This window comes from Pristiophorus japonicus, chromosome 9, assembly GCF_044704955.1.
Source record: "Pristiophorus japonicus isolate sPriJap1 chromosome 9, sPriJap1.hap1, whole genome shotgun sequence".
NCBI classification, from domain to species: Eukaryota; Metazoa; Chordata; class Chondrichthyes; family Pristiophoridae; genus Pristiophorus; species Pristiophorus japonicus.
In genome coordinates this window covers 154610134-154671081 of record NC_091985.1, presented here as the reverse complement: position 1 = coordinate 154671081, position 60948 = coordinate 154610134, and the positions used below count along the sequence as shown (strand labels likewise).

At 44.6% G+C, this 60948-nt stretch overlaps 1 protein-coding gene across 1 annotated transcript; it reads left to right on the top strand.

Moving 5' to 3' along the window:
- The first annotated feature begins 869 nt into the window (after nucleotides 1-869).
- LOC139273282 (cell cycle control protein 50A-like) lies at nucleotides 870-41721 on the top strand. Its single transcript, XM_070889979.1, has 7 exons — nucleotides 870-1278; nucleotides 10609-10722; nucleotides 20929-21036; nucleotides 26752-26839; nucleotides 29836-29976; nucleotides 30985-31194; nucleotides 40021-41721. The coding sequence occupies exons 1-7, from the start codon at nucleotides 1066-1068 to the stop codon at nucleotides 40212-40214; spliced, it is 1068 nt and encodes a 355-aa protein (XP_070746080.1). The 5' UTR covers nucleotides 870-1065; the 3' UTR covers nucleotides 40215-41721.
- Nucleotides 41722-60948: the final 19227 nt, after the last annotated feature.

Sequence of the window (60948 nt, the reverse complement as noted above, 5' to 3'; positions counted from 1 at the left end):
CTGGGAGTGAGTGATTGGCTGGTGTTTGGAGCGCCCGGTAGCACCATCTATAAGCATGGTATAAGTGCGGCCCCCGGCCTGCGAGCATCATCGGAGCAGGCCGGGGAGCGGAAGGAGCAGTGTGGCGGCGTATCACTCCAGGGAGCAGCACGTACTGGAGCAGGAGGGCAACGGCAGTGAAAAGGGACATCATCAAGGTCCAGGTCAGTGATTGGAGCGTGGGCAGGTACTGCAGGAGCGAACGGTGTGAGATTGTAGAGGGATGTGATCGGGGCCCAGGAGAGGCATGTGTTCGGGGTCCAGAAGAGGCGAGGGCCCAGGGGCAGCACGGGCCAGCCCACACTGCCAGATGTCTGTACACTAGGTCCATGCAGCAGAGCAGGTCTCCAGTCGTCCTGGTTAACCCTTGCCACTGGACCAAGACTTAGCTCGGTCAAGCCCGTGTGGTGGCTGGTGTGTAACGGCCACCCCACGTTAAAAAAATCCACGCACAGACATCTTCCACCCTTCAATATACAGTTCGGGACCTGGAATATTAGGTCCTTCATTGAAACACCTGTGAACATTTTGGCGTGGAAACAAGTCATCCTCGATTCGAGGGACTGCCTATGATGATGATGAGGATAGACATTGAAGGTCATTTGCCCAGGAGCAGTAAAATCCTAATTGCCGGTGAGCTTTGAGCATCTAAGTTGTTAAGCCCGAAAAAAATTCTTCCTGGCTTTCATCAATTCTTCCTGTGGCCGAGCCCGGGGCGAGAGAAGCCTGCTGTCGTCATGGAAACAGAGTGGAGGGAGGGGACGGAAGGTTCCAGGACGTCGTTGTGCCTGAGCGGCGTGATGACGTCAGCCCGGTGACGCCAGCGCGTGATTGGGCGCTGGTTTCCGGGCTGGGTGGACGGGTGGCCCGCTGTGTCGCTGCTGGTGGTTGGAGCTCAGCTCGGGCGGGGTGTGCGCGGCACCTGGGCCCTGCGGCATCGGGAGCGTGTGGTGTGAGGCGCCGACAGCCTGTCTCTCCCCTCCCCGCGCTGTGTGTGTGTGTGACAGCGGCCCCCGAGCCTCCGACATGGCGGCCAACTATTCCACCAAGGACGATGACGTGCAGCAGCACAAGAGCCGCAAGCCCGACAACACGGCCTTCAAGCAGCAGCGCCTGCCCGCCTGGCAGCCCATCCTCACCGCCGGCACCGTGCTGCCCGCTTTCTTCATCATTGGCCTCATCTTCATCCCCATCGGCATCGGCCTCTTCGTCACCTCCAACAACATCAAGGAGTTCGAGGTGAGGCCGCGCTGGGGGGAGAGAGAGGGACGGACGGAGGGGCAAGTGCATCAATCAGCTGTAGTTACCTAATGCTTCCCAGCTTATTGGGCAACGTGGGAGACACCTTAATAACCGCCTGCTTAGCTGCTCCCAGCTCGGTTTTCTATGTCATGTGCCCTGGTTGTATGTTCCATGTGTATGTGTATATGTGTGTGTGTGTATATATATATATATATATGTGTGTGTGTGTATATATATATAACATGAAGTTGTAGTATTGTACCTTCAAATACAAAATAGTGCAGATTTTGGGGGCAAGGTTTGTAAATCCGACTTGGTAGGTCCACCTTTCAAATAATGGCATTTCACTGGTCTCTCTGCATCCAGTCTTGTTGCCTGGAAATCTATTGCCTGAATTATACCATGGGCTAATACAATAAACCAGGCTCAGATTATTGAAATGTAGTGCATCAAATTATATATTTTCCCTGGTTATGATTGTGAGCATTTTTAGTCGGTGCTGGGATGAATCCAGCTCCTGAATTGGGACCCTTTTATGCACAGTGGATTGTACTGCATATTAAAGGGTTGCTGTGAGCACTTTCAACCTATCCCAGGGGAGCAATAACTTGGATTGTGGAGCCTGAATCAAATTGGATGTATCTGGATTCCATTTTGAAATTTGTTTCCTTCCTCATGAAATTGTTGTCTTTGTACTGTCTGGTAGCAATCTGCATCAGAAAGTACCCCTCGCCCCCAAAAATCTGTGCATTGCCTTTACTGTATCAATTTATGTCCTTTTTATATTGGTTTTGTTTTTTGCATGCTGTTAGCAAAATCAACAAAGCAAAAGGTCAGAGTAAGGTGGTATGATAAGGAGAACTTAAAGCCAGGATTTGGGTTGGTCGGCATGTCTTAAGATTTGTGTGGTGGGTGGGTTGGGGTGGGGGACAGGTAAGACTACTTTCAAAGGTAGATCTCATTGCCTCTGATCCCAATTCTCATTGTTGGTGATGAGCACAAAAGAGACATCAGCCCATATCCCATTGGCTGCTGTAGTCTGTATAGTTCTTAACATATCAGTGAAGATTATTACACTTGATATATACAAGAAATGATCTATTTTACACAAGGATTATTACACTTGATATATACAAGAAATGATCTATTTTACACAAATTGTACTCATTCAATATCTAAATGCTTTACAGATAAACTTTGAATATTCAGAACCTAATGGAATGTCACAGTGCCACTGAGTATTGGAACTCTAGTGCCCTGTAACATGAAATATTAAGGTGCATGTATCCATAACTCAGTTACTGATCTCTGTCATACCATATGGATGAATAGTTTCCCCACAGCAGTCACACTTTCTCCCTTCCCCTACAGGGAAGAAGCTATAGTTACTTTGGGCTGTAATCAGGCAAGAATCAATAGTGTCACTGGCAAATTCCAGCAACTAGATTGCCTTGTTGCCCCAAAGCTTTTGTCCTCGGGCAATATGGTGCAAGGAAAAGGGGAGAAAAGAACCAATGCCTTGAGTGAACACATGTATTTTTTCATTCAGATGGAGCTATTCTGAGGTCTTCATTGTTGCGTTCGATGCCTCTGAGTAACTCCAAGTAATCCCACTAAAATGAATGCTTTAAAAGCCTGTTGTGTTGGTCCTTTGAAAATGAAATGCAAGGCACGAGATCTCTCATCTAACTGATGATTAGAACTCTTCAATAATTCAGTTTGAATTTGTTCTTGTTGACTCGGAAGAAAAATATCTTTTATAATTTGAATCAATTTGTTTAATTACATGAAAATCAGCTTGTGACACAGGTTGTGTGTATTTAGAGGGCAAGCCTTTAGAGTACCAGAAGGTCAAGAGTTTGTTTTTAGTCCTTGCATTGTGAGGCTGAAAAAGCAGCAATGTTGGTGATAAAACTCTTCAAACATCAGGCATAAATGCTTTGCTCTTGCCTCATTTCCGATTTCCTTTCCTTTTTCCCCTCTTTCCTCTGTTTTAATTTGTTTTTAAAAATAGTACTCTATTTTACCTGTTTTAGCATTTCCTAAATTTAAACTCTGAAATGCTTTATTTCTGTCTCTATCCCACTGTACATGTGACAGTAGGAGTGGTGTTGAAATAATTATATAAAACCAGCTGAAACGGCCATTGTTTTATCTTTTGCAAATACATTTTTTTCAGTACTCATCCTGTACCTGTTACTCTTGAGTTTTCCCATAAACCTTTTTGCTTTCAAATGCACGGTGGAAGCTGCCCACTGGAGGATGATGCACCATGCGAAAGCTGTTTAATTTTTCTTGAAATCACATCATATGTACGGGATCTGTAACAATGAAGAAATACAGATGCTGCAGATGGAGAGGATCAGGGATTTCTGGGCCATGATGGTACCAATCGAATGGCAAAGAACTCCATGTCAACATGACACGTCTTGCATAAGAATATAAGAAATAGGAGCAGGAGTAGGCCCCTCGAACTTGCTCCGCTATTCAATAAGATCATGGCTGATCTGATCTTGGCCTCAACTCCACTTCCCTGCCCGACCCCCATAACCCTTGACTCCCTTAACATTCAAAAATCTGATCATCTCCACCTTAAATATATTCAATGACCCAGCCTCCACAGCTCTCTGGGGTAGAGAATTCCAAAGATTCATGACCCTCAGGGAAGAAATTCCTCCTAATTTATGTTTTAAATGGGCAACCCCTTATCCTGAAACTATGCCCCCTAGTTCTAGATTCCCCCACGAGAGGAAACATCCTTTCTGCCTTTACCCTGTCAAGCCCGCTCAGAACCTTGTATGTTTCAAATAGATCACCTCTCATTCTTCTAAATATTAATGAGTGTAGGCCCAACCTGCTCAACCTTTCTTTATAAGTCAACCCCTTCATCTCCGGAATCAACCTCGTGAACCTTCTCTGAACTGCCTCCAATGCAAGTATATCCCTCCTTAAATAAGGAGACCAATACTGTACACAGCACTCTTTGTTAGGCTTTGACTTGAAAAGTCCACTGACAGGCCAGACACGCAATACGTTGGTAGCCTCCAGAAGAATGGCTTCCCTCGGATGAGTAAATTTCACAACATACTATGGGTTAATGAAAATTCTGCTGGATGTGAGCAAACAGCATTCTCGCTGACTGGATGAGTGGCAATTCACAACTGTTTGTTTACAAAATAGAGCCTAAAATCATCTAGTTCCCAAATTTAAGTTGTGATTTAATCTAATCACTACCTTAAAAACAGACACTGCGACCACAACCCAAAAACCACTAATGATGAATATATGGTAGAAAATGTGACAAACTGTTGGGCAGCTGCTACACAAGCCATCTCAACTGGGAGAGCTGGGCACTGAATACTCTTCAGAAGAGCTAGTGTGTTTGTATAGAGTTGGGTGGGGATTACAAACCATAATTGAAGGGTTTAGGTGATTCCCAAAGGGCAGCATCAACGTAGTTTACAGCTGGCTGCCTTGACTGTAACTTAACCAAGATTAGATTGACTGAAAAAAGACTGGAGTTAATTACCAAGAAATGCAGGGAAGCTTAGAATATTTATGACTAAATCCAACTGGATGTATCTTAAGTTTAAAAATGGAATGTCCCAGTCCAGTTGTGTGTCTGGTATTTACACTCTTGTCATTCTGTTCAGTGTTGTATGTAAACACAGTAAATCACATGGCTCCAGTTGGGGTGGAGTGTAGAATTTTTCAGTCTAAGGGGTGTCGCAGTTGTGTGGGGCGGACTGGTTGGGCTGGGTGCTCTTTACCTTTCTGCCATTGTTCATTGGTTTATATGTAACTTTCAGGGCTGCTGACCGAGGGCCGTGCGGCTCTTTGTCGGCCACGCGGACAGGATGGGCCGAAATGGCCATCTTCTGCGCTGTAAATTTCTATGCTAAACTCTGTAAAGGGTATTGTTTCTGTTGTGATAACATATCCTTATGAAAAGTATTACTTTTGCCCCAATCCTTAAGGATGAACACTTCTTCATGTTGGAGAATTGGTTTTAAAAACCTATTTGTTGCAACTCTTCAAACAGTTTTAAGTATTCCCTTTTGAATTTATCATGTGAAAGTGTAGTGAACCGAGGAATCATAGAAATTTACAGCACGGAAGGAGGCCATTTCGGCCCATCGTGTCCGTGTCGGCCGACAAAGAGCTATCCAGCCTATCCCATTTTCCTGCTCTGGGTCCGTAGCCCTGTAGGTTACGGCACTTCAAGTGCACATCCAAGTACTTCATAAATGCGTTGAGGGTATCAGTTATTCACTGGAGCATATTCACCAGAAGTACCAACAAAATGCACTGCAATTTTCTTTTTACCTGTTCTGCATTGTCACACTAAACACTTTTTAAATTATATATTTCATTGCATATTTTTTCACCTGTCGTATTAAAAAGTTGGCCCTTTCTTGGCAGATGCCCCACTGCTCTCAATTGGTGATCTTGACGGCTTCCAGCCATTAACATTAATTATTTTCTCAAACTTTTATTTGTTTCATTGTTTCTAAGTACAGTTTATTCTGTAATCTTTCTGTACCATTCCCATGTACTCTCTTGCTTTTGGATGCGTGCTGGACCCTGCCCATTGAGCACCATGCTGAAGATTCCCATTCTGTTCCAGTCTTGCTGCAGTCACATCATACGTACGGAATTTGTAGAAATGAAGAAATATACATACTGCAGATGGAGAAGATTAGGGCTTTCTGGGCTACAACTGTACCAAACAAGGACTGCTAGAAAAGACGGGAAATGAGAACAGAACAGGTTATTAGCCACTTGGCAGAGCGTGGTATAGTTTTCTGGCAGCTTTCTGGTGCAGTGCTGTGTTGAAGTTGCTGAAAACATAAGGGATCAAAAAAAATCCTTGGACAATACAAAGTTATGCTGAAGACAAGCAACCCATCTTAAATAATGTTGCCAAAAAAGAACAACAAGCAAAAGGAATCAAACTTGCATAAGAACATAAGAAATAGGAACAGGAGAAGACCATACGGCCCCTCGAGCCTGCTCCGGCATTCAATAAGATCATGGCTGATCTGATCATGGACTCGGCTCCACTTCCCCGCCCGCTTCCCATAACCCCTTATCCCTTTATTGGTTAAGAAACCCTCTATTTCTGTCTTAAATGTATTCAATGTCCCTGCTTCCACAGCTCTCTGAGGCAGCGAATTCCACGGATTTACAACCCTCAGAGAAGAAATTTCTCCTCATCTCTGTTTTAAATGGGCGGTCCCTTATTCTAAGATCATGCCCTCTAGTTCTAGTCTCCCCCATCAGTGGAAACATCCTCTCTGCATCCACCTTGTCAAGCCTCCTTGTAATCTTATACATTTTGATAAGATCACCTCTCATTCTTCTGAATTCCAATGAGTAGAGGCCTAACCTACTCAACCTTTCCTCATAAGTCAACCCCCTCATCTCCGGAATCAACCTAGTGAATCTTCTCTGAACTGCCTCCAAAGCAAGTATATCCTTTCGTAAATATGGAAACCAAAACTGCACACAGTATTCCAGGTGTGGCCTCACCAATACCTTATATAGCTGTAGTAAGACTTCCCTGTTTTTATGCTACATCCCCTTTGCAATAAAGGCCAAGATACCATTGGCCTTCCTGATCACTTGCTGTACCTGCACACTATCCTTTTGTGTTTCATGCAGAAATACCTCCAGGTCCCGCTGTACTGCGGCACTTTGCAATCTTTCTCCGGTTAAATAATAACATTCTCTTTGATTTTTTTCTGCCCAAGTGCATGACCTCACACTTTCCAAATTTTTGCCCACTCACTTAGCCTGTCTATGTCCTTTTGCAGATTTTTTGTGTCCTCCTCCCATCTTTGTGTCGTCAGCAAACTTGGCTATGTTACACGTAGTTCCTTCTTCCAAGTCGTTAATATAGATTGTAAATAGTTGGGGCCCCAGCACTGATCCCTGCGGTACCCCACTAGTTGCCAACCAGAGAATGAACCATTTATCCAGACTCTCTGTTCTGTTAGTTAGCCAATCCTCCATCCATGCTAATATATTACCCCCAACCCCATGAACTTTTATCTTGTGCAGTAACCTTTTATGTGGCACCTTGTCAAATGCCTTCTGGAAGTCCAAATACGCCACATCCACTGGTTCCTCTTTATCCACCCTGTTCGTTACATCCTCAAAGAACTCCAGCAAATTTGTTAAACATGACTTCCCCTTCATAAATCCATGCTGACTCTGCCTGACCGAATTTTGCTTATCCAAATGTCCTGCTACAGCTTTAATAATGGACTCCAACATTTTCCTAACCACAGATGTTAGGCTAACTATAGTTTCCTGCTTCTTGTCTGCCTCCTTTTTTAAATAGGGGCGTTACATTTGCAATTTTCCAATCTGCTGGGACCTCCCCAGAATCCAGGGAATTTTGGTAAATTACAACCAATGCATCTACAATCCCTGCCGCTACTTCTCTTAAGACCCTAGGATGCAAGCCATCAGGTCCGTGGGATTTATCTGCCTTTAGTCACATTATCTTACTGAGTACCACCTCTTTTGTGATTGTGTTAAGTTCCTCCCTCCCCCACCCCCCCCAGCCCCTATAGCCCCTAGACTATCCATTGTTGGAATATTGTTAGTGTCCTCTACCGTAAAGACTGATACAAAATATTTGTTCAGAGCTTCAGCCATCTCCATGTTTCCTATTACTAATTCCTTTCAGATCTGTCAGGATAGAGTATAAAAGTGAGCGTTATCAAGTTCCTCTGCTTCCCGCATCCTCTGAATTTTATTAAATAGCGAGGCTTTTACTGAATTGCCAACAATTGGCTTCGCACACAATTTGGAAACATGCTGGAAGCTGCCGATTAGATCATGGAGCATCATTATAAAGTATCAATACCAGCAAAACTAACATTAACTGGTCTTTCATCTCACTGCTGTTTGTGGGATGTTGGCAACACAGAATGGCTTCTGAGTTTGTGTATATAAACAATCCTTGTGTGAATCGTTTTGAGAAATCTGAAGTAATAAGGCACTTCTTAAAATCAGCTGCTTCTGTGTTGTATAGGACGCTTGCATTTGTGTTCTGTCCTTTGCATTGATTTCTTTAACTTTCATAATTGAAGGTGAATGGCAAGTTAATGATGAAACTCTCGCTGGCTTACAGCATCTTCCAAATTAAAGATACACTTTGGTATAATGAATGAGAAGGGAGTCAAAGGTTATGGGAAGCGGGCAGGGATGTGGAGTTTAGGCCAAGATCAGATCAGCCATGATCTTATTGAATGGCGGAGCATGCTCGAGGGGCCAAATAGACTACTCCTGCTCCCATTTCTTATGTTATGTGTAATTGAAAAGAGCATATTGTATGTGAGGCGAGAGATTTTTTTTAACATGATCTATTTGTAGCTTCTAAATGTGGGCAATTTAAGTTTGGAAAGAGGTATTGTGACCCATGCAGTGATCGTACATAGATGTCCTAGGTGAGCTGACCCACACACAATACGCTGTTTGCATGGATAACCGCCACAAATGAGAAGCCGTACCAATTTTTCACCTTCCAATCCCATGGATGTTAAGGCCAGTTGGTGTCTGCCACTGCAGCCCCGACTGAGAAAAACAAACTTACGAACAATGACGGACGGGTAAAGACCATCTGGCCCATCGAGCCTGTCCCACACAATTGCGATACCCTGTGTATCACATCATTTTCACTCCACCCCATCCGAAACCATGTGATCTCCTGGGAGAGGCAAAAAAACAGATCAGCCCGGACCAATTTGGGAAAATAAATCTGGGAAATTCCTCTCCGACCCATCTCAATCTTATACGTCTCGATAAGATCACCTCTCATTCTTCTGAATTTCAATGAGTAGAGGCCCAACCTACTCAACCTTTCCTCATGTCAACCCCTCATCCCCGGAATCAACCTAGTGAACCTTCTCTTAACTGTCGCCAAAGCAAGTATATCCTTTCGTAAATGTGGAAACCAAAACTGCACGCAGTATTCCAGATATGGCCTCACCAATACCTTATATAGCTATAGCAAGATTTCCCTGCTTTTATACTCCATCCCTTTTGCAATAAAGGCCAAGATACCATTGGCCTTCCTGATCACTTGCTGTACCTCCATACTATCCTTTTGTGTTTCATGCACAAGTACCACCAGGTCCCACTGTACTGTGGCACTTTGCAATCTTTCACCATTTAAATAATAACTTGCTCTTTGATTTTTTTTCTGCCAAAATGTAGCGAGTAGTTGGGAGTTCCACTGTTTCAAAGTAGGAGCTCATTCTGCTAGAAGATACTGCTGACCCATAGACTGTTACAATGCAGAGATGTATAAAACCTTTGAACACCAGGTTGAAATTTCCTAATGGAATGAAACTAGCACAATATTGCATCAAATCCTGTGCTGTTCCACTATTGGATTACAGCTCTGTCAACACTCGTTCTTTTCCTATAAATTGTAATTGTAGCTCTAGTGATATTTTCTTGATTCAAAATGTGAATGCTATTATGTAATTGAAAGGTAAGTGTGGACTGTAGTGTAATAATTGAGAATTAATATGCTCAGTAAATGATTTTCATGCATGGTGATAGTGAAAATGCTGATAACATCTGATCAAATGTGTTTAATGCATTGCACAGATCAAATGTGTTTACTGTGTTGCAAACACTTTTGGGATTTATTTTTCCACAAGCTACAAATGTTATTTTCTGCTTTTTGATTTCTCATTCTGTGTTTGGGATTGCGGGCAGCCAACAATTCTGAGCCTACAGTTTTGTAGGAGGTGTGTAAGAGTGATGTGGATTGCCTTGAATGCAGTCTTTCTTCCTGTGGAGAAATTCCCGGTCTGGGTTACATTAGGGAGGAATTGGGAATTGGAGTCCAGTGTGTCCTGCTCCTGTGATCAGCAGCCTGGACCAGACACTTCGAGGTAGGCCTGGCCATACAAAAAGAAATCAGAAACTGCAGCGGTGAATGTGCCATTTAATAGCAGAACTTTGAGCTCGAGTTCTTTCTAGTTACCAATGAAACAGCAAATAAAGCGATTCAGAATGGATATTCTCCCCACTCTTGCCCCACAAAAATAAGCTGCATTGAAAAATTGTGGTGAGTGGTCACCTTAGAAATGTCCCATCAAATCTCAGTGTCTTTGTTTAGTGAGATCTTCCGCTTCCGGGTCAGCTTTGAAGTCTTGGTTCGGTGCGCATTTTAAGTGCAAATTATTTTAGAACTGCCCCCTCCCCCCCCCCCCCCCCCCCCCAATTCTGTAGAAGGTGTTTGAGGGATTGTGTTATAACTCTTTCTTTACATTAACATGCTTTTTTTAAACATTTCTCCAGATTGATTACACTGGCATTGACCCAAATTCTGCCTGCCATATCTGTGCTATGAATAATATGTGGAACACGACGTGTACCTGTATAGTTGACTTCCAGCTGGATCAAGCGTTTGAGGTATGAATTTATTAGCTATATAGAATTGGTCAGTTATGAGAACATGGCTCATTTATCCAGGACCCACTGCCTACCATGATTAGGTTGCTTGGGGGGGTGGGGGGGAGCAGCTGCTGCACCTCTTAACTGGCGATACACTTGTTCCGTGATGTGGGACATGTGTCCATGCAGTGGTTGGAACAAAAGTGGCATTGTACGCGCACATTTTATGGCGAGCTGTGCTGCTCTCCATGCTGTTTGGAGAGCCTCTGGTACCTGCTCTCCACCTAACAAGGGTTTAATCCCGCACATGTCAGTTGTCTAATGACTGAAAGAAACTATCCTTGTGGTAATGTGGTGGAGGAGAGGGGGTGAAGGGGAATAAATGGATTGTCTTTAGCGTCAAGGTGGCTTGAAGCTGACCTGCCTGGAAATGGAAGGTTGGCACTAAATCAGCTCACTGTGATACACTCAGTAATCCGATACCTGAAACAGACAGGTTCACTGTTGTGTATAGAAGAACTCCACGAGGCTGAGTACTGTGAGCTAAACTTAGTGCGACTGTAGTTGTCTTTATTACAATTCCAGAGTGCCTAAACAATATGGCAGCCAACCTTTTATACTGGCCCTGCACTTGTGTGCAGGTGACCATTCGGACTCCCAACAGTCGCGCCCTCTGGTGGCAAGTATTACATAGTTACATACATAACATTCACAGTGCCATAGTGCTCCACAACACTGATGATGATTGACTAGCCAGTCTGGTTCTCAAATGGAACCTGAAGGGGTAGGCCTGTCATTGGGGGCTGTGATTCTTTTTGGTTGGCTCCAGCTATACCTGCAAGTCATTGTCCTAATGGTTAGAGTAGTTATAACTGAACCAGCAATGGGATGCTTACCAGTACTCTGCAGTAAGCAGCATGGTTTTAGCTGGTTAAACTTCAGCAGTACTTTGTACCATGCCAATCTGCGCTAAAGCTTTCTGTACTTGGGTAAGTGGGATGTACCTCTGTATGGTGGGGGGGGGGCAGGTGGCAGGTGGAGAGAAAGAGTTTTATTTCAGGCAAACGTGTAGTTTTGTCAGTAGCTGGGTTCGGAGCGTCTTAAACACAGTGATGGGTTTCTGCACGTGTCTGATACTTGGCCGACCAAAGAAAATTCGCTTCAGCTTCAGCCAGGGTTTCCATTCCTGATTCCCGCTGCAAAGTGTGCACGGTTGGATGTCAATCAGACCAGGATTGGGCTCGACTGTGCTGTCCCTGCCATCTATCCCCTTCTCCACTCGAGTGGTCTGCCCACACTGACTCTAGGATGGCTTACATGTAAAGAATGGTCTTTTAAATGAGATACCCAGAGAAGATCCACTGCCCATAGAACTGTGCCACGCAAGAATCACTGCCTTCAAGGCATGAGAGAAATTTTCTTTTTGAAGTTGTGGGCATTAGTTACATGCCAAAATAAGTATTTCTTCCTATAATATTTCTGTCTTGGGATATAGCAGGCATTAATAGATTGGACTGAAAAATTGCAGAAAAACTTTAGCTCTATGTATTAAGAGTTGTTCATTGTTACACAGATGTTTAATTGGCTTTCATCACCCCTTTAGGATCCTAGTAAATCCAGATTTGTAATATTTGGAAAGCAGTTTTGAGTAACCTGCCTTCAAGATGGCATTGATGTGTTGGACATGGTTTAAAGACTTGGTTCTAAGTTAAGAGAGACTTGCAAAGTTGATTTGGTTTTAATTGAAATTGAGATTGTGAGGCATTAATGATATAGATTTAAGCAGACTATTTAACTTGGATTCTAAACACAGATTGGAGGTCACGGGTTCAAATTTAATGTGATTCAAATGAGACTGGGTATTAGAAGACTGTGTTGTTCAAATACTCTAGACTGGTTCCTACGCTGGTGGGGGAGGGTGTGTGTTTATAGAGGGTGACTGGCCAGAGTTCCATTGTAGTTTGTCGTGCAGTAGAAGAGTCCAGGGTTGTTTGTGCCCTTCAGAATGATTTTGAAATAGTACAGTTTTGGCAACAGAGTGTGAAATGGTAAAACCTGACCTAGTCAAGCCAGATCTGGGACCTGATGCTGGGACTAGGTGTATGTAAGTTATGTTTGAGTTTGCATACTTCTGATTTAAGGGAATGGCAGGCATAGGAGACAGTGATTGTTGTCGAAATCTCAACTCACAATACACGACTCAGACACCTTCAGCTCCGGCAGAAGTTTCTTTAATTTACTTGCAGCAAGGGGAAAGGTCTCACCCAGTCAAAGGCTACGTGGAGACCCCCCGAAATGGTACAATTTCCCGAGATATTTATACAGTTAAACCCAAGTTATGGCCTCTCCCTGTGTATTGGCTCTGTCTCGCAGTCAGTGAATACAGATAGAGAGTTAATTACTACATCCTTGGCCTGACATGGTTTCCAGATATTTCCTTTTGTCAGGGTTATTAGTTGGCTAGCCGGCCATCACTCGCTGAGAGTGTGGGAATGAGCTATTACCTGCATTGCATTGTGTCAGGATTATCCAGTTTCCTGGTCAGTTATCTTTTTGCATCAAATGGATGAGGTCTCTACAAGAGATAATGGCTGGTGGTTTGAGTATTTCGAAAAGGGTGGGGTGGAGTAGAACTGGTGTCGTATAGACAATAGGAGGGCACCATGCTGGGTACTTGTCTCAGCACGACTTGCCACCTTGCTGTCTGGTGGCTATCAGCCATTTCAAGCCAGGTTTAGCTGTTTATGCAAACCGACGGCTTGATGCAGAAATTTCTGGAAGGACCAGGACTCCATTTTGTTATATATTAAAAGGGCAGAAAAATACCGTGTGGTACAGCTTAGATAAAAATATATTTCCACATTCCCCCATTTTGTCCTTCACAAGGACAACTTAATCCATTCTGATCTTGCACAGTCTCTCTATTTCCATTTCCACACAAGAGCCTTTAGTAGTTGTTGCTACCATAACTCTAGCTGTGGTCTTGGTAGGTAACACGGTTTTTTCCCAGCCTGGCACAGCAACACTTAACTTTCTTGAGCATACTTATGACTCAGTGCCATAAATACATTTACTTGCAGTTCCCTTTGGTGGTGTGTCTGTACCCCTGGTATAATCAATAATGTAAAGTAAAACCCTGTCAAGCCCAGCACCATCAGTCCCCATAGTCTGTACAGTTCCTTATTCAGTTTTCCTTTTTCTGTTCCTCTGGTTCCTTCTTCCTTTCCTCCTGGTCGGGTGCTTTTTTGCAATGGGACGCATGGATCCATGTTGGTCTTTCCTTTACCGTGATTGCAGTATTAGTCGCCAGCAAGACCTGGTATGGTCCTTCAAATCTTGGCTGTAGACTGCTTTTTCTTTTAAAGATTTTGATGTAAACTAATTCCCTGGGCTCCAGGTTATGACACTTCCCTTCCGCTGGCTTGACTTGAGCTTTTACCTGTGACTGAAAGCTGGAAATACATTTGGTTAGTGCAATACAATAATTCAACATATTTTCCTCCATTTTGTGGATGTCCATTTGTTTTGCAGTAAATGGTGCTGTAAAAGGTAGTCGTTGGGGACGTCCCATAACTATCTCATGCGGTGACAGGCCTGTTGTTCTGTTGGTTGCAGATCGCATTACCATCAAGGCTAAGGGCAGCAGTTCTGTCCATTTCAGTCCAGTGTCATTGCATAATTTTGCCAGCTTATTTTTAAGCATTCCATTGTATCTTTCAACAAGTGCAGCTGATTTGTGGATGATAACTGCAATGAAAACGTTGGTTAATCTGTAAAGCTTTACACATTTTTCTCATTCCCGTGAAATGTGACCAGTTATCACTAGAAAGCTTAGCAGGGATTCCGAAGCACGGTACGATTTTCTTTTACAAACATTTAGCAACAGTAGTGGCATCGGCCTTTTTACATGGAAAGACTTCAATCCATCTAGAGAATACATCTACAATAACTAATACATACTTGAATCCCATACACATAGGTAATTCAATAAAATCCATTTGTAAATGTACAAAAGGCCCCATTGGATTTGGGTGGGAGGCAGACTCTACTTTTTCCGTCTTGCCCGGATTCATTGTCTGACAGGTAACACAATTTTCACAGATTTGTTTTGCAATTGCCAAAATACCTGGTGCATACCAAGTTGCCAAAATATAATCTGCCAACCCCCCTTTGCCCGCATGTGTGAATGTATGAACACATCGAGCATTCCATAGAAGTAAGGATTTGGGCGCCACCACGCGGCCGTCGTGGTGAACCCATATTCCTTCTGGATTTTTATAACATTAATCCTTCGTCCAGGTCACCACCTCCTCCATACTGGCCTGTGTCTAAAAAGCCAGCACCTCATTAATAGTGGGTGGTGGGTCTGAACAATTATTTTTCCTCAGTGGGAACAATGACACCTGCATCCCCCCTTTTGACACAGCTGCTGACTTAGCTGCATTATCAGCTCTGACATTCCCAAGTGCCACCTCATTTGACTGGCCTGTATGTGCTTGGCATTTGATAATGGCAAGTTTCAAGGGGCATTGAATGGCTCACAGGAGATTTTCTACTTGTTCTGCATTTTTGAGAGTGGTTCCTGAAGAAGTCAGGTACCCGCGAAGTTTCCAAATTTGTCCATAGTCATGTGATACCCCAAACGCATACCTAGAGTCGGTGTAGATATTAACCGTTTGTCCTTCAGCCAGAATACAGGCTCGAGTTAACGCAAACAATTCGGCTTGTTGGGCTGAAAAGGAGTCTGGAAGAGAGGCAGTTTTGACAACATTAAACTGGGTTACAATTGCATAAGCCGCTCTAGGTTGGCCCCTATCATTTCATAAGGCTGATCCGTCAACATAGTACACTAGATCAGGGTTACACATTGGTACATCTGTTAAATTGATACGTGGTTTAGTCACTAATTCGAATACCATTTCACATGAATGGGGTTTGCCGTCTTCTGTAGGGAGTAGAGTGGCTGGATTTAAGGTAATACATCTTTTAATGATAAGGTTCGGATTTGATAACAGTTCGACTTAGACTTAGTGGTTCTTGCAGAAGTTAGGTGTTGAGTGGCACATTTAGTAAGTAAAATCTCGACAGAGTGTGGGATATATAAAATGGTTTGATATTTAGAGTTATTGCCTGAGCCTGTTGTACAGCATAATAAGCTGCTGCCAATGAAGGAAGACATCCTGGTAGTCCGCGTGCCACTGGGTCTAGTTGGGCACTGAAATACGCTATCGGTCGCTGCCTGTCCCCATGTAACTGAGTCAAAACAGATTATGCAAAACCCGACTTATGATGATCAAATAAGTTGAATGTCTTGGTGCAATCTGGTAATCCCAAGGCTGGTGCTGAAGTGAGGGACTGCTTAAGATTCTGGAAAGCATTCCGGGATGCTTCATTCCAAATCCTTCTTTAAGCATTGTGAGAATATAGTAAATTCATTCACAGCTCGTAGGTCTTGGACAAACCTCCATTTGTCACTATTGGGCTTCTGAACCGGAAGAATCGGTGTGTTACACGGACTTCTCATTTATGCTTATAGTGATTCACAGATCACAGAATGCAAAGTACTTGTTTTATAATTTTATTAAACGGCTTCCAAACCCAAGATTTTTCCAATACACCCAAAATGTTGCTCAAGGAGAATCACCTGAAATATCTCAAAATCCCAATTCAAATATTGTACTGCCACTCTTTATTTTTTTTAAAAATCCTCTCACTGAGCTAGAAGCCTTCGCGTCAAGGTTTTACACCAAGGACAATGGGAGCGTACTTCCCCAGCTTGCAACCTCTAGAGACCCACAAAGGCTTTTTTTTAAAAGGCATTACAACTTCCCTTCCCAGTTTTTTTTATCTCACTCCTAGACTAAATTTATGTCTTTCAACCCAATATAATCAATGATTGCGTATCTTCTTTCGACAAGTAAGTGAGCGTGTCAAATAAATTCTCTTTTTTTAACCACCGGGACCATGTCTCAACAAACCTATCCTTTGTGCATTTCCTAGCTCTGTAACTTCTCATCCGAATAAATCCACACCTGCTTTTCTAACTTAAAATGTCTTAAACTTCCCACATACAGGACAACACTACGAAGGGTTAAAAAACCTTCACTCTGTTTGAAAAAGTGGGTGGAGCTAAAACAAACAGGCAGTTCCACAACCTTACCAAACAGGCTTTCAGACACATGAAAAATTCAAAGACAGACATTTACAAAAGTCTCTCTTCATTCAATAAAGCTTATTGTTTGAATATTTGGATCCATAAGTCACTATTGGGTTCTTTATTTTTTCTTACATATTGATTTACTTCCTTTGTTAATTTTACATGGGCTCGAAGAATCGGAACCCAGGCCTTTTCTATTACTTTCCTTTTTTTTTACCTCTTCTATCTGGGTCTCTGTTTATAAGACACTCCTCTAGACACTCCTTTAGACATGAACCATCGGGTGGAAATGGCCTGTTTTCACCCTTAGTCCACTTTACCCATTTTTTTTTAGGTGGTCAGTTGAAGACTGACCACAATTCTGGAGCATAAAATAGGCTGTTGTGCCCTTTTGTGGTGTTTTTACTTGCTCCAGCACCCATTCTGGATGATTAAGATTTTCCACAGTTTCTGATCTCACAATCCTTTCGGCCAACCGAGTTCTCTACGCCCACTTCTCCTGGCCGTTATGAGGCCTGAAAAGGCTCTTGATTCGGGCTCAATCTGGGTGTGTGAGATGTTGGCACGGACCAACCGTAGTTGATCAATCAGTTACTGTTTCTTTTCTTAATCAATCCTTGTTTTTCCGAATCACAATTTTCCCTAGTGACTCTTCCCGTTTCTCTAATTGCAATGTCGCTCAAAGGTATTGAACACAACAGTATAACGAGGACAACTAGGACAAACAACATTCATGCGAGTATACAAATCATAACCTTAAACTCTATCTAAACAAATAATCAATTCTCCGTCTGCGTTGTACGCCACTACAGACCGAGTCCTTAACTTATCCTTATAAAACTTATTACCTTAACTCTTATCACAAAAGAACCTTCGATCGATTAGCGCTCTTTTCCCCCCTAACCTTATCACATAAGAACCGTTTTCCTAATCTTTACCTTAACTCTTATCATATAAGAACCTTCGATCGATTAGCGCTTTTTCCCCCCTAATCTTGTAACCTAAGAACCTTCTTCCTAATCTTATCACATAAGAATCTTCGATCGACTAGCGCTCTTTTTACCTTTTCCTACTGAAACCTTCCCCGGGCTGTTTCAAGATATTTCCAGAACCAGATCTTTTCTGTCTGCAAGCTCAAAGAAATGATCACAAAAAATAACTTTAGCTTTTAAATGTCGAGTCTCGTTGATTGCAGTACCTCCCCTGTGGACAACAGATTACATATGCGATTCAACAGTGAAGAAACCTCTTGTGACCAAAAGGCTCACCTTGTTTTGGCCACTGAAGCCTTTCACTGGAGAGGCACTATGCCTGTATCCGTTTTACTCACAGGGCAGAGTGTATGCATCTCGGTGGAACCTCCAAGAAGTAACTGTCGAAATCTCGACTCACAATACACGACTCAGGCACCTTCCGCTCCGGCAGAAGTTTCTTTAATTTACTTGCAGCAAGGGGAAAGTTCTCACCCAGTCAAAGGCTAGGTGGAGACCCCCCGAAATGGTACAATTTCCCAAGATATTTATACAGTAAAACCCAAGTTATGGCCTCTCCCTGTGTATTGGCTCTGTCTTGCAGTCAGTGAATACAGATAAAGAGTTAATTACTACATCCTTGTCCTGACATGGTTTCCATATATTGCCTTTTGTCAGGGTTATTAGTTGGCTAGCCGGCCATCACTTGATGAGAGTGTGGTAATGAGCTATTACCTGCATTGCATTGTGTCAGGATTATCCAGTTTCCTGGTCAGTTATCTTTTTGCATCAAATGGATGAGGTCTCTACAAGAGATAATGGCTGGTGGTTTGAGTATTTTGAAAAGGATGGGGTGGAGTGGAACTGGTGTCGTATATACAATAGGAGAGCACCATGGTGGGTACTTGTCTCAGCACGACTTGCCACCTTGCTGTCTGGTGGCAATCAGCCATTTCAAGCCAGGTTGAGCTGTTTATGCAAACCGACTGCTTGATGCAGAAATTTCTGGAAGGACCAGGACTCCATTTTGTTATATATTAAAAGGGCACAAAAATACCGCGTGGTACAGCTTAGATAAAAATATATTTCCACATTGTTTTGCGGGAACAAGGAAATCAAAGACGCAGTGAAGGAACGGTTAAATAGCTTGGCAGCAGCATAATGCAGGTACCGCAAGTAATTAGGAAAGCAAATGGTATGTTAGCCTTTATTACAGAAAGATTGGGGTGCAGGAGTAAAGACGTCTTACTGCAATTATATAGGACACTGGTGAGACCGCACCTGGAGCATTGTGTATAGTTTTGTCTCCTTACCTAAGGAAGGATATACTTGCCTTAGAGGAAGTGTAACAAAGGTTCTCCCGACTGATTCCTGGGATGGGGGGAATTGTCCTATGAGGAGAGAATAAGTAGACAAGGCCTAAATTCTGTAGAATCTAGAAGACTGAGAGGTGATCTCAATGAAACGTATAAAATTCTGAAGGTACTTGACCGGGCAGATGCAGGGAGGATATTTCCCCTGGCTGGGGAGTCTAGAAACAGGGCCAACTGTCTCAGGATAAGGGGTCGGCCATTTAGGACTGAGATGAGGAAAACTTCTTCACTCGGAGGGTGGTGAATCTCTGGAATTCTCTACTCCAGAGGGCTGTGGAAGCTCAGTCGTTGAATATATTTGACACAAATCAATAGATTTTTAGATATTAAGGGAATCGAGGAATATGGGGATAGTGCAGAAAAGTGGAGTTTGAGGTGGAAGGTCAGCCATTGAATGGTGGAGCAGGGGCCGAATGGCCGACTCCTCCTATTTTCTGTGATGCAATGTTGTCTATTTGGACCTTGAGGAAGTAGCCAGGAGCTTTGGTTTTGTGAGAAATGTCTGTGTGGCAGTTACACAAAATGACATTCGAAATGATGGCCTGAAGAATCCATATTAGATTGGTGTGCTGGAGACTTTCTGGAGTAGTAAAATGTGTATGCACCAGACCAAATACGTTCTCTTTTTTAAAAAAAAAAATCGCACAAAATGATTCTCTCTTTTAAAGAAAGATGGGAGTGAGTGATTGTCGAGGTTCATTAACGTACTAACAGATCTTAAAATTGTAGTACAGGTTGAGTGACTGAAATCCGGAGTTCCAAAATTCGGAATGTTCGGGAATCCGTTCACCAGGCCGATCCATAGCAGGGTCGTCTGGAAACTAGAAAATGTTCCGAAATCCAGACTCCGAAGTCGGCGGCCCTACCTCTCTCTGGCCCGGCCTGACCTCCAGCCCAACTTCGCTCCAGCCCAACTTCGCCCCAGCCCTCGGCGGCCCGACTTCACCCCAGCCCTCGCCGGCCTGGCCCGACCTCGCCCTGGCCCTTGGTGGCCCGGCCTCCCCCCTCTCCCTCTTCCCCCTTACCTCAGCGGCCCGACCCCACCTACCTTGGCCCAGGCAAAGACAGTCCAAAATCCAGAAATATCTGGAACGGCCTCGGTCCTGAGGTTTCTGGATTTCGGACGCTCAACCTGTAATTGTTGAAATTCTGCAGGAGAAAGCAACAGTGGAAATTGGTGTGATACAGTAAATCCAAATGAGAAAATGTCAGTTTTATTCCTGTCCTACAGGGCTCCCATAATCTCAGACTATTATGTAATGTGCGGCTGTTGAAGGCATAACAGCCTATCCCATTATTTTAGCCAGAGCCAGGCGTGACATGAACTCTGACTGGAAATGACACAGGACAAAAGGGTGAACTTCTGGCTGGGATACAGCAAGTTCTGGAAAATGTTATCTGTTTTACTAAGTTACATCTAGCAAAAGGGACATGTGGAGCTCAACCGAGTTATTCCCAAAACCTAACCATAGTTACTCACCAGAAGTTATACCAGGTGAAGCCTGCCCATCCTGACAGAGTACTGTAATGCAGTTCATTGCTCACTGACCCCTGGGTACGTTTGCACAATATATACCAAATCAAGATGGATTGTATTTACCTCCATAGTGATTGTGTCAGAAAGCTTGTATAATGTCCTGTGTAGTCTTTGCTAAAAATTTCAATTGTTTCCTTTTTAAAGTTTGCAACTGAAGCTATTTTTTTTAACTTCATGCTTTTGCAGGGAAATGTTTTCATGTATTATGGATTATCAAATTTCTACCAGAACCATAGACGATACGTCAAATCAAGAGATGACAGTCAGCTTAATGGAGATAAGCGCTCTTTAACAGTAAGCCAAGTGGAATTGCTTTTGGAAGATGATTATTGCAGATGTGTATTTATACAGTGAATTTCATTCTGTAAGTAGCATTGTACAAAAGACTACACTCATAACCTGAAAGCATACACACAAGAAATAGAATGAAAGAATTAAGTACTGCGTTGTATTTTTTTTTAGATCTCTTTCCTCCCCTCTCAAAAAAAATATTTTGTTTTTCTATTAATAGATGTTTTATAAATACATTAAGAGCAAGAGGATAACTAAAGAAAGAGTAGAGCCTATTAAAGACCATGAGGGTAATCTGTGTGTAGAGGCAGAAGACGTGGATATGGTTCTTAATGAATACTTTGCGTCTGTTTTCACAAAAGAGTGGGGCGATGCAGACATTGCAATCGGGGGAGGAGGAGTGTGAAATATTAGATGAAATAAACATCGTGAGAGAGGAAGTATTAAGGGACTTAGCAGCTTTGAAAGTGGATAAATCCCCAGGCCCAGATAAAATGTATCCCAGGCTGTTAAGAGAAGTGAAAGAGGAAATAGCAGAGGCTCTGACCATCATTTACCAATCCTCTCTGGCTACAATTATGGTGGACTGCTAACGTGGTACCTTTGTTTAAAAAGGGTGAAAGGGATACACCGAGAAATTACAGGCCAGTCAGCCTAACCTCGGTGGTTGGAAAATTATTAGATAAAATTCTAAGGGACAGGATAAATCTTCATTTTAGAAAGTCACGGATTAATCAAGGACAGTCAGCATGAATTTGTTACAGGAAGGTCGTGTCTGACTAACCTGATTGAATTTTTTTGAGGAGGTAACAAGGCGTGTCGATGAGGGAAGTGCGTTTGATTTAGTGTATATGGATTTTATGCTGCCTCCAGGCCAGATTCAAGGTCATCCCATCCTTTCATTGAATTACAGTACGAAGACAACGCTTGCGTCTGCGCGCACTCTGAGGCCGAACTCCAAGCCATCATCAACACTTTCATCGAAGCATAGGAGAGCATGGGTTTTACATTAAACATCCATAAGACAAAGGTCCTCTACCAACCTGACCCCGTCTCACAGCACTGCCCCTGATTATCAAAATCCATGACGAGGCCTTGGACAATGTGGACCATTTTCTATACCTCGGGAGCCTACTGTCAACAAGGGCAGTCAGTGACCAAGTCCTACACCGCCTTCAGTGTGCTTGTGCAGCTTTCAGTCGCCTGAGGAAGAGAGTGTTTGAAGAACAGGACCTCAAACCCGGCACCAAGCTTATAATCAACAGAGCAGTAGTGATACCCGCCCTTCTATATGCTTCAGGGACATGGACTATGTACAGCAGACACCTCAAAACACTGGAGAAGTACCACCAATGCTGCCTGCACAAGATCCTGCAAATCCATTGGCAGGACAGGCGCACCAACGTCAGTGTTCTCACTCGGGCCAGCATCGAGGCATTGACAACGCTCGATCAGCTCCGTTGGGCAGGCCACATCGTCCACATCGTCCACATGACCATTGCAAGACTCCCAAAACAAGCAATCTACTTGGAGCTTCGACATGACAAGCAAGTCCCAGGTGGGCAGAGGAAACGCTTTAAGGACACCCTCAAAGCCTCCTTGGAAAAAGTGCAACACCCCTGGCCCAAGACCGCTCAAAGTGGAGGAAAAGCATCCGAGAAGGCGCCGAACACTTCGAGTCTCTTCGTCGGGAGTAAGCTGAAGCCAAGCGTAAACAGCGGAAGGAGCGCACGGCAACCCAAGCACCCCACTTACCCGTCCCTTCAACCACCGTCTGCCCCACCCGTGACAGAGACTATAGGTCCCGCATTGGATTCATCACTCACCTGAGAACTCATGTTTAATGTGGAAGCAAGTCATCCTTGACTCCGAGGGACTGCCTAAGAAGATATGAATTTTAGCAAGGCTTTTGATAAGGTCCCACATGGCAGACTGGTCATGAAAGTAAAAGCCCATGGATTCAGGGCAAAGTGGCAAGTTGGATCCAAAATGGGCTGAGGCAGAAAGCAAAGGGTAACGGTGGATGGGTATTTTTGTGACTGGAAGGCTGTTTCCAGTGGGGTGCCGCAGGGCTCAGTACTAGGTCCCTTGCTTTTTGTGTTATATATCAGTGATTTAGACTTGAATGTTGGGGGTATGATTTCAGAAGTTTACAGATGAAACTAAAATTGGCTGTGTGATAATGAAGAAGAAAGCTGTAGACTGCAGGAAGATATTAATGAAGTGGTCAGGTGGCAGGATAGTGGCAAATGGAATTCAATCTGGAGATGTAAGGAGATGGGGAGGGCTAACAAGGCAAGGGAATATACATTAAATGGTAGGACACTGAAGTGTAGAGGAACAAAGGGACCTTGGAGTGCATGTCCACAGATCCCTGAAGGTAGCAGACCAGGCAGATAAGGTGGTTAAAAAAGGCATACGGAATATTTGCCTTTACTAGCCGAGGCATAGAATACAAGAGCAGGGAGGCTATACTTGAACTGTATAAAACACTAGTTAGGCTACAACTAGAGTACTGCCTACAGTTCTGGTCACCACATTACAGGAAAGATGTGATTGCATTAGAGAGGGTACAGAGGAGATTGATGAGGATGTTGCCTGGACTGGAGAATTTTAACTATGAGGAAAGATTGGATAGGCTGGGATTGTTTTCTTTGGAACAGAGGAGGCTGAGTGGAGACCTTATTGAGGTGTATAAAATTATGCGGGACCTGGATAGAGTGGATAGGAAGGACCTATTTCCCTTAGCAGAGGGCTCAACAACTTGGGGGCATAGATTTAAAGTAATTGGTAGAAGGTTTAGAGGAGATTTGAGGGGAAATTTCTTCGTCCAGAGGGTGATGGGAGTCTGGAGCTCACGGCCTGAAAGGATGGTAGAGGCAGAAACCCTTACCACATTTAAAAAGTACTTGGATGTGCACTTGAAGTGCCGTAACCTACAGGACTACGGACCAAGAGCTGGAAAGTGAGATTAGGCTGAATTGATCTTTGTCGGCTGGCACGGACACGATGGCCTCCTTCCGTGGTGTAAATTTCTATGATTAAGTGTAGTTACGTAGAGAAATACATGGCAGTTCATTAATTTTGGCGTATGAGTGAAGCTTGAACAATTTTTAACTTTGTAATTTAAATCCTGAAATGACATTTCTGCCATGTTATCACTCCCAGTTTGCCCATTCATTTTATGAAGTACACTGCGAAGGTTAAGAGGTAGTTTAATTCCTATTGTGGATTTTTTGTTGTTGCCGGTCAATGGCCCGAGTACAATTGACCTGTAATCGCACTAATTAATACTGAGGGCCTGAGTTGGCAGCTACAGTAACATTGCATTTGCAGAACAAGTGTCTCTTTTATGTACTCTGGGCCCATACATGCTCATTCCACTTCTTACTGGACTTGTTTCTGTATCCCCCACCATTCCTTCCACTCCCCCCCCACCCCCTGAGAGAGATGAAAAATGACTTGCATCTAATTCAAGCAACCTCTTTCAAAAGTTATTTTCCGGTCCCTCATGGGTGTCCAGGGGAGGCCCCACTCTCGAGTATCTACCTCAACTTTGAATTACACTTTTTGTACTCTTTTTTTTTTCGATATTGTATATGGGTAATCTGGTTTAATTTATCTCGCCACAGAATTAAAAATACACAGGATGGCTCTCTGGAAGCTGTTTTGTTCCAAGGACGTAAGGGTTTGTGTGCATGTAGTTGATGAACATTCCCAGATCAGCCTGACAGTGTAGAAAATGACACATCCTTCATTCAACACACATGCACAAATGAGTAGGCATTGGTTAACAGCTGCTATGCATTAAGTCAATGCTTGGATTTGCCTCCATTTGGTTACTTTGTTGTTTGAGAGTGGGTGCCTATTGTATGGATTTCAACCTGCCAGTTACACAACTGGAGCTGCTCTTGCACTGGCCCAGATGGGGTGGGAAGGGGATAATGCTTCAGTTTTCAATGTGTGATTCTCTCTCAGACAACAGCAACCCCAACGTCAACTTCCCAGATTTGCTAAAACGTCCAATATTATTGTGTGAAAAGTAATGGTGTGATATGTTTGTGCACTGTCCACTTGAACGTTGAAGAATGCACAAAAGGCTAATTAATGATTTTGTGCTTTCAAACGTATTGGGAATTTCAGTCTTTTTAAAAAAAAAACAGATGGGTTCAGGTCCAGTGGGAGGTTAAAAGTGTTAAAAAATCTGAATCCCAACCATGACCCACCACTAACCCACACACTTCCAGGTTTAACGGGGACGGGGCGAGCAGCTAAAACGCAGCCAGGAGGCGGGCTGTCTATTTTAATATAATAAGGCTGGAAGCCTCTGCTTTGACCTCCATTTTGAATTTAGCTTTAGCTGGCCGGGTTTTACAGGCTTCGCGAAACCCGCCAGCTAATGCAAAGCGAGGACTGCTGATCCAGGAGGTTTACACTTACCTCCTGGATCCAGCGGCCCTGCCGACAAACCATGCCCCCACCCCCAAGACCTCTGATTTTCCCCCTCTCCAGCCTCCGATTTCCCCGCCCCAGGCCTCCAATTCTCCTCCCCCCCCCCAACATCCTCCATACATTTTAACTTAATCCAAAATGCAACCAACCAAATCCCCCACCCTACACTAAATCCCCCTTGCACAGTCCTATCCATCATTAATTGCCATTGTTGATATACAATGTCTACCTATCACATTAAGTTTAAAATGCTTGTCTTTCCATCCCTCTATAGTGTCCTCTCCTTCCCCTCCCATCTCTGTAGCTACTTCTAGCCAAATTATCTGCTACCATTCTTCGGTCTTCTGAATCTGCCCTTTCCTGCATTCTTCTCTCCATTTGCCCCACTGTTCATGGGAGAATCTTCTGTTGCATTAGCCTTGTTCTCTGGAACTCCCACCCTAAATTTCTCCTCCTCTTTCTCCCCCTTAAAACTTTCTCAAAACATATTTTTGATCAAGCTTTCAGTCACCCCATCTAAGTGTCAGCTGTGACTCAGTGGGTAGCACACTCGCTTCTGAGTCAGAAGGTTGTGGGTTCAAGTCCCACTCCAGGAACTTGAGCACTTTAATAAAAAAATAAAAAAAATCTAGGCTGATACTTCAATGCAGTGCTAAGGGAATGCTGCACTGTCGGAGGTGCCGTCTTTTGGATGAGACGTTAAACCGAGGCTCCATCTGCCCTCTCGGGTGGACGTAAAAGATCCCATGACACTATTTCAAAGAAGAGCAGAGGAGTTATCCCCGGTGTCCTGGCCAATATTTATCCCTCAATCAGCATAACAAATATAGATTATCTGGTCATTGTCACATTGCTGTTTGTGGGAGCTTGTTGTGCGCAAATTGGCTGCCACGTTTCCCACATTACAACAGTGACTACACTCCAAAAGCACTAATTGGCTGTAAAGCGCTTTGAGACATCTGGTGGTCGTGAAAGGCGCTATATAAATCCAAGTCTTTCCTTTTTGTTTTTTAAATGGCTCAGCATCTGTTTCCCTAACTTTTACCTTTACTGAAGCAGTTGGGAATTTTTTTTTAACATTAAAAATGCAACAGAAATACTCCATTTAACACAAAGATGGAAAAGAAAATGAACCCCATTACTTCACTGGGGTATCAATTTATAACTGAATTCTAGATTAGGCTTCTTTAGCATCTATTGTATAGAATTGTCTTTTTTTGCAACACCTCCAGTTCTGTAATCTTAAATCGCATTTCTTTCCCCCAGGATCCCAGTAAGGAATGTGAGCCATATCGTACATCTGAAGGAATGCCTATTGCCCCTTGTGGGGCTATTGCAAACAGTCTGTTTAATGGTATGTAAAAACCAAGTGCACTCGACCTTTTCAGAAAGATCATCGAAAAAACAGATTCTATAATTGGTGTTAGAGGAACCTGCAAATGTACATCACTTCCTTGTGTTCGAGAGCGAGGTTAATATCGTAATGTATTTGCTTCATGGGTTCTTTGCTTAAGAATTTATAGCAACACATTGCTATTAAGAACTAATTGGTATATTAAAAAAGGTTTAACAATCATACTATACATTCATCCATTAGGCTCACAACTGCAAACCTCATCGATGACCTAGACCCAACTGACTGGGGTTTTATTGAGTCTTGTGAACATCTCGTGACTGGCTAAGTCACTCACAATGCAACAACTCTACAAACCTGTGTGCATACTCATTGGTGCATACATTACAAGTATACTACACTATAGTTTATTAGAGGGAGCAGCGTGCGGCGGCCCGGCCCAGAAATCGGTGCAGTCCCAGCCTGCAAGACCATCAGCAGGCCTGGACCATTAGAGGGGGCAGCGTGCCACTTCAGGGAGCAGTGCGTGCTGCTGCAGGAGGGCGATGACTGACTGCAGTGCGGGCAGGTATAGCAGGAGCGACGAAGTCAGGGCGAAGGAGCGGCAAGAGTTCATAGAGGGATGTGATTGGAGCCCAGGAGAGGCGTGAATTCGGGGCCCGGAAGGGGCGGCACGGGCCAGCCCACACTGCGATATGTGTGCGCACTAAGTTCGTGCAGCAGAGCTGGTCTCCAGTTGTCTTGGTTAATCCTTGCCACTGGACCAAGACCTCGCTCTTGTCAAGCCCGTGTGGTGGCTGGGGTGCAACGGCCACCCCACTTTTTAAATAAATAAATAAATCCACGCACAGGCATCTTCCACCCTTCAGGATGTAGTTCTGGATCCGGGATACCATTGAAACACCTGTGAACTCATCCGTTTTCGGCGTGGAAGCAAGTCATCCTCGTTTTGAGGTACTGCCTATGATGATTTGATGACTACACTATAGAGTACATGGTGGCCTGGTGGCACAGTATGCAACGACAAAGGAAGATTCAGACTCTCAGAATTATCTAGCCTACCTGAGGAAGTGAGCCACTTCCTTGAAATGAAAGTAAAGAGTGAGTGAGGATGTATCCCACATGTGCACTTACCAATGGCATATTCTAGAGCAGTGGAGCAAATTGCTGGTACACACTCTTAAGTTGAGGAATAGTGTTGGAAACCCTGAACCAGGATAGTATGCATTATTTAAAAGTCTAAAGTGAATAACTCAATTGTTTGAGTGAACAGAAAATCAAAATGAGGGGAGACAAAATGGGTTCTCACTTGTTTTAAAAATAGTGAAGGTATTTTACTTTTCACTTGGTTGTAGTTTTTGCTGCTTATGGTTGCTGTATTTAAGCTATCCCAACAAATATTCCAATAGGTCACTGAATTGTTTTAAGAAATGGACAATGGTATTCGGAAGGATGCCATCATAAAATAGTACACAATTCAACTCCTGAGGTTTTGCTGATGGGCACAAATAAGCAAGGCGTTTGGCCTAACAGAAGCTTCTTTTGTGTCTCATCCTTTTCTCTAGTGTGTATGTGTGTGTGTGTGTCTCACCCATTTTACTGCATCACCTATCTATGTATTGTATTGCCATTCTTACTGTCTTATTTTCTATCAGTCTGTCCCCTCTTTATATTTCTCACTGTGTCTGTGTCTGTGTGTGTGTGTGTGTGTGTGTATATTACTGATTTAATTATCTTGTATATTTTAACTTCTTTAAAGCTGCAGTTGATGAACTTATACTACTGCGATGGTCCAATCCACCTGAATACTGCTGCCCATTACCTGCTGAAATATTGATTTTGCAAGAAGATAGATGGGAGCCAAAGTCGGGTGGGGGAGGGGGTCAGAATTTGGGATGGGCAAGAAGTTGTTGGGGTTGGGTGGAGAAGAGCTGGCTGGAAGATGCTGCAACAGGTGTAAGAGAGTGCTGGGTGTAGGCCTTGGTGGTAGCAGAAATGGTCTGAGCACCTGGGGGCAGGTCAAGCCTGGGAGAGAGCAGAGCAGTGTGGAGACCAGGGAACCGATTGGGGAGGGAGCTGAATTAGAATTGGAGCACTGGTGGTCTGGGAGAGACTGGAGAAGTATCTTTTACCAGGGACCTTGAATTGTTTGGGGAGAGAGCAGAGGTCAGGCAAAATGAATGAAATGCTGGGATGTTGAATTAACAGGGACTGGGGATCTGTCGTGGCTATAAATGGGTCAAAAAACTTGTGTAATGACCTGGTTCACATGGACCATTGTTGATGTGATTGGTCTGCAATGCCACGCAGTACACATGAATCAGCAATGTTACAGGCTCACTATAATAAATTTATAATATCTCAGTGATGTACAATTTTACAGACTACAAAATGTTTAAATAACTCGATCTCATTTGATTTCCTCCTTACCTCTTCTCTGCTGTCGGTTATCTCTCTAGTGCCTTGCCCAGGTGACGAGCATTGATTTGAGACAGGATGGGGTAGTGTGTGTTGCTGAAACACTTGACCAGCAGCATCACAGCAAACCCTAATCCTGACATCACCCAAATTATCTTCCAGCAAGGGTCACTTTCAAATGCCCATTATCGCAGGCTGATTTATTCTTATAATGTCCAAGGGCAGCAGCAATGCTCCCTCCACTGACCCAGCACCTGCCAATGGCTGAACGTATGTTCCAGCTAGTCCGACTGACCCTCTCTACAAGGTACATTTACCCACTGAGTTATTGAGGGCCATGTTATTTTGTCCAGACTTGATTCCATATTATGCTTTCCAAATTTCTCATCAAATAAATTCCTGCACTTGGCATTTGTTGTTAGACCTCTCTCTTTGCATGGCTTGTTGCTGAAATCCTGTTTTATACTTGACATGATGCTCTGACAGTATAGCGCAGCATTATGCTTTGATAACTATCTTATACAATGTTAATTTTCTCAGTATAATTTTCAGATCTTTGACTGATTTTTGATTGTTAGATACTTTGAAACTGTACTACATGGACAATGGGACGCAAACTGAGATTCCTTTGATCAAGAAAGGCATTGCATGGTGGACAGACAAGAATGTTAAGTTCAGGAACCCAACTGGAGATTCCAATTTATCAACCATCTTTAAAGGTAATTTGACTTCAATGGCATAGCTATATTCTTGATGAGATAGAAAGTTTTTGAACAAATTCTACTCGGGAAATTTTTTCAAGTTAGTGACAATTTCATATACATTACTGTTTAGCAGTGAAATCTCTTGAATGCCCAGATTTTAAAAGAATAATTAAAACATTGTTTGAAGAATTGCTTTTAAGAGCAATTATATGTTTCAGCTACAATTAAGAAATCAAGTAAAGCTGGGATTAAATGGTATGGGGGGCTAGCAAACTCTTACCTTCCCAGGATTGAATATGATGGGATGTAGCCTGGTCTCTGTTGGCAGTAACCTGGTTGGTCTCAATCCAGTTTTTAGTAGATTTGGGGTTCACTGCACAAAAAGATCTGCCAAATAGGAAACATGAGCATTCTTATTCAGCACAAGGTTAGCAACTATGGAAAATGGAAATGCTACACTGATGCAATAAGGGTTAATCTTAAGTTGGGGAAGAATCAGAAATCAATAACGTGAATTGAAGGTGGTTCAGCATGTTGAAGAGCATTAAGCCATTGTACTATCTGTTGGCCATTACGTTGATTCCTAGCATAATAGGGTTAAATTACGAGAGACTGGCGAAATGTAGGCCAGCCAGCCTTGAGGGGTCTTCATATTTCAAATCCTAAATAGAGGAACGCTGTTTCTAACTAAACCATGACAGTCGGACAAGGAGTCACAGGTCCAAACTGAGACAAATTGAATTTCTTCAGCGTGTGATCAACATGTGGGATAAGCTTCCTGCCAGAATAGTAGATATAAAAATTCTAAAATTGTTTACAAAATAACGACATAAGGGTCTATAAGTTCTTTCTGAATGGAATAACTTGAATTGTGTTAAAAGGATTTCTTCACCTATAGATCTTTGGGAATTTAATTTAACCCTCCCCCCACCCCCAAAAAAACTTCAAAATGTTTTCCTATTGAGTTAGTGGAACTGGTCAAGGTAAATACAAATGTCATGTTGTTTTCGGAATACATCACAGGTACCACAAAACCTGTGAACTGGCCAAAGCCAGTGTATGAACTGGATCCAACTGTTAAAGACAACAACGGATTCATCAATGAAGATTTCATTGTGTGGATGCGTACTGCAGCTTTACCCACTTTCCGCAAGCTATACAGGCTTATTGAAAAGAAGGACACGTTGACCCCTACGCTGCAGCATGGAAATTATACGTTGCATGTTACCTACAGTATCCTTCATTTTATATATAAACAAAAGATTCTATCTGTTTCTCGTTTACATTTTCATTATCTAGGATCACTGTACTTGGAATACTGATCCCTGTTTATTTAAGTAGCAGTCTCATACGTACGGACTTATTTTCTAACAACAGACCAATATCCTCGCGGGGAGTTTTGCTAGTGCTGTTGGGGAGAGTTTAAACTAGCTTGGCAGGGGGATGGGAACCTGAACAAATTTAAAAGGGAAGGAAGTAAAGCAGAAATTGGATAGCAAGAATCTAGAAAGCGAATCTGTAAGACAAAGGAAATCGCGCTATGTAAGTAGTAAGCAAGGAGGTCTTCCTGTGCTAAATGGTATATACAAGGAGTATAGTGAAAAAGGCGAATGACAGGTAGACACTTGGGAGTATGACATTCTAGCCATTACAGAAATATGGCTGAAAGAGGGGCAGATTTGGCAGATCAATATTCTTAGTTACAGGATTTTTAGACAAGATAGAGAGGGCGGGGGGGGGGGGGGGGGGTGTCGCGATACTGATTAAAGAAACTATTACAGCGGTGAAGAGGGATATGTTAGAGGGATCATCAAATGAGACCATATGGGTTGAATTGAAAAATAAAAAAGGGGCGATCACATTGCTGGCCGTGTATTATAGACCCCCAAACAATGGAAGGGAGATACAGGAGCAAATATGTAGGCAAATTGGTGTGAAGTCCAAAAATCATAGGGTAGCAATAGTAGGGGATTTTTAACTATCCAAATATTGATTGGGACAAATATAGTGTGAAGGGTATAGAGGGTGCAGAATTCTTGAAATGCATTCAAGAGAACTTTTTTTAGTCAGTATGTAGCTATCCAAATACGAGAGGGGCCGGTCTTAGATTTAGTTTTGGGGAATAAAGCTGGGCAGGTTGAAGGGGTATTAGTGGGAGAGTACTTGGATGCCAGTGACCATAATTCAGTCAGATTCAAGTTGGTTATGGATAAGGACAAGGATAGGTCTGGAATAAAAGTTCCGAATTGGGGAAAAGCTAATTTTGCTCAGTTAAGGAGTGATTTGTCCACAGTGGACTGCAAACAGTTACTTGGGGGTAAATCAGTGTTGGGACAGTGGGAGGCATTTAAGGAGGCGATCCGGAGGGCTCAGGCCAAACATGTGCCCTTAAAGAAAAAGGTTGGGAATAATAATTCTAGAGCCCCCTGGATGTCTAGGGACTAACAGGGGAGGATAAAGAAAAAAAGGGATGCTTATGTCATATACCAACGGCTAAATACTATAGAATCTTTACAGGAATAAAGAAAGTTAAGAGGCAAAATTGAAAAGGATATTAGAAATGCTAAGAGAGAGCACGAGAAATTCTTGGCCAGTAAAATTAAGGAAAACCCAAAGATGTTCTTTAAATATATTAAGAGTAAGGGGGTAACTAAAGAAAGGGTAGGGCCTATTAAGAGACCATGAGGGTAATCTTTGTGTGGAGGCGGAAGATGTTGGTAAGGTTCTTAACGAATACTTTGCATCTGTTTTCACAAAGGAAAGGGGCAATGCAGATACTATGGAGGAGGAGTGTGATATTTTGGATGAAATAAATATAGTGAGAGAGGAAGTATTAAGGGGTTTAGCAGCTTTGAAAGTAGCTAAGTCTCCAGTGAAGTAGAAATGCATCCCAGGCTGTTGAGCGAAGTAAAAGAGGAAATAGCAGAGGCCTTGACCATCATTTTCCAGTTCTCTTTGGATTTGGGCATGGTGCTGGAGGATTGGAGGACTGCTAATGTAGTACCCTTGTTTAAGAAGGGAGAAAGGGATAGGCCGAGTAATTACAGGCCTGTCAGCCTAACCTCAGTGGTGGGAAAATTATTGTAAAAAATCCTGAAAGACAGGATAAATCTACATTTGGAAAGGCAGGGATTAATTAGGGACAGTCAGCACAGATTTGTTAAGGGAAAATCGTGTTTGACTAAGCTGATTGATCTTTTGAGGAGGTAACCAAGAGGGTCTATGAGGGTAGTGCGTACGATATAGTGTATATGGACTTTAGCAAAGCTTTTGATCAGGTCCCACATGGCAGACTGGTCAAGAAGGTTAAAGCCCATAGGATCTGGGCAAAGTGACAAGTTGGATCCAAAATTGGCTTGGAGGTAGGAAGCAAAGGGTAATGGTTGATGGATGTTTTTGTGACTGGAAAGTTGTTTCCAGTGGGGTTCCGCAAGGCTCAGTACTGGGTCCCTTGCTTTTTGTGGTATATATCAACGATTTAGATTTGAATATAAGGAGTATGATTAAGAAGTTTGCAGATGACACTAAAATGGGCTGTGTGGTTGATAATGAAGAGGAAAGTCATGGGCTACAGGAGGTTATCAGTCTACTGGTCAGTTGGGCAGAGCAGTGGCAAATGGAATTTAATTCAGAGAAGTGTGAGGTGATGCACTTTGGGAGGGCTAATAGGGAAAGGGTACATACATTAAGCAGAGGCCACTGAATAGTGTCGATGAACAAAAGGACCTTGGAGTGCTTGTCCACAGATCCTTGAAAGTAGCAGGCCAGGTGGATAAGGTGGTTAAGAAGGCATATGGAATGCTTGCCTTTATTGGCCGAGGCATAGAATATAAGAGCAGGGAGGTTATGCTTAAATTGTATAATACTTTGGTTAGGCCACAGCTGGAGTACACTGTGCAGGTTGAGAGGAGACCTCATTGAGGTATATAAAATATTGAGGGGCCTGGACATAGTGGATAGTAAGGGCCTATTTCCATTGTGAGGGGGCGTAGTTTTAAGGTGGGTGGTGGAAGGTTTTGAGGTGGGGACTTCTTTACGCAGAGGGTTGTGGGGATCTGGAACTCGTTGCCTGGAAGAGTGATGGATGCAGAAACCCTCACCACTTTTAAGAGATGGTTGGATGGGCACTTAAAGTGCAGTAACCTTAAGTGCCCATCCAACCAGAGCTGGTAATTGGGATTAGACTGGATGACCTTTTGTTGGACGGCGCAGATATAATGGTAACTACTGCAGGGAATCAAATATGGCCAGGGTGGTGATCTGGACTAGTTTCGATTGCCTGGATGGGTTGGAGAGGAATTTTCCCAGATTTTTTCTCCCTAATTTATCTGGTTTTTGTGCCTCCCAGGTGATCACATGGCTCCGGTTGGGGTGGAGTGTAGAATGTTTCAGTATAAGGGGTGTTGCATTTGTGTGAGGCGGACTGGTTGGGCTGGGTGCTCTTTGCCTTTCCGTCATTGTTCATAGGTTTATATGTAACCTTCAGGGCTGCTGACCAAGGGCCGTGCGGCTCTTTGTCGGACGACGTGGACACGATGGGCCGGAATAGCCTCCTTCTGCGCTGCAAATTTCTGTTTGCAGCTCCAGGCCAAAACAAACTGCTAATACTGCCTTTTGTTGTTATTGCATGTCGACACTCACATTTCATTGGATTACACTGATCAGTGGGAAGGTAAGGGAATATAAAAGTTGTTAGCAGCAATTATTGGTCCACATTATAGGCCTGCCAAAATGTATTAGTAAAACTGTAGCAGATTAAGGAGGTTATTTTGGTGAAAGGATAAAAACAGGTGCTAAGTGTGTTCTGTGTCTGGATTTAGCACGCACTTTTTGGGATAATTATCATGATTTACCTAAAGGCACTAAAACGGAAACCTGCATGTTTAGCACTCAAGTGCTGATTAGAAGCAATTTTCATGGAACGGTATATGTAGCCTTTACGCACCCACTTCCACTGAAGGGGTGGAGTACGTGGCTTGCAGACAAGTGAACGATGCAGGTAGGCTCGGAGGGAGAGAGCACAGGATCACGGATGTGGCACTGGAGGTCCAGAGGAGGAGGGATGACCTGCACATGTAGGGCAGAAGGAGGTCACAGATGCAACTAATGCAGCGTGTGTGGGAGGAGATCGCCCGGGAGGTCACAGTCAGGAGCCCTGCCCCAGGACATGGTCCAGTGCAGCAAGAAATTTAGCGACTTAACACGAGTGGTCAAGGTAAGATCCCATTTCACAAGCACACTTCTCGATGTTTGCACCATCACCAGCATCATAACTTCACCGCACTTATCACCATTTAACTATATATTGACACCACACACTATTGCATCCTTCACCGGCACTGCTCACATCTCCAGGGACATCACACAGCTTTTCAACCGTGAGGCATCACACACACACACACACACACACACACCTGACCGGAGGAGAGGAAGTATGCCTGCATGAGATCACTGCACTTGGGGACGTCGTGCTGCTGTAATTGGGAGTGAAATGGCAGAGCAGGGGGCATCTCGCCGAGAGGTATGTGGCCACTCCAGCTTCCTCACAGGCCCACATCTATTCCTGATCCCTAATTTCCCAAACCTATCCCCACTCCCAAGCTCTATATGGTCTCATCACACACACATACACACCCCCCCCCCCCCCTCCCCCCTTCTCCTCCTATAGTGGCCACATACGCTGTACCCGACCCCTTCCAGCTTTATCATCTCGGGAGCAAGATCCAGCTCGCTGCCCCCCGCCCCCCCCGGAGGAGCTGGAAGAGGAGCACCTGGACCTGCCATTCGGCCCCCCGCCCCCCCGGGAAGAAGAAGAAGAAGAAGAGGAGGAGGAGAGTGAGGAAGAAGCCACTGCTACCACTGTCGCAGGCACCAGCTCGGACCAGCACCCCACGTAACTTAAAGGCTAGGGTAGAACACGGATACTCAGCCACCCACACAGGGCACTAGTGGGCAGCAGCTCCCTTTGGGTGGCAGGGACACCCCTTGCCAGATGGGGAAAGGTCACACACTAGTTTTACTGTAGAGCAGTCAGATGAGGACCTTGCAGGGCCAAGCTTCAGAAGAAGGCTGATGCGTTCTGACCAGTAAAATGCTTGGTGCAATGGACAGCCTTTTTTTTTTTATTCGTTCCTGGGATGTGGACATCACTGGTAAGGCCAGCTTTTATTGCCCATCCCTAATTGCCCTCGAGAAGGTGGTGGTGAGCCGCCGCCTTGAATCACTGCAGTACTTGTGGTGAAGGTACTCCCATAGTGCTGTTGGGGAGGGAGTTCCATGATTTTAACCCAGCAACAGTGGAGGAACGACGATGTATTTCCAAGTCAGAATGATGTGCAACTTGGCGGGGAACTTCCAGCTGGTGGTGTTCCCGTGCGCCTGCTGCCCTTGTCCTAGATGGTAGAGGTCACGGGTTTGGGAGGTGCTGTCTAAGAAGCCTTGGAGAGTTGCTGCAGTGCATCTTGTAGATGGTACACACTGCAGCGGTGGTGGAGGGAGTGAATATTGAAGGTGGTGGATGGGGTGCCAATCAAGCGAGCTGCTTTGTCCTGGATGGTGTCGAGCTTCTTGAGTGTTGTTAGAGTGGCACTCATCTAGGCAAGTGGAGAGTATTCCACCACACTTCTGACTTGAGCCTTGTAGATGGTGGCAAGGCTTTGGGGAGTCAGGAGGGGAGACACTTGCTGCAGAATACCCAGTCTCTGACCTGCTCTTGTTGCCAAAGTATTTGTGTGGCTGGTCCAGTTAAGTTTCTTGTCAACGGTGACTCCCAGAATGTTGATGGTGAGGGTTTTGGTGATTGTAATGCCGTTGAATGTCAAGGAGCAATGGTTAGACTCCCACTTGTTGGAGATAATTATTGCCTGGCACTTGTGTCGATGACACCGTTCATCACTTTGCTGATTGAGAGTAGACTGATGGGGCAGTATTTGGATGGATTGGATTTGTCCTGCTTTATATGGGCAGGGCATACCTGGTTAATTTTCCACATTGTCTGGTAGATGCCAGTGTTGTATCTGTACTGGAACAGTTTGGCTAGAGGCGCGGCTAGTTCTGAAGCACAAGTCTTCAGCACGACAGCCGGGATGTTGTTGGGGGCTCATAGCCTTTGCTGTATCCAGTGTGCTCAATCATTTTTTGATATCACGTGGAGTGAATCGAATTGGCTGAAGACTGGCTTCTGTGATGGTGGGACCTCAGGAGGCAGCCGATATGGATCATCCACTCGACACTTCTAGCTGAAGAGGGTTGCAAATGCTTCAGCCTTGTCTTTTGCACTCGCCTGCTGGGCTCCGCCATCATTGAGGATGGGGATATTCATAGAGCCTCCTCCTCCTGTTAATTGTTTAATGGTCCACCATCATTCATGACTAGTTGTGGCAGGGCTCCAGAACTTTGATCTGATCTGTTGATTGTGGGATCACTTAGCTCTGTTTATAGCATGCTGCTTCTGCTGTTTAGCATGCATGTAGTCCTGTGTTGCAGCTTTCCCAGGTTGGCACCACATTTTTAGGTACACCTGGTGCTGCTCCTGGCATGCTCTTCTGCCCTTATTGAACCAGGGTTGGTCCCCTGGCTCGATGGTAATGGTAGAGTGAGCGATATGCCGGTCCATGAGCTTACAGATTGTGGTGGATTACAATGCTGCTGCTGCTGATGGCCCACAGCGCCTCATGAATGCCCAGTTTTAGGCTGCTAGATCTGATCTGAATCTATCTTATTTGGCACGGTGGTAGTGCCACACAATACAATGGAGGATGTCCTCAGTGTGAAGATGGGACTTAGTCTCCACAAAGGCTGTGCGGTGGTCACTAGCCTGCCTAGGTCGTGTCTAGGGTGATGGAGGAGTCCGCCTCCACCTTGACCTATGGCTTGTCACAGAGCCTGGAAACCACCATCTTCAGCGTGGAGAGACTGTCCAATTCCTATGGAGCCCGACATCATGCAGTGTCCTTTGACTGAGGTCATAACTTCCATAGAATGACGAAGTGCTGCACTGGAAGCCAAAACAGCTTCCATTGCACTACTTGCATCTTTCATGGAGCAGCAAAGTGCTGCAATGAAAGTTCAGGCAACTATCAAGGTGGCTCTGGGCTCCTCAGTTGAAAGGGGCTTGCACGGTGTCTTCGATACCCGGTGATCTGCCCTCCCAACAGATCACCGGGCTGGCTGAGCAAAAGTACCAGGATAGTTGCATTGGAATCATGAAGCAGGAATCTACTGGCCTCTCTCCCAATGACAGCATTCCTGCTCCCTCCTGCACCACTCCACCATTGGCTTGGCCAGGTGGCCCAGACGTCTCAAGCCCATGCTGAGATGGTGCAGTCAGAGGCGAGGCTCTCATGACCCACAGCTTCTCGAGCATCCCAGGCGGACATCTGAACTGCCCTCGTCAGAATATCTGCAGAATATCCACCTCGCCTATGGCTGCCACTAGGATTGCATTTTGTAGAAACACGAGTTTATGCAAGAGCTCTTATAGATGACCACTAAGGGTAAGCACCAGGGTGAATAGTTTACACAACCAACAGCACTTAGAAATAGTAATGTGTCCCTTGTTTGTTTTTGATGTTGATAAAGAGTGATAATGGTAATTGTGTAGTGGTGGTATTTGTAGTGTTTTTTTATTGTGGTCCCCATGGGGAAGGGGTTGTGAGAGTATTGAGTGCAGATGATGAACTTCCTGATGGATCCTCAGTTGTGGAAGGTAAGCATGTAGCAACAATGATCCGCAGTCTGATGGTGGAAGATGTCTCTCAAAACCGCTCCAATTAGATGGCAGTGAGCCATCCCAGGTGTGGGCCATACCTGGAAATCTTTGGTGCTTCCCCCTGGTCCCCTCCTCTTCCTCTGGCACAATTGTTGCTGGTAACGGCTGGTCTGTCATGGTCGCAGATTGTGGAGCATGCAGCACGTCACCACGAATCTGGAGACCACCTCCGCCCCAGTACTGCAGGGCACCTTCTGACCGGTCAAGGCATCTAAACTTCATCTAAAGTGTCCCAGAAAGTCCCAATGTGTCTTAAAAGCCCTCTTTAAATGCTGTGTAGTCCAATAGCAAGTGAACAATGAAAGATAAGCCTGGCTTTAAGTGGTGCTCAGCAACGACGACTTTTACTCTGGTCAGCTGGTTACTGTTGGGAGAGGTTGTTAATCGAATTGCGCCCACCAAAACGCCGTGTTGCCTCTTTAATGGATGCTCACAGGCAATTTAATTGTAAATCAGCCCCCTAACGATCCTCCGGACAACCATTCCGAGCGCACGCTCCTTTATCAACATGGCATCTTGTGCTAAACACGGGCTAAATCGACGTTTCAGCTTAAAATACCATCTTGGTCACTTCGGAGGCTCTTTAGTGCCTAAAGTATCCAGGGGAAATCGCCCCCCCAAGTGTCTAGTGGAAAGGCAATTCACAGATTAAATTGGGCATCAGTGCTCCAATGAAAAGGAATTTTGGAAGTCAGCCCATTTAAAGTTGAGTATTTTTACTGATTTTGAAAAATGGAATATGTCATGAAATACTACATGAATACTCAACATGCTGCTGCATTATAAGGTTTCTGGTTAGATTTCGGGTCTGCTGAGTGACCGGATCTTTGAGGTGCTGCAGAGGCCTTCAGCCCGGCTTCCCTCTCCTAATCTCTGTCAGTGACAACTGCTGGAAAGTGCCCCTGTGTCGATATTGAGTGAGGACAGGATTGGTTTCGGATTTGATGACCTCCATAGTCAAATAGCAGAGGTTAGGCACTTGCCCTGAAAGGAAGGCTAAAAAACCTGGTGGTACAACCTCATACTGCATCTGTATACCACAGAGTAGCCTGTTACAGTGCAGCGTTAGAAAGCTGAACCATTGCCTGCGTGTTATGAGCATAGAAATATGTAGTGCAGAATGATGTAGGGCAAAGGTTTTTTTTAATTACATTTTGGACTAAGGTATTTTCAATGTTCAAAAGTAAGCTCAACACAAGTACGTTCAAATAAGGTTAGTAAATTAACCAATGATTAAGAAGTGAAAGTTTCAAGTTAAACACAATGCAGTCTTCCTATACTGTGTTCAGATTATCCAGTGACCAGTTTTGATGGCCGAAAAAGAATGATCTTGAGTACCATTTCCTGGATGGGAGGAAAGAATCCATTCCTCGGGATCGCTTACATCACTGTTGGCTCCATCTGCTTCTTTCTGGGAGTTGTACTACTGATCATACACCACAAGTATGGGAACCGCAACACCAGCGCTGACATTCCTAATTAGTAGCGTCTATGCAACAGACTAACTGCATGTGCATCCGTTGAGTTTCTGACGTGTGATGGAGCTTTAGGAAACTCTTAGCAGGCGACTCCAATTATTGTACATGAAGTGAAATTTGACTGTCTTCAGTGTGTTGTCAGTATCTGATGTCTTCCCAAATGTGCTAAGAATTGATTTTGATTTGCAAGTGAAGCCGTGCAGTGGCTATAAGTTTTAAATTCTGTGCATATGGATGTTAATATTCTTGGAGGTCTAAACTGCTTTTAATATTTCTTGAGCAAAGGTAAAATTGAATGCACTCTTGCTTTTTCTTGCCACCCAGCAATTAAATGTTAATGTACTGTGCAAGTTCAGAGGAGGATCTGAGGAAACCCACATGTCATTTTCTGTGCCTATGACAAGTGCACTCCCCAGCATTAACAAACTGTGGCCAGTTCAGGTTCAGTGCTTAGTAAGACACATCAATGGTTGAATGCATAAATAATGGGCAATATGTCTTATTTTTAGTTCCCAGAGAGAATCGTTCTGCCTCTTCCTGTGAAGATTTGCTGGAATTATTTTGCTTATAATGCATTCACATTGCAGGTAAAAATAAGTAACCAGTTGGAAATTGAGGTTTTAGGGGATCTGATATGGGATCAACTTAATATTCCAATACAAAATATTACAGAACATAAGATTATTTTATGCTATAAAGTAGCTTCAAATTATGCTGATTTTCCAAAGTCCAATACCCAGTATTGTCGGTAATACCTTTTCTAGACCAACCAACCGGTCTGCAGATGATGTAACTACTGAGAGGATTTGTGTTTCAGCAGGGCAGACAACAGCTTTCTTTTGAAAGGGAAGTAAACATGAAAGTTTAGCCACTGAAGTACATTCTTAGCAGTTGGCACTGTTGCAGTCTGTTGTTAAACATCCCTTCTCTATTACAATGCAACGGGGCAGTGATTATGTTTCTGTTTTGGGAGGGGAATTGTCAGTTAAGTATTTGGGGGTGGGGGATATAAACTTTGATTTGGTAATCAATTGTAAGTTTTGTCAGTTGTCATTTATTGTTATGTAAATGATATTACTGGGATGAAAATAGATGTCTGGCTATAAGCAGCACAATCGTGCTTTATTTTGTGCAGGCGTGGGGGAAGGGAGTTTTTGTTTCACATATTGAAGAATTAGTAACCAAATAACCGACTTTCTAGCTCCTGCTTTTTGGTGCGTTGTGCAACATTCTGCTTGGTCGGTTTAAACGGTGGGGGATGAATATGACGCGCTTAAGAATGTGCACACCACAGCATAAATCAGCCATGCAACATTGGGTTGTTAGAATACTGCCCCGTTACTGTTGGAAAAAAATGAATGTAATTAAAGTTTATTTATCACACTTTTGAAAATGGGTGCATTTTTAAAATATTGATGCATAGGTATAACCTGGTGTAATTAAGTTGTTTCTAAAGCCTGTTCGAGCTTGCTTTGGTCTGTTGCCAGTTTCATTAAAGATCTTTTCAGATAATTTACACTCTCCATCTTTACCACAAAGCTGGTTAAAATGTTTTTTTTTAAATCTTGTTCTGCGTTACTGGTTTCTGTCAGAATTTAGAAAATAGTGGATTACAGGTGCTTGAACGTTTAGAAAATTGTAATCCAAGCTTATTTTAAAACATTGGGTTGGTGAACTGGCTTTCATTGCCTACGTAATCCTTTTTGAAATTAATCAAACCTGTTCAATATGATCTGCTTTTTTTTGTACTGTAGTTGGAAACTTAATCCAGTAATTAAGTATTATGCAACACCCCTTTGAGCGTGCAAAATATTTGCATAGTACCCTTTGTGAGGTGCCATAAGCAATGCTTACATTAAACCTTCTGATGTTACAATAAGATGCAATGGTACTTTCATGTATACATTTCATCCTGGCCTTTCACTCGTCCAGTCACGAGTCATTTTATGATTATGCCAGTAGGGTCATAGCGCAAAGTTATGGCCGCTCTTTGTGCCTGAAGGTTGGTCTTTTAATTTTTAAAATCTTACTGATTTGTTACAAATGTTAATGTAGGTGGGTTCTGGGTAAATGAAGATCCTATGATGATACAGTTTGATGTACAACTCCCCTGAAGGCTCAGTGTTCAAAGGTGGCGAGTAGCTGAGCCATATAGACCAGGAAGGCCCCAAACTCAATCCCCAGTCCATGCTGTGTTGGTCAGTTTCTGCTAGGACAGTTCTCGGGTGATATGATTGGCCTCAGCACCCTTGGGTTAGGGAGGGGGAAGAATTGGCAAGTTACACAAGGAGCATGAGTGTGTAGATATTTAGTAAGGACAGAGGTGCAGTTGGGTGTGATTGGATAACCTTGGCCTTATTATCGAAGCTGGTGTTGTCCAAGCCTCAGCCCATGAGAATCTTTCACCTGGCCTACAGTTCCTTTTCTGGGCTTGAAAGATTAGTAAAGAGTGCTTCCTGATTGGATCCAGACTCTCAATAGGGAGGAAACCTTTACTACTCCATCAGGCTTTGGAAGTTTAAGACCTGAGGCTGAAGGTTCCAGCATACGGACCTTGCAGAGACCCTCAATAGCAGCGGCAACAGACATGGACGAAGAGGCAGCAAAGTTGAACATTGGGAGTGAGTAACTGCTAGAGTAGCAATAGTGAACCTGGCCAAGGACTGAGGGGCAAATTTTTTGTCAGTTAAGGAGGGGGGAAAAATTGACAATCTATCGTCTATGACATGAGTGGCCTTCCCACTGAGTGTGGTGCTATTACGTTAATTGCCAGTCATTTCAACAGGCAATATTATAGAAAGTGCAAACTGACAATGCTTTAACAAGTTTATATTTTAATAAACTATGCTGGAAAAAAAATCTTGTCTTCATCCTCTCCCCATGACCAAAGCAAAAATACATTTCCTGTTGACTGCTAATCAAGTAAAATGTTTAAAGTTCCAATTTGAAAGAAAACACTTTTTTAAATTATCCGTAATATTTTTGTGCAACGAAACCAGCCATCAGATTCAGATGGTTTGAGTGTTGTTCATTCAGGTGCAGGTTTGAATCTCAACTATGTTCTAAAAATGGGTAACTTCTACAGTTGGGAATCAATCCCCGATTCACTTCTGGGCTTCTGGAGCTCTGTTGTACATAGCTGGAGTGGGATGAGAAAAAAAAAGTATTTCTCCCACAATGTATACTTTGAGTTGGCTGAGGTGAATGAAGCAGCTGTAAGACCAAGATTGTCCCACTCTTCTAGTACACCCTGAGAGAGTGGAATAAATAGTCTTAATGTATTCCCTTATATCAGTCAGCTACCACAATCCCCACCCGATTCTGAACAATATAACAGAGAAACAACACTGTTCTGGTTGACTTTTCTATTCCATTTCCTTATTCTATTCCATTATGAAATGAAAGAACACAATGGACAATTAAAATTGATTGGAAAGGTAGGGTTTTGCTTGAATACTCAACAATTGCCTCATAGCTTATAAGTGCACATGCTACAATGAGCTTTGCCTATCACCTAGCAACCTTCTTTGGCAAATGTGCGAAGAGCGATTTACAAATACATATTGTCTTGCACTCCTATAGTTAACTGATGCCATTACTGTACAGGAGTTCCAGTTCATGAACAAGGTGGATGTGCATGTTACCATCCTCATGCTTTGTATTGTGATGTAATTCACTTTTTTTTTAACTCTAGATATTTTTGGCTTCTATTGTTTCAACATATTCTCATGGGTGAGCCCACGTTACTTCAAAATGTAAGAATATTCACAAGTTTATTGAGTCCAGAAAAGAAATGGGGAACTTTTTACATGCTATCTTACCTAGCAGTTCAATCCTCTTCCTTAAACAGACCATCCTGGCCTTCAGAAGGCAGCAACAGAATGCTCATACACAACTAGGCCTTGTTTTCGGCTTAACTGCCAGACAAAAAAATAATAGAACAAATGAGTAATAGCAGTATAAAATTTTTGCATTGGCCAAGTTTAACGAGCTCCTTGCAATAGAAAATAAATCATTTGCAACAATAGTGTAATAAAGTTTTTTATTTAATTCTTATTCCTTTTCTCACTGGCTACTGAAATTGTCCGACTTAACTAAAAAAAATTCAGAAGTTACAGTCTGTCTTTAAAAGCCCTAGATAGATTTACTGATTTGAAACAGATTAGTTGATAAATATCTTCAAAATTGTGACCTGGGACCAAGCAGAATACAGCGGCTGCCATTTTGGAGAGATCATTAGCGCTACAGTTGCCTGTGCCGCCTCTCCCATGTAAATATGCAGATCATGCCGTCAATCAGCGTGCAATGTTGGAATTGACGCACAGCTGCGATATTGGATGTCGCCGCTCTCCATACCGCCCTCTCCAAACCACGCACAGAAGAAGCAATACTACAGCGATGCTGCTAGCGCTTCTTAAAGAGACACACATCTTTCAGGTAAGTTTCGGTCAGCTTTTGGACTTTTTTTTTAACATTTTATTGGAGTCGTGGCTTGGTGCAATACATTGAAAAGTTGTTCTCGTGCAGGGAGTGCTGCTGAACACTTGCAAAGCCTTTGGATGTTAAAGGAAGGCCTCTGAGAACACCACGTGCTCATGGTCCAAGGGGCTTTAGTTGCAGTCCCCCTTGGGCTGCAACATCACATGGAGATGAAGCAGAGGCAGCAAAGGGGACAAGGAGGGAAGAGAAGAAGCAAAAGAGGAAGAATTAGAAGAGGGAGCGGAAGGAAGGAGGCAACCCGGACAGTCCCTTTCTCTCCTGGATATCTGGGATCGAATCATCTGCTTGTGGTACCAGTGAACACAACCCCAATTCTCTTTCAACATTAGTCCCATACCTTACCTTCCCTGTTACTGACCACCACAGCATCCTCTTGGTCACAATGCTGAAATAAAAACCACCACAAAGCAAACTTTCCAATCCAACTTTATCCATGTATGCATCTAATACTACATCAAAAAATAAACTCATCACCCTTCTGCGTTCCTTTAGTGTGTGTCTTGTGTGTGCCTTGGCCTAAGCATGGCTGGTGGAAGGCTGCTGACTTTCAGTGGGAGCAATGCAGATGGCCTTGCTGGACAAACTTGAGGAGCTGGGGGCTGGGAGTGTGAATTAGTGACTGTTTCTTCACTCTTCCAATTTCTTGATCAATCACTGGCTGGACAGGCTGGATTTCTTGGGTGTCTGAAATGAGGAAAGCACAAGGATAGGGTTGTGGCGATGGGAGGGTGGGAAAGCGAGAGCTGCATGCTTACATCATGTGCAGCTTGTACATCAGAAGAGATTGTGGGATGAGAGGGAAGTGGGGTATGAGAAGGAGGATAATATGAGGATACCAGCATCTTGTACTTTTTCAGCCCTGCCGCTGGCCAAGAGTTCAACCATGCTCCTGACAAGAATTTCCAGTACCGTCTCCTCCAAGGAATGTGAGATGTGCCTTGTTTGGTAGAGATAGTTGGTATGTGAATGATGGGGCGGGTGAGGATTGTGCATTGAGCAGTGTGTGAGGCTAGTGGTGCAGTTGGGACGAGATGGCTTTTGAAGATGCATTCTTTGACCACTCGTCTGAGATCATGTAACGTCTTTTGGGCACTGCAGTCAGGTCCTGGGGGTGGCAGTGACTGCCTCGGTGTTCTGATCCCACATCCATCCTTCCTTTCTGGGGGGCCTCCTGGCTCCCTCTGGTTGAGGACATCTCTTCCAGTGTTGACCCTCTACAAAAAGCTCGAGTGCTGCGTCCGAGACCCTGGGTGCCTTTTCCCTAGCCTGTTGAGCCATTTGTGTTCATGCTGAAGCACCTTTAGCATTTTTTTTATGTACAGGAGGCAGTTCAGCTTTAAGGGCTTAGACTGACTAGTTTGGAATGATTTTTATTTTTTTCAGAAGGCAGTTTACCTTTAAGGGCTAGCTACTGTCTTCAGAAATAACAGCCTTGCTTTAAGGAAATGTAGACTTTGTGCCTCCTGCTGAGTGCACAGCCTTCATGTCCTTCCGAAAGTGTGGTGCCCAGAATTGGACACGATACTCAAGCTGGGGCCGAACTAGTGTTTTATATATGTTTAGCATAACATCCTGGCTTTTGTACTATATACCTCTATTTATAAAGCCCAGATTTCCATAAGCTTTATTAAATGCTTTGTTAACCTGTCCTGCCACCTTCAAAGATTTGTGCACAGGTCTCTCTGTTATTGCACCCCCTTTAAAATTGTACCATTTAGTGTGTATGGTGTCTCATTCTTCATACCAAAATGTATCAGCTCATAAGAAATAGCAGGAGTAGGCCATTGACTCCTTGAGCCTGCTCCGTCATTTAATAAAATTATGGCTGATCTGATCCTGGGTTCAGCTCCACTTCCCTGCCTGCTTCCCATAACCCTTGACTCCCTTATCATTCAAAAATCTGTCTATCTCCACCTTAAATATATTCAATGACCCAGTCTCCACAGCTCTTTGGGGCAGAGAATTCCACAGATTTACAACCCTCAGAAGAAATTTCTTATCTCAGTTGTAAATGGGCGACCCCTTATTCTTCTTCTATGCCCCCTAGTTCTAGATTCCCCACAAGTGGAAACATCCTCTCTGCATCTACCTTGTCGAGCCCCCTCAGTATCTTATATGTTTCAATAAGATCACCTCTCATTCTTCGAAATTCCAATGAGTATAAGCTCAACCTTTCTTCATAAGTCAACCCCATCATCTCAGGAATCAAAATAGCTCATACTTATTTACATTGAATTTTATTTGCCATGTGCCCACCATTCCATCAGCCTGTCTAGGTCTTCTTGAACTCTCTTACTTTTGTGATATCTTGAGACACAGTAAATACATACAGCTGCACAACATGGCTTCCAGGTAGAACTATACAGAGCTCATGGCTTTGTTATTACATCAGTAGTCCAATAGATGGCTCTACAACACTTCTCCCTCCTTACTGAAGAAGTTAATCATAACAAATAATCATTGCACATGACTTACATGGTATACACAACTCTTGATATACATTTCTCAAATGGAACCCATTTTATGTTTCCAAATTCTACACAAACAAAAAATATGAACATATTTTCAGATTAAATTTAACCAGTGTTTCGAAGAGGATACCTTCTTTCTTGAACAGAACTTTCCGATCTTGTTGTAGAACTTTAACTCATTCTCGGCTGAGCCTGAGGAGAGTTTTTCTCCAAGGACTGACCTTAATCTACATTTGCACTCTACACTTTCAGACTGTTTGTCTGCCTGACTCGGACTTAGACTTAAATTGTAGCCTTCTCTAGGACTTGTTTCTGGTACATCTCTGATGTAGGATTTGCTACTGATACTCTACTTGTAACAAGACTATCTGACTCATCAGAATAAATTGAATCATTCCAACTTTCAATTCCCTCCACATCTGTAGGTAAGATATGATCAATGTAAACAAACCTAACCTTGCCATGATCAATCATCTTGACCAAATCTGTATGAATCACATATCTTCACTACTGTTCCTGGTAACCACTTTAACCATTTATGGTGATGGTTCTTCACTAACTTTCTGGCTCAATATCACACCTCCCTCTCTTACTCCATCATGTCTCTCTGCCTTGATTGTTTCTCTTCTGACTGCCAAGTTTGGCTTTAACAACGAGAAGCTGTCATTTGAGAAACATCTCTGCTAGTTTTCTACCAGTAGTGGTATGAGGGGTATTCCGATAGGTAATCATAAAATTTGCCAGTTTGTGGTCCGACAACTGCAATTTCTTTGGATTTGGATCAAACATTTGCTTGATGAGGGCACGTTTGACAATTTGTACTGTGCACTCTGCTGCACCATTTGAAACAGGGTGGTACAATCAAACTTTGGTATATTTCACACCGTTTCTGCTCATGAACTGTGAATTCTTCTAAACAAAATTGCAGCCCATTATCAGACACACTTTCTTCTGGGAGGCCGTATGAAGAAAACAATCTTCTCAAATTGTCTAGTGCTTTGCTTGTTGTTTTCCGCATCGGAAACACCTCTACCCACTTTGAATGACTATCACTATGAACAATTACTGTCCGAGCTCAGCAAAATCTAGATGTAGCTTTTGCCACACCCTGGGAGGCCATTTCCATAGCTGTAATGGTACTGATGGTGGTTTCTTGCTCACCGATTGACATGTTGTGCACTGACTGACGATGTATTCTATATCTTTATCTAGACCTGGCCACCATAAATAACTGCGTGCAAAACTCTTGGTCAAGCACATTCCCAGGTGCTGGTCATGAAGATTTCCTAACAGGTTAGACCTAAACCTATTTGGAATAACCACTCTTGCTCTCCACATAATCCAATCTATCCATTGACAATTCATTCCTACGAACGAAGTATGGATGAATATCTTTGTCAGATACCTGGTTTGGCCATCCATTTGCTACGTAATCATACACCTTTGACATAACTGGGTCACGTTTGGTTGCTCTGCCAATCTCTTCAGTTGTGATTGTCAGCTCATCAATGTATGAGAAATAGAACTTCTTCCCCATTGGGTGTAACTTGTGATGGGGATGGCAACCTGAACATTGCATCAGTATGACTGTTATCAGCTGATCATCTGTACTCAATGTCATACATATATGCTGACAAAATCAAAGCCCATTTCTGCATTCGGGCTGCAGTTAAGGTTGGAACTGGGGTCTGTGGATTGGAGGATTGCTGTCAGGGCTTATGGTCAGTAACTATAAGTATTTGTGAAACTTCTTGATCTCAAAAATCAATGCCAAAAGCTTCCTTTTCGATCTGCGCATAATTCCACTCACTGGCACTGAGTGCATTGAAGCAAAAGCAATTGGTTTCTCCTCCCTCCTATCTAGTACACGAGAGATCACTGTCCGAACTCCGTACAGAGAGGTGTCACATGCTATCGTGATCTCCTTAGATACGTCATAGTGAACTAACATGGTACTCTCTACTAACTGACTTTTACATTCTTTGAATGCTGTGTCATATTCTTTTGACCACTTTCAAGGGACCTGTTTTCTCAACAGCTCATTCAGTGGATGTAACACTGTAGCCAAGTTTGGGAGGAACTTTCCGTAATAGTTCAAAACACCCAAAACTGATCTAAGTTCAGAGATATTCTTGGGAGTGAGTCCAATTGTAGCCAGTTTTCCCTTGGTTGGATGTAAACCATCTTTGTCTACTCTGTGCCCTAAGTACTCCACTGAGTTTAGAAATAACTCACACTTGTGAGCAGTCACCCGTACTCTGTGCTTCTCTAGCTGTTTGAGCACTTCATTCAACACTTTACCATGGATTTTCCTGTTTGATGCAGAAATGAGTATGTCATCTAAATAACATACTACCCCCTTCAATCACTTGCAAAATTTGGTTAATCACCCCTCGAATATGTCGGGGGTGGAAGACACTCCAAATGGTAGCCTATTGAACTGGTATAAGCCTAGATGAGTAGTTATAGTCAAGCTGACTTGGACTCTTCATCTAACTCAAGTTGTAGGTAGGTGTTTGTTAGATCTAACTTTGAAAAGATCTGACCACCTGTCAGCGTTGTGAACAAATCTTCCACATTTGGCAACATATTGGGTAGATTACCCTCTAGAACCTAGTTTACGGTTATCTTATCCCCACACAACCTTACCTTACCATCTGACTTAAGTACAACAATGGGTGTAGCCCAATTACTCAGATCCACCTTGGAGATGATGTTCTCAGTTTCTAGTCATTTGAATTCTTGCTCAACTTTCTCCTGATGCACGTATGGTATGTGATGTGACTTGCAGTAAACTGGTTTTGCATCTTTCTGCACTCTTGACACTCACCTTGAAGTCTTGGATCGGACTGCCTGTCTCGCAGAACACCTTCAGATACTGCTTGATGACATCATCTGTCGATGCAAATTTCGCTTCCACACGAAAAATCTAATTCCAATCCAGCTTCAGTGATCCCACCCAATTTCTACCTATCAAGGCAGGCTTGTCTCCTGCCACCACTACGAGAGGCAAGCTCTGATACGGATCCTTGTATTTCAGTGGTATGGTAACACTTCCTCCTGCAGGGATTTGCTCTCAGTAGCCTCGCAGCTCTATCTTTGATTTCTCTAGTCAATAATAACAAAGTGGTCACGCAATGCTTGGTCCTGAAAGTTTCTGAAATAACAGTGAATGGATAGCTTTTTTCAAGCTACAATGTACTCACTGATAACCTCATAATTTAATTGACCATGTATTACAAAACGTTAACTTTCAGCAATTTCCAGGGGCAGGACTGTAATACTGTCTCCTTCAGGGTCGTGTCCTTCGGCTTGGCGGGAACAAGCACATTTTTCAGGGTTGGATACACCTCGGGGCCTGCTTCAGTCAAGGTGTGAAATGCCTAATGTAACCATATCTGTTGAAACCAGGACACCTAAAAGTGATGCAAATGCTAGAATGTATAATGCAGGCTTGACTATGTGTGATCAGAGCCAAGGTGTCATGTATACTGGTAGGACACTGCCAAAGGACATTAGGTCCTACTGGGACCATGCTGATGCCAATGGAAACCCCCTGTGGGAGACCCCCAGGTCCAGTAGGCTACCTGACCATGTAGCCTGGACCTTTGGAACGAATGTGATGCCCCTTGCAGGACACACACACAGGCAGTGGGAGCAGACTCACTACAGGGACAGTGGTCAATGGGCAGCCCAGCCACCACCAATGGCAACCTGCACCAGACCAGTCCTACAGCCCCTGGCCACCAGGGCCAACACCAGGAGCATGAGGCCAATACCCTCCAGCTTCCCTGGCAAACCCTGGGATGACCTGACCCTCATCCCCATTGGTGGACAAGGAGCCCACCCAGTCTTGTGGCCCTGCCCACCATCCCACAACTATCCACATCACAGTGTATACACACCACCCACTGCTGCCGTGGCTACCACAACAGTGGGATCCCACAACAGTGACACCCACTTGGTTTGTGTGTGAGAGAGGGGAAATGTACGAAACCAGCCTCAAGCACAGGGGTCACACCTGGCAACTACACAACCCTCACCACAACCTCCCATAGCTCACCACTGATCACCTCCCCTGGTCATGACAATAAGGATATGAAAAATGCTCATGGGGGTGTATTGTTGTGTATGCATGCCTGTTTACTGTGTGATGTCTGTAACACTGTTATGCCACATTGAATGTACCCTTATACTGTACACATCTTACCGGTACAGCTGCTGCACACGGCAGGTAACCCAGTATAAAAGGGAACTCGCAGCTTGTTGTCATCACTCAGGAACTGCAAATAAAGGATTATAGGTCTACACAGTTTAAGTATCATACCCTGCCTTGTGGAGTCATTACTAAAGGTGCCTACATACACTACACAAGGAAACAGCCCGTTTCCTTTCTAAAACCGCCCGGTTACGGTTTACATCATCGGGGACTTTGACGATACTATTTGCGGTGAAAAACATTTTTAGCCGCTTCACATACGTTCCGAAAGTCTCGGTCGCGATGGAACTCACCCAAGCGCCCTATTATTCCCATAGGAGCGGCCATCTGGATTCTGGCAATGCCGACAGTTCAGCCACCTGTGCTTGAAATTTGCCTCAAATTTTGAAGCTTTCCTGCAAATTGAAGAACAGTCTCTCTGTCCGTTGGCAGGATTATCCACCAACAAAAATTTCAGCTGGGGCATCTGAAAATTACATCATCTTCGCTAATTCTGTGGTATCTTGAGACACAGTAAAAAGAGACATGGCTTCCAGGTAGAAAGAACTGTCGAGCACAGACTTTATTATTACATCAGTAGTTCGCTAGGTGGCACTACAACAACTATCTTGCTCACTGTTTACTACACTTCCAAGTTTTGCGTCATCTACAAATTTCAAAATTGTGCTCTGTACCTCCAGGTCATTAATGTATGTCAAACACAGCAGTGGGCCCAGTACTGACCGCCACTGTATACCTCCCTTCAGTACAAAAAACAGCCAGTCACTACAACTCTCTTTTTATCTTAGCCAATTTTGTATCCATGTAGCTATTGCCCCTTTTATCCCATGGCCTTCAATTTTGCTAATAAGCCTAATATGTGGTCATTTATCAAACACCTTTTGAAACTCCATATGCACATCAACTTCACTACCCTCATCCACCCTCTGTTACCTCATCAAAAACTCAATCAAGTTAATCAACCACAAGTTGCCCTTAACACATCCGTGCTGACTCTCCTTTATTAGTCCATAGTTGGCCAAATGGCTGTTAATTTTCTTCCGGATTATTATTTTTAAGAGCTTCCCCACCACCAACGTAAACCTGACTAGGTTATAATTGGCAGGTTTATCCTTCTCTCCTTTTTTGAACCAGGGTGGAATATTTGCAATCCTCCAGTCCTCTGGTTCCACCTCAGTATCTAAGGAGGATTGTGGCAGCACCTCCACACTTTCTACCCTTCCCTCGGCAACCTAGGAAGCACCCCATCCGGACCGGGTGACTTATCCAATTTAATTACCGGCAGCCTGTCTAGTGCCTTCTCTTTATCTATTTTTATCAGCCAGTATCCCAGCAACCTCCTCATTTATCATAAGCTTTGGCAAAGTCCTCTTTGGTAAACATCGATGCAAATAAAAGAACCCAACGCCATGATAAATCTTACATAAAAATACTTAATTTCAGTCACATACACTCATTCTCATTATTGTTATTCAGTCCTGTGCACTCTATTTACTAATTTGTAAGTACCCTGTATAAAATAAATTACTTTTAAAATACTGGCTAAACCTCTGAAGAACTTGTTTTCAAAGTGAATTGAAACTTGTTCACACTAGCAAACAAAGAACTCAAACTCAAGGGTAATGCTATGACATCTATACAGTCTTGATCTTTACAGGGAAAGTGCAAGTCATCAATGAACATCTTGAAGGTGAAGCCACTTAAGAAGCTTTTGATGTAGCCATCAGGAAACTGACTATTTTGAGCTCTTTTTGTGCGAAATAAAAATGAAGATCTTGCAAAAAAAATCTACATGGGCTGTACAATATGTTGAAAGTTGTCTTCTCTTTAGCATCTTGTAATTTTATTTTGATGGCGAGGATTAATGAAAATAAATGAATTGCGAGAACATCATGGATGGGCTAGCTTCACTGCCAGGGAGAGTTTGCCTGCTACCTGCACTGTCACATTTTGACCTTTTATTTTATCATTTAGGAAAAAAAGTGTGTTTTAAATGTTGTGCCGTAAAGCATAGTTTATCCATGTAAGTGTTTTAAATAAAGCTCTGAAATGATAGGCAAGATGCTAATGAGCTAGCTTTGGTTTCTCTCTATGTTGCAATGCAGGAGAGGATCGTCCGAAATTATTTTCTTTAAGTATGACAACCCACTAATATGGGGAACTGAAGCATGTCCTTTAATTTGGTAGTATCCTTGCCACTATATAAAGGCCTAGCTCTGTTAAACCTGTGTGATGGCTGATGTGCAACAGGTCACCACACGTTAAAAAAATTCACGCACAAGCATCTTCCACCCCCTCAACTGGAGTTCAGGACTGGAACATCAGGTCCTTCATTGAAACATCTGTGAACTCTCGTGGAAGCAAGTCATCCTCGTTCGAGGGATCGCCTATGATATATTATGCAAAGCTATGTTTTACTGATTGAATTAAGAGTCTGATTCAAATTGCTATTCTGTATATTCACATTATTGATTATAATCGCTCAACCATTGTTAGCTGTGCCTTCTGTTGCCTAGACCCTAAGCTTTAGAATTCCCTCCCTAAACCTCTCTGCCTCTCTACCTCTACCTCCTTCAAAATACTCCTTAAAACCTACCTCTTTGACCAAGCTTTTGGTCAGCTGTCCTAATTTCTCCTTAAGTGGCTCGGTATCAAATTTTGTGTCTTATACTCCTGTGAAGTGCTTTGGGACATTTTACTACGTTAATGGCGCTTGTTGGAAGGGGAGTGGGTATTGGGGGGATAGCAGAATGGACCAGGGTGTCCCGGAGGGAACGATCCCTTCAGAATGCTGAAAGGGGAGGGGAAGATGTCTTTCGTGGTGGGATCAAGCTGAAGGTAGCGGAGGATGATCTGTTGAATGTGGAGGCTGGTGGGATGGAAGATGAGGACAAGGGGAACCCTATCGTGGTTCTGGGAGGGAGGGGAAAGGCTGAGAACAGAAGTGCGGGAAATGCAATGGACATAGGCGAGGGACATGTCAACCATGGTGGAGGGCAATCCTCGGTTGAGGAGAAATGAAGACATATTGGAAGCACTGGTATAAAAGTTGATATCGTCGAGACAGATGGAACGGAGAAGAAACTGGGAGAATAGAATAGAGTCCTTACAGGATGGGGGTTGGGAGGAAGTGTAGTTCAGGTAGCTATGGGAGTCAGTGGACTGATAGTGGATATTGGTTGATAGCCTATTCCCAGAAATGGAGTCAGAGAAGTCAAGGAAGGGAAGAGTAGAAGATAGACCATACGTAGTCAAGGGAAAGGTGGAAATTGGAAGCAGAGTTGATGAAATTTTCCAGTTTGGGGCAAGAGCATAAAACAGCACACATACAGTCATCCATGTACTGGTAAAATGGCAAGGGAGGGGACCTGAGTAGGACTGGAGCAAAGAATGTCCATCATCATCATCACAGGCAGTCCCTCGGAATCGAGGAAGACTTGCTTCCACTCCTAACGTGAGTCCTTTGGTGGCTGAACAGTCCAACACGAGAGCCACAGACCCTGTCACAGGTGGGACAGACATTCGTCGGGGGAAGGGGAGGTGGGACTGATTTGCCGTATGCTTCTTCCGCTGCCTGCGCTTGACCTCTTCACGCTCGTGGCGTTGAGATTCGAAGAGCTCAACGCCCTCCCGGATGCACTTTCTCCACCAAGGGCGGTCTTTGGCCAGGGGCTCCCAGGCGTCAGTGGTGCTGTCGCACTTTACCAGGAAGGCTTTGAGGGTGTCCTTGTAACGTTTCCGCTGCCCACCTTTGCTCGTTTGCCGTGAAGGAGCTTTGCATAGAGCAATTGCTTAGGGAGTCTCTTGTCTGGCATGCGACCTATGTGGCCTGCCCAGCGAAGCTGATCGAGTGTGGTCAGTGCTTCAATGCTGGGGATGTTATCCTGGGCAAGGACACTGATGTTGGTGCGCCTGTCTTCCCAGGGGATTTGCAAGATCTTGCGGAGACATCGTTGGTGATATATCTCCAGTGACTTGAGGTGTCTTCTGTACATCGTCCATGTTTCTGATCCATAGAGAAGGGCGGGTATTACAACAGCCCTGTAGCTTGCTGGTAGATTTGAGGGCCTGGTCTTCAAATACTCTTTTCCTCAGGTGGCCAAAGGCTGCACTGGCGCACTGGAGGCGATGTTGAATCTCCGCATCAATGTCTGCCTTTGTTGATAAAAAGCTCCTGAGGTATGGGAAGTGGTCCACATTGTCCAGGGCTGCACCGTGAATCTTGATGAGATGATTGGGGGGACAGGGCTGTGCGGCGAAGACAGGCTGGTGGAGGACCTTTGTCTTACGAATGTTAAGCGTAAGGCCTATGCTTTCATATGCCTTGGTGAATACATCGACTATATCCTGGAGTTCAGCCTCAGAATGTGTGCAGAGGCAGGCGTCGTCCGTGTACTGTAGCTCAACGACAGAGGTTGGGGTGATCTTGGACCTAGCCTGGAGGCGGCGTAGGTTAAACAGCTTCCCACTGGTTCTGTAGTTTAGTTCCACTCCAGCGGGGAGCTTGTTGACTGTGAGGTGGAGCATGGCAGCGAGGAAGATTGAGAAGAGGGTTGGAGCGATGACGCAGCCCTGTTTGACCCCGGTCCGGACGTGGATTGGGTCTGTAATGGAACCACTGGTAAGGATCACGGCCTGCAAGTCGTCGTGGAGCAGACGAAGGATATTGCCAAACTTTTGGGGGCATCCAAAATGGAGGAGGACGCTCCATAAGCCCTCACGGTTGACAGTGTCAAAGACCTTTGTAAGATCAAAAAAGGCTATGTATAAGTGCTGGCGTTGCTCCCTGCATTTTTCCTGCAGCTATCACGTTGAAAAGATCATGTCCGTCGTGCCCCGTAGGGGACGAAATCTGCATTGTGATTCCTGGAGGAGCTCCTTGGCCACAGGGAGAAGATGGTTGAGGAGAACTCTAGTGACAACCTTCCCAGTGGCTGATAGCAGGGAGATTCCCCTGTAGTTGCCGTAGTCGGACTTGTCCTCCATTTTAAAGATGGTCACGATCACTGCATCTCTGAGATCTCCCGGCATGCTCTCCTCCCTCCAAATGAGAGAGATGAGGTCATGTATCCGCGCCAACAGCGTCTCTCCACCATACTTTAGCGCCTCAGAATGAATTTCATCTGCACCCGTAGTTTTGTTGTTCTTGAGCTGTTTTATGGCTTTGCCTACCTCGTGCAGCGTTGGTGTTTCACTGAGGTGGTGGCGGGTCGCATGCTGTGGGATGGAGTCGAGAACACTCGAGTCAAAGGCAGAGTCTCGATTGAGAAGATCTTCAAAGTGCTCCTTCCAGCGGGCCCGGACAGCCTCGGTGTCCTTGATGATAATTTGCCCGTTCTTGGCCAGCAGTGGGATGGGGCCTTGACTCCAATGAAGAATCCTCGCATATCATGGTTGTCGGCCAGTTGTTGTATCTCCTGTGCTTTCTCCATCCACCACCTGTTCTTTAGGTCCAGGATTTTTTGTTGGACCTCAGCCTTGAGATGTCTATAACGTTGCTTTGCAGCTCCCGAGTTGGGTTGTTGCTTGAGGCTCAGAAATGCTCTGCACTTACGATCTATTAGTTCTTAGATCTCCTAATCATTTTCATTAAACCCGTCCTGGTGTTTTCAGGTTGAGTAAGCAAGTGTCTCTTCACAGGCACTGGTTATGGAGACCTGGAGGGCAGACCAAGCGCTGTGGGCATTCAGCATCTCGGGATCATCAAGGCACGCCAGATTAGATGTGAGGCGCTGGCTGCACAGGGCTCTCTTAGCTGGATCTTTAAGTGCCCCGGCATTAACTTTTTTGCGGCACTGCTTCTGCTGTTCCCTCTGCTTTGGGGCTATGTTTATATTGATGATGGATCAATATCCCACGAAAAGGCAGACAGGGCTAGGACCCATATGGGTTCCTATAGCATCACCTTTTATTTGGAGGCAGTGAGTGGAATCAAAGAAGTTGTTCAATGTCAGAATAAGTTCAGCCAGGCAGAGGAGGGTGGTGGTGGATGGGGGCTGGTTGAGCCTCCGTTCAAGGAAGAAGCGGAGACCCCTCGGACATTCCTGGTGGGGGATGGAGGTGTAGAGGGATTGGGGCCAGGAAACTGGAAACTGTTAAAGTGGCGGAGGGTGTTGGAAGAGTCGCGGATGTAGGTAGGAAGAGACTGGACAAGGGGAGAAAAATATAGAGTAGAGATAGGAAGAAATCAGTTGGGTGGGGCAAAAACAGGCTGAAAGGATGGGCCTAGCAGGGCAGTCCTGTATGTGGATCTTGGGAAGGAGGTAGATGCAGGATGTGCGGTTTGGGGGACTATGCGGCTGGAGGGCATGGAGGGAAGATCACCAGAGGAGATGAAGTCAGTGACAGTCTTGGAAACGATGACTTGATATTCGGTGCTGGGGTCATGGTCCAGGGGGAGGTCAGAGGAAGTGTCAGAGAGTTGGCATTCAGTCTCCGCAAGGTAGACGTTGGTTCGCCAAACAACAACAGCGCCACTCTTGTATTTAGCCCACTAAGTTGGACACCAGCCTGCTTTGCTATTTTCTGTGTTACGAAATAAGTCGTAATTGTTACTCTGTGCACATGAAACATTATTTATACATGCTGATTTGTATTTGGCCTCATCTCACTAAAGTATTCATCAGTCTATCTTTTAGAAGCTAGGAGAACTGCATGTGTTAATATGTGCATGAATACAGTATCCAGCTCACATTGAGGGGGTCTTCATTGTGCAATAAAGGTAAATTCCTTATAAACATAAGAACATAAGAATTAGGAACAGGAGTAGGCCATCTAGCCCCTCGAGCCTGCTCCGCCATTCAATAAGATCATGGCTGATCTGGTCGTGGACTCAGCTCCACTTACCCGCCCTCTCCCCGTAACCCTTAATTCCCTTATTGTTTAAAAATCTATCTATCTTTGACTTGAAAACATTCAATGAGCCAGCCTCAACTGCTTCCTTGGGCAGAGAATTCCACAGATTCACAACCCTCTGGGAGAAGAAATTCTTTCACAACTCGGTTTTAAATTGGCTCCTCCGTATTTTGAGGCTGTGCCCCCTAGTTCTACTCTCCCCCACCAATGGAAACAACTTCTCTGCCTCTATCTTGTCCATCCCTTTCATGATTTTAAATGTTTCTATAAGATCACCTCTCATCCTTCTGAACTCCAAGGAGTAAAGACCCAGTCTACTTAATCTATCATCATAAGGTAACCCCCTCATTTCTCGAATCAGCCTAGTGAATCGTCTCTGTACCCCTTCCAAAGCTAGTATATCCTTCCTTAAGTAAGGTGACCAAAACTGCACGCAGTACTCCAGGTGCAGCCTTACCAATACCTTATACAGTTGCAGCAACACCTCCCTACTTTTGCACTCCATCCCTTTCGCAATGAAGGCCAACATTCCATTTGCCTTCCTGATTACCTGCTGCACCTGCAAACTAACCTTTTGGGATTCATGCACAAGGATCAATTATGACACGCAGCTCCTGTTTGTGAACTTGGGGGGTGCCAGGACCGCCCTCCGGGAGCTGCCTGTCTTTTACAGGGAACTCATCAGGGTCTGGAACAAAGTCTCCACCAAGCGCAGCTCTCCGCCGGCTGGAGTGGCGGCCGTCCTGCAGGAGCCGCTGCTCGGGAATCCGTACCTCCACGACCAAGGTTTTAGGTGGCGGTCGGACGAGAGGGCTGTGGTTGGTGAGGTGACCAGGGTCAGGGACCTGCTCGATGGCGGAGGAGTGGGCTGGATGGCGCCAGACTCGCTGGCGCGGCGCCTAAATTCTGCCAACGTCCGCCACGCGGCCGATGCCATCGAGTCGCTAAAAACAGCTCTGGGCCCTGACTCCGTTAGGTGCATCGAGGAGGCTCAAGCACGTGGGGAGATCCCGTCCGAACTGACCCCCGTCCGGACGGAATTCCTCATCGGCGCCAAACCCCGGAACCTCCCTCGGGGGCCGGCGCCTCACAACTTGAGCCGCCTCGGGGAAATCCCCTCCGTGCCTTTCAGTTCCGCGCGGAGGGGTTTCCTGTACGGGCTGCTCCTGCACACCCTCAACTTTGCCATCCTCGCCGGCCGTCCGGACACGCCATGGCGTACCATCTTGCCGTCCGGAGGAGGCGGGGGTCCCCGATGGAGGGCACTCTACGCAGGGGTCCTCCCACTATTCATCGGGGACTTGGCCTGGAGGGTGGTGCACGGAGCAGTGCCGTGCAACAAATTTTTAAGCCGGTTCACGGACTCCCAGGCCGCCTGCAATTTCTGCGGTCTGGAGGAGTCCGTGTTCCATGTTTTTATTGAGTGCACAAGGTTGCAGCCCCTGTTCCATTATTTGAAGGGGCTGCTCCTGAAATTCTGGCTGCACTTCAGTCCCACTCTCCTGATCTTTGGGCACCCTGTGCGGAGGGGAGCGGGTAGGTCCGAGGGCCTCCTCGTAGGACTGCTCCTGGGCACGGCCAAGGGTGCCATCAGCCGGTCCAGGCAGCGGGCGGTCGAGGGGGTCGTTCAACCTGACTGCCTGCCTCTCTTCCGCTCTTACATCCGGTCCAGGGTGTCCTTGGAGATGGAGCACGCGGTGTCCACCGGTACGCTCGCGGCCTTCCGTGAGAGGTGGGCACCGGAGGGACTGGAGTGCATCATCACGCCCGGCAACCAAATTTTAATTTGATTTTACGTTTTAAAGTTTAATTTGTTTTAATTGCCGGTGCTTTTAGTGTCCCCCTCTCCTTTTATAGGGGGCACTGGAAAAAGGAAAAATTTGATTTTAGTGCCCAAAAAAAAACAAAAAAAAAACAAAAAAGGGCCTTGCAAATGTCTTGTGTGTGTCATCCAGGTCGGGTGGCACGGATACATGTTTTATGTTTTGCAGGTTAACTCAAAAGAGTTTCATGCACAAGGATCAATTATGACACGCAGCTCCTGTTTGTGAACTTGGGGGGTGCCAGGACCGCCCTCCGGGAGCTGCCTGTCTTTTACAGGGAACTCATCAGGGTCTGGAACAAAGTCTCCACCAAGCGCAGCTCTCCGCCGGCTGGAGTGGCGGCCGTCCTACAGGAGCCGCTGCTCGGGAATCCGTACCTCCACGACCAAGGTTTTAGGTGGCGGTCGGACGAGAGGGCTGTGGCTGGTGAGGTGACCAGGGTCAGGGACCTGCTCGATGGCGGAGGAGCGGGCTGGATGGCGCCAGACTCGCTGGCGCGGCGCCTAAATTCTGCCAACGTCCGCCACGCGGCCGATGCCATCGAGTCGCTAAAAACAGCTCTGGGCCCTGACTCCGTTAGGTGCATCGAGGAGGCTCAAGCACGTGGGGAGATCCCGTCCGAACTGACCCCCGTCCGGACGGAATTCCTCATCGGCGCCAAACCCCGGAACCTCCCTCGGGGGCCAGCGCCTCACAACTTGAGCCGCCTCGGGGAAATCCCCTCCGTGCCTTTCAGTTCCGCGCGGAGGGGTTTCCTGTACGGACTGCTCCTGCACACCCTCAACTTTGCCATCCTCGCCGGCCGTCCGGACACGCCATGGCGTACCATCTTGCCGTCCGGAGGAGGCGGGGGTCCCCGATGGAGGGCACT

Excerpts from the sequence above, each read along its gene's own strand:
- LOC139273282 (XM_070889979.1), top strand. The coding sequence starts at position 1,066 with ATGGCGGCCAACTATTCCACCAAGGACGATGACGTGCAGCAGCACAAG. Across the intron at positions 1,279-10,608 it reads ACAACATCAAGGAGTTCGAG|ATTGATTACACTGGCATTGA; the intron begins GTGAGGCCGCGC and ends ACATTTCTCCAG. Across the intron at positions 26,840-29,835 it reads TGCAAACAGTCTGTTTAATG|ATACTTTGAAACTGTACTAC; the intron begins GTATGTAAAAAC and ends TTTGATTGTTAG.